Source organism: Canis lupus, chromosome 4 (assembly GCF_048164855.1).
Source record: "Canis lupus baileyi chromosome 4, mCanLup2.hap1, whole genome shotgun sequence".
Lineage (NCBI taxonomy): Eukaryota > Metazoa > Chordata > Mammalia > Carnivora > Canidae > Canis > Canis lupus.
This window is the reverse complement of record NC_132841.1, coordinates 30140298-30209777: the sequence shown is the minus strand read 5'-3', so window position 1 is coordinate 30209777 and position 69480 is coordinate 30140298. Positions and strand designations below refer to the sequence as shown.

The 69480-nt window shown below is 50.0% G+C and overlaps 3 protein-coding genes and 2 long non-coding RNA genes across 7 annotated transcripts in view; 3 read left to right on the top strand and 2 right to left on the bottom strand.

Annotated features, from left to right (window-relative positions):
* DYDC1 (DPY30 domain containing 1) overlaps positions 1-5324 on the top strand; it is a 14899-nt gene extending 9575 nt beyond the window's left edge. For all 3 annotated transcript variants that reach the window (XM_072823788.1, XM_072823789.1, XM_072823790.1), the window contains exons 4-7: positions 688-780; positions 2307-2363; positions 2822-2926; positions 5243-5324. In XM_072823788.1, the coding sequence (XP_072679889.1) occupies positions 688-780; positions 2307-2363; positions 2822-2926; positions 5243-5272 (285 nt within the window). In that variant the 3' untranslated portion in view covers positions 5273-5324. The remainder of the gene's footprint in view (positions 1-687; positions 781-2306; positions 2364-2821; positions 2927-5242) is intronic.
* Positions 5325-27067: 21743 nt separating this feature from the next.
* LOC140632106 (uncharacterized) lies at positions 27068-29188 on the bottom strand. The gene is made up of 3 exons (XR_012029635.1): positions 28903-29188; positions 28099-28244; positions 27068-27287 (listed from the first exon to the last, which is right to left on the bottom strand). It is a non-coding gene; the product is annotated as an uncharacterized lncRNA (long non-coding RNA).
* On the top strand, positions 28781-45525 carry MAT1A (methionine adenosyltransferase 1A). The gene is made up of 10 exons (XM_072823785.1): positions 28781-29050; positions 29134-29482; positions 32949-33026; positions 33802-33924; positions 36260-36372; positions 36634-36777; positions 40945-41163; positions 42172-42354; positions 42604-42737; positions 43679-45525. The coding sequence occupies exons 2-10, from the start codon at positions 29389-29391 to the stop codon at positions 43779-43781; spliced, it is 1191 nt and encodes a 396-aa protein (XP_072679886.1). The 5' UTR covers positions 28781-29050; positions 29134-29388; the 3' UTR covers positions 43782-45525.
* On the bottom strand, positions 33675-40167 carry LOC140632107 (uncharacterized). The gene is made up of 3 exons (XR_012029636.1): positions 39845-40167; positions 39347-39500; positions 33675-34319 (listed from the first exon to the last, which is right to left on the bottom strand). It is a non-coding gene; the product is annotated as an uncharacterized lncRNA (long non-coding RNA).
* A 16217-nt stretch (positions 45526-61742) lies between the features above and the next one.
* On the top strand, positions 61743-66248 carry LOC140632104 (pulmonary surfactant-associated protein A). Its single transcript, XM_072823784.1, has 5 exons — positions 61743-61894; positions 62661-62855; positions 63136-63255; positions 64186-64263; positions 64712-66248. Exons 1-5 carry the CDS (start codon positions 61831-61833, stop codon positions 65086-65088), a joined length of 834 nt encoding a protein of 277 aa, XP_072679885.1. The 5' UTR covers positions 61743-61830; the 3' UTR covers positions 65089-66248.
* Positions 66249-69480: the final 3232 nt, after the last annotated feature.

Sequence of the window (69480 nt, the reverse complement as noted above, 5' to 3'; positions counted from 1 at the left end):
CTATTGGGCAAAAATAATCACAGACAATAAGTAAACAAGTGAACATGATGGTGTTTCAATAAAACTTTATTTATAGGAACTGAAATTTGAACTGTATATAATTTCCATGTATCATGACATATTACCCTTTCAATATTTTTCAACCATTTAAAAATGTAAAACTTTTCTTAGCTCATGGGCTGTACTACAAATACAGAATTGAGTCAGATCTGGCCCACGGAATTTAGTTTGCTGACTGTTATTCTAGTGTGGCATGTATGTTGATTGGGACCAATATATTTTTGATTATCTATGGTTTTGGATAATATACTTAAGATTTTCTCATCCACTCTTCTGCAACGAAGGTTTGGCTACTTGAACACCCATCTATGCTTGGAAAGATTTTTATCTGAAAAAAGTACTGCAGTCTCACTTGTTGCTTCAAGAAGAACAGAGAAATAACTTGATTTTGTACGAATTTTGCTTTTCTACAAACTAGAAATTAAGGAAGCTTCCCTTTTTGTGTTAGACTTCAGGAAATACTTGTAAAAGCAAAAGTATTAGGTGGCTGTGATCATTTATTCTTGTAAGCTTCTGAAATTTAGGTAGGTATAAACTTAGTTATCCTGGGACATTTCAGAGTGATTAGAGTTAATTCCTTGCAATTGATCTGACTCTAATATGACTTATTTATTTCTGAATATTCAGCAACAGCTGGCATTCCAGCTGGAGCTGGAAATGCAAGAAAAAGAGAGACAAAGGATAGAAGAACTACAGAGAGCTCAAGAACAATTAGAGAAGGTAATTTGAAGTTTTATGGGAAAAAAAGTCTACTTTATTTAAAACCTTGTAGAATCCTCAGTCTGTTTCTTGCCGCTGTTATAACGTGGGATTCAGAGACATGCCACACATTAGCTATGTGACTGAGACAAATCTTACAACCTTTTCGATCTCAGTTTGCCTTTTTGTGAGATAATGTTACTGGCCGTACCTCACTGGCTTGTTGTTAGGATCAGCCCAGATCGTATATATGGACATGAAACTGCTTTGTGAGCAGCAGAGTTCTCTCATGGGGATATTAGCCACATTCTAGTCAAGGCACAGTTGTTCCTAACTGTGGCAGCTGATGTTCAAAGTCGAAGTCCCTGTAACATTGAGGGTATTCTAATCTCTGAGATAGTAGCACATCTCTTCCTCGTGTTAGATGTATTATCAACAATAAGTTACATGAATGCTTCCTATGTTTCACTAAAAAAAATTATGCAGTAACATGTTAAAAAGCAGTCTGTCTCCATTAACTGTGTCTATATATTATCAGTTCTCTAGTTTGACCAGTGTTTCCTGGTATCCAAAAAGTATGTGTATGTCATATAGACCAAACTTCTAAATGACTGAGTTATACTCTTATACTGGATATTTCATATTGTATATTTATAATCAGCCAGCCTCTTTCTTTTTTTTTTAAATATTTTTTCAATTTATTTATCGTTAGTATTTTTTATTTGAGAGAGACAGCACGAGTGGGGAAACAGGCAGAGGGAGAGGGAGAAGCAGGCTTCCCACTGAGCAGGACGCCTCACACAGGGCTCGATCCCAGGGCCCTGGGATCATGACCTGATGCTTAACTGACTGAGCCACCCAGGCGCCCCCAGCCAGTCTCACTTATTCAAATGTGACTCCTCTATTTATCTATAACTAAAATAAAAAACAGAAGTAGGTCTTATAGAATATGTGTATTCATGGCTTAGATGAGAGCATCATTATTTAAAGCACTTTCTGAAAAGTTGGAAGAGTGAATGGAATTAAAAAATGAGAACCTTAAAAAGATAAATTCAAAGCCCTATACATGGTTTAAAAAACACATAGTTAACAAACCACAGATGCCGAGCTTATCTTAGTCTGAGTGCCATAGGGCATGGAGACATACACATATGTTCACATGCCCATAAATACACGGAGATACAGACCCTCTTTCCCTTCAGTGAAGATTCAGTGATGTAAAATGAGAGAAGAAAGGTTTCTGTTTTGTCACTTGTCACACTGGCTAACAATTTGGCTTCAGGTTTAACATTTCGGATCACTTCATTCTTTAGAGTTGTGTTTAATTATAAATAAAACATGGGTTTCTATTAGTAGCGAGTGTCAAATGAGACTACAGGCTACAGTCTTGTGCTAAATGTATTCAGATCAACCCTGTAAGAGTGATGACCTATTTGCTGTTAAATTGATCATAGCGTTGCATAAAAATAAAATCTCTTGAAAATGAAACGTGGAATCAAAATGGAAAGTATGTTCAAATATTTTTCTTCATGTTTATCTATTTATAGGAGATGAGAATGAATATGGAAAATATAGCTAAGAGTGAAGATAGTTCACATGCAGAGGTGAGAAGGAAAAGTTATCCTGTGTTACGTGAAATGCATGAGTGTGTGCATTCGGAGCTAAACTTCTCAATAATGAAATTATCAAAACTGACAGTCCACCTATGTGTTCTGGTCACAGCAGTTCACAAGTACAATGTGCTTTAAAGCAAAAATCTCAAAGTGGATAAAAATTAGACATTCATTTGGTGTTTGTATTTAAAAAAAAAAACAATGTTGTGAGATATTTATTGACCATATGTTTACTTACAGTGATAGATTTTAAATTTCTGAATGTACTTTTTAAACCAAGTTTCCAGCATTTATCTCTAGAACTCTTTCTCTGGGAACGGGTATTGGTTCAGTCCATTAATGTTGAATTTCAATGTTGTGATTCCAAAACTTCTTATCCAAATCAAAAGAAAATTCATGCATTCATTTTTAACTCATTTAAAATTAAACATGAATTTTAACAATTGTAGGATGTAACATCAGACTCAGGCAAAACACTAGCTGAAATCAGTGACCGATATGGGGCCCCTAACCTGAGCAGAGTGGAAGAACTTGACGAGCCAATGCTCTCTGATGTGAGTATCTTTTAAGAAAGTGTTTTGTAAAAAACAGACTTTTTTTTTTTTTACTATGGGAAAGCCTAGTGCAAATGAGGCCTGGGATGGTTGGCAAATGGGCCTTTTGTATCATAGAAAGAAAATCAGTTCCCTGGGTTCTGACCATATATTCCTGAGAGGCCCTATTGTGATCATGTGCTGCTGGCCACAGGGGTCAGGGTGGGCACATGACTGGCTCCTTGCAAATGTGTCAGCATGATGGGAAAGTAGCTAGAAGCTAATCTTGAGGTCATGCTGTGCCCCTGTGTGGAGGGTGATTTCTGTACTTTAGAGTTAGGCTTTGAAAAAATCTCAAAATCTCTTCAAAATATATACTTAAGATCATTTGGTGAAATACGTAATCTTTAAGTTAAATTTTGGGGGCCAGCTTATTGATTCTCTGTGGCAAATCCATTCTAGCTAAACATCCTAATGAAAGTGCCTGCTTTTATAGTATAAAGTACACTTGCTTGTTTAATCGACATACATGTTCTCTATGTATCATGCACTGTGCTTGATGCTGTTGAGCATAAAACACATTGTTATTTACCTTGCCTGGGGCGGGGGGCAGACAATTGGACAAGCAATTAATAGTCACTGCTAGAGTGACCAGGTGATTTATTGGCCAGAGCAGTAAGTAGGCTTTGGGAGTGAACAGGGGAGCTGTTAATAACTAAGCCAGAACTGTGGGTATAGACCAGAACTGTCTCATCAAAGGGTATATTTAGTGACCTAACCATGTGCTCTGACAAAGTGGGGAAGACAGCCCAGTGGAGGAGCCCTAACAGGGAAGGCTTCCTGAAGGAAGTTGGTGACTGGTTACTGGGGGGTGGGAGGTCTGAGAGCACAGCCAGTATGAGACTCCCCACCAGGGGAGAGTGGGGTGTGTGGGGCAGGGAGGGAGGAGAGACCAGGCAGGGGAGAGAGCAGGAACCAGGCCATGAAAGGCCTGGTAATGTCGATTTTATCCTAAAGGCAGTGGAGCTGATGCAGTCAGCGATCAGCATTTTAGAAAGGCATCTGTAAGCAGCAGGGAGCACAGGATGGAGAGAGACACATGAGGACACCTGTTAGGTGGCCAGTGCCGTAATCCAGACTGATACGGTGTTGGTGGTCTATTTGGAAGGGGGAGCTAGAAGGGCTTGGTGCTAATCAGTCAGTAGAGACGTTTTTATTAAATGTCTGCTGTGTTTTGGTACCATGTGGGGAGCCAGCGAATACCAATGAACATAACAGATGGGGTTCCTGAACCCTGCTCTCTGGGGCTCTGGGGGCTGTGGGCCAGGAGCAGGTGTGGAGAGACCTGGTCTGGATGAGTCTTCCTGAGGAAATGATGCTTGAGGAGTTAGCCTGAGCTAAGCACAGTAGGTAGAGAGAGTGAGGTGCCCTCAAGGAGCTGGTGTGGTCCAGCTCAAAGGCTGGGTTGCACGGAGCTCAGAGGTGGCATGACTCGAAGCTGGAGAGGTGGCATCATGTGCTCTGTATGATAAGTGCAGTGGGACTCATTGAAAGGGTCTATGTAGGGACTTTGAGATGTGGCTTTAGAGGAGGGAGAGAGGATTTGAGTGGGCAGGTGTGGAAAAGGGAGACCACTTCAGAGGTTTCACAGTTATCCAGATGCAGGATGACCAGGGCTGGGACCAGGGTACAGACCACAGTGAAGGGGAGAACCAGGTGGATTCAATACTGGCTGGGAGGGTAAGGCACAGAAGGAAGTCACGGTGATGCCCAGATTTCTGCCATGGGCACCTGGACTAAGAGCTTCACCATTTGTTGAGTTGAGTAATGTAAGAAGAGGAGGTAGGTTTTATGAAAATGATGGCTTCAGTTGTGAACACGTTGAGCTTCAGGGGACCCCAAGATATGCAGATGTAATTGACCAAAGACCAGTTGATATGTGGGGTACAGGTCCAGACAACAGGGGAGAGGTCCAGGCAGGAGATGGGAAGGCAGCAGTCATAGGCATAGGTGCTACGTAGGGATAGGAAAGGAAGCAAGGTACCTAGGAGAGAGTGCAGAATGTGCAGGACGGGGCTCGGGTAAATGCATTAGAAATTCCATCCTTAAGGAGTGGATCCAGGAAGAGGACCCTTTACAAAAAGAATAAGGATAGCAATAAGAAAGAGGAGCAAGAGAAGGAGAACAAAAGATGGTTGATAAAAGCTTGAGAACACAGTTTGTTATTATATCAAGTGTGGATCTTACTTGAAATAATTTGAAACTAGCAAAAGCTTCATTCATATCATCACAGTTCTAATTGTATTAAAGCATGTTTACTTTTTATTTTGCTTTTAGGTTGCATTAAACATTGATCAAGATTTGTAGGATCAACCAACCTAAGAGCAATAAATTTTTCTGCTTATTTCAAGTTTCAAAATATGAGGTTTCCAGTTGTATTTTTTTCCTCCAAACTTGAACTCAGCATTTTTTCCCCTTCTAAAGACAGCTTTATAAATGAGCCTCAAGGATAGCCTTAAAAGGTAAAGGTTGTTTTGGGATCCCCAGTGCAACTGGTTATCCATAGGATTCCTCTGAGAGCAGGAGAGAGAGTTTGCCCAAGCAACCAAAAGGGACAAATGAGAAATGATCCGAAAAGAGCGTGTGTGTCTGCATGAAAACAAGATTGTTGAGGTAAAAGTTCTGATCTGGGAGGAGTGAGAGGGGCTGAACTGTGCAGGGCTCGGGAACGTTCACCAGGCTTTACATCCCACATTCCCCCCAGAAGTGGGCCTCAGAGATTTCTCCAGTTTGCTAGGCAATGATACTTTGTAGGACCATTAATTTCATGCTTCCTCATGGGGCTGGATGGGGAAGGATGCCAAGTACTGGGGTACAGAGAGGCAGCCTCTCTTCTGGAGCAACCAATGGGCAAAAGTACTGGTACTGCTGTTGGAGGGAAGCTGTCGCTGGACACAGGCCATGTGGGGGGCTTCCTTGAGTGGGTGCTGGGTGGTCCACAGGCCCTGATGGCTCTCCTGGCCCCTCAGAAGTTTCAGGCCTAGCTTTGAACTTTCTGTTTTTTAAGGAATGATATAGACATGGAAACATAAATGCCAGGAAGAGGCTTCTAAAAAAAAAAAAAAAAATCTGCTTTTGGTTATCACATACCTTTCCTGAGGCCTAGTTGTTTAAATCAGAAAAGGGGGGGGGGTGGTGAGGAATGCTGGTTTCATTAAAAAGACATTATCTTGTCATATCAGTTCTGTACATTTTTTAGAAGTCTCAAGTGCCCTGGAGAGATGGTTTCTGGGTCATGGAGGCCACCAGACACTGTGCCCCCCCAGTATGGATGAACTGCATCTGTCCACCCAATGAGCACAGGGTCCCCAGGCTCAGGCTATGAGGGCACTCATAGAGAGCTGGGGGTGGAAGGACAGGCTCAGAGGGCTCTGGCGCTCAGTAAAGCCCAGGCCACTCTGGTGCTGGGGCTTGACAGCAAGAGTCTGTGAGTGTCGGCTAATCACAGGGGGAGTTGCTGTGGCTCTAGGGTGGGGAGCAGTCTGGTTTGGAGCACTCCCCACCAGGTCTGGGCACAAGAGGGAAGAGGTAGAATGGGGTGAAAAAAGAGATGAAACTTTTTTTCTCAACATTTTTCTAGGCCTGGTAATTTTTGGTTAGATGTGAATTCTATCTTCTTGGGTGTTGGATATTTTTATTCTTATAAATATGTTTGTGCTTTGTTTCTGGACGTCATTTAGGTGCTTGGAAATAGTTGCATCCTTTCCAGTCTTGCTTCTGAGAAGCTTTGTTAGGTGGGACCAGAAGAGAGTGGGGTCTAGGGCTAGATTTGCCCCACCATCAAGGCAACACTCTCTGGGTGTACTGCCCAGTGTCAAGTGAGAAAATGATGAGAATTTTCGTTTTGGTTGTGGAAAGATACATTTTTAAATTTTATTTTTAAACCACTTTATTGAGGTAGGATTGGCAGCAAGAGAAATCATTCCCCTCTCTCTTCAAGCCATGGGTAGGCCCTCTCATTATTCCAGAGACTCTTACCTTAGCTTATCTCTTCCTCATACCCAGGCATTTATTACTCAGCTGAAGACTCAGGGGGACCCTCCCGAGGTATCTCTTGACTCCCAGCTCCTCCTCCTTATTCAAGGGCTTCAGGTATATTCTCCCTCCTTGCGATGTAGCTTGTAAACAGTCATGAGGCAGTGCCCAGGTGCAGCTGTAGGGAGCACCCTGTGTCCGGTTTCTCAGAGCTCACTGTCCTTTGCTGCCTTATGTTCACGGTCCTAACGCTTATTGTTTTATGTGTTTTGTGCTGGTTTTTCACTGTTTCACATGTGAGGGTAAGTCCTGGCCTTCTAGTCCATCTCTGCCTGAAACCAGAGTTCAAACGCCACAGACTTTTTCTCATAAAAATAGTGGTTCCTTTTTGCTTTCTAAACTTGCCTCATTTGGTGAAATGTAATGTGATTACCTTCTGAGAAGAATTTGGGAGGTTCTGGAGGTATCTGATGACTTCTATCTGTTACCTGGTTTGGAACCAGGCAGAAGGGGCCAAGTGAGAATCAAGGAAATAACTTTATAGATGCTAAAACTACATCAGAGAGGATACTTTGGACACCAGGCTGAGGCTCAGTATCCTATTCCTTTTGGCTAGTTTGAAGCAAAGCAGCTGGAAGACCATAGTAGTCTGTGTCCGCTGGACAGCCTGCCTGTTGGGCGTCTCATGTGGAGGACAGAGGCATGGTGGGGCTGTGGCCAGTTCTGATCCCTGAGAGTTTCAGGAGCAAGAGCTCAGAGGCCAGGTTTACCCCCAACCTTCGTTCTCTTGGAATAACAAAGAGAAGGGACAGCAATTGCCTGGCTTCCTCTTCTGCTTCACCCTTCTCTCCTGGGATATGACACCATATCAGCATTATTTTGGCTGAAATACATGACTGAAAGCCCTGGCTGGGAAGAAGCTGACAATGCTGATCCATTGTCTCCCATGAGAAGTCCAGAGAATGGGCAGCCCACAAACGTGATCAATCAGGGCTCCCTCCCTCTGGGCTCTGCCTTTCTACTTGCCCTTGGGTTCATCCTCAGGCTGATCCTAGTGAGGCTGCAGTAAATAATGCCAGGTGCCATATTCCAACACAGTAGCATCTTGTGGAAGTAGAGGGGAGAGTCTTCCTGGGGTTTTTATTTATTCCTAGCACCTCCCTGGCAGACTTGCCTTCCTGTCTCACTGATTGTGATTGCGTTCGACACTTATCTCTAATTTCATTTACAGCGAAGATAAGGAGTCATCACCCGAAGTACTTACACTGTCATCATCTTACTGATTCATTGATTTATAGATTCATTTATTTTCAATCGACACCAAAGGGTCACATGTGGTTACCAGGGTGGGGCTAGTGAGGCACCTAGGGTGCCAAATGGAAGCGCAGGTTCTTCAGTTGACAGGAACCTGAGGATGAGAGCCTCTTAAAAATTTTGCTACCAAGGCACCCTGTCTGCCTTGCCCCAGTCCTGGCCCTGCAGGACTTTATTTACTGTGGGAAACAAGCATAGGGCCTGACCTCTGCCCTGCAGAGCTTTTGTATAGTTGGCAATCACATACTATAGGCACTAACTGGAAGTACAAATAGAAGCTAAGAATTTAGAGGAGAATATGACTTGAAAAGGAGAGCATTTCAAAATAAACTTTGAAGGAGAAATAAGAACACATAAAACCCACAGAAATCTGAAGGAAACTGGACCAAAGAGAGATGGCTAGGAACCGGGGAGGGCTTGGTCACGAACCTCCCAGGTCTGGGCTTGAGACCAGGAAGCGACATGTGGGAAGAGACTCGAGATGGCTTTTGGGACTCTTCCCAGTTTCCATTATGGATGTGGAGGTGAAATTCAGGTTGTGTGGTTAAGGGTGTGGGTTTTGGTAAAGGAAGGGCAGGAGATTGATGTTGTCTTTTAAAGGAATTTGGTGATGAAGAGAGAGTGACCTGAGGGTGTATGGCCGGGTTGCACAGGGATTCTCTCCACGGGAGAAGTGAGGTTCTGCTTGTGCTCTGGCAATAGGAAAGCTGGCAAGCTGAGACGTAGAGAGTGGAGGTGGGACTCAGGAGGGTCCGAGCAGGAGTCCAGGAGTACGAGATGGGGGATACAACTAAGAGGGAGAAGAACACTTTCAAAATGGTGTTTTCTTCCAGGAGGGGGAAAATGGAGAAAAAGATATTTTAAGCAGAAAGGATGGACATGTGGGTAGGGGAGCAGTGCGCCGTCTGCATTCTCTCCTTCGGATCCTTTCAGTAAAGGAGCAAAGGGCAGAGGTTGGTCAGGTACTTGAGTGAGGGTGCATTTAAAACATGTGCTGGGGGAATGGACCCCAAAATGACTGTTGGACAACTCTGTGGGCCCACTGCAAGTTCACTCATTCAAAGCACTTGATGGGTGCATACTGTACCTCTCAGTTCCCTCATCTGGACCATAAATATAGTCCCCTAATAGTGCCTGCCTCTTAGGATTGTTCTGCAGATGACATGACTTAACTCACTGAAAGCTTTCTCAGCAGTGCCTCGTACTTAGTAAGCACTCAGAGAGTGAAGTTGCTGCTGTTGATGCTGTCTCGCTGTCTCGCATGCCAGGTGCTATGACAGTAAGGGCGATCTTCATCAGAGTTCTTCAGTCCTGTTTTCCAGGGGCCTGTAACAAACTCAGAGGGACAGCAGCATCTGTGGGCAATGGAGGCACCTTAGAACTGAGGATTGGTAGACTGTCACAGGACCATGGGGGTCTGGGGTCAAGTGTGAGCAGCAATGGAGTGTGTGGCTCTCCTGCTCGCCGTTCACTGAATGACACCACTTCACTCTAGGTGAGAAGTCGAGTGACCTTGTTCAAAAAGCAGATTCCCAGCCAGGGAATGGTGGGGGATCGGGAGGCTCAAGGTAGGAGAGGAGACAGCAGGGGCCATAACTCATGGGAAACGAGTCTGTGAGAGTTTGGCCCAGCCAAGAAGTTAGTGTTAAGGAAGGGCTGTGGCCCTAACAAGGAGCTTGACTATAAATTAGGAACGAGGTCAATGCCCATTGTCCAGGTTAGGCACCTACTTACTATAGAGACTGGAATAAGACAGAAGGGGGCTTATTACTGGGTGGGAAGGGGAGGGGACTGACAGCACTTCTTCATGCCAGAAGCTCTACCGAGAGTCCATGGGATCATGGGGGATTAGCCTGGGTTTGAATGTGTGGGGAAACGAAGTTTCAGGAAGTAGCTGTTCAGAATTATTCATTAATGAGCCTTGGGGCGGGCCTTGTTGCCCAGTGCTGTCTGACGTAACTGCTGAAGGTATTTGGGTAGAGTAAGAGCTTTGGAAAATAACCATGTCTAGAATAGAGTTGACTTTATTCTATCCTCTATCTATCTATCTATCTATCTATCTATCTATCTATCTATCTATCTATCTATCGGAGAGAGTGTGAGCACAGGGAGGGGCAGAGAGAGAATCCCCCAACCAGGCCCCATGCTCAGTGCAGAACCTGATGCGGGGTTTGATCCCATGACCGTGAGATCATGACCTGAGGCGAAATCAAGAGTTGATGCTCTACCGACTGACCTCCTCAGATGCCCCGACTTTATTTTTTTAGAAGCCTTTTCCCCCTCCTCAGTTATTTAGTATGAAAGGTAGCTTCATTATTGTCCAGGTGCCCAATCTATAATGTGGGAGTCATCCTTGACTCTTCTGTGGTTGTCATACTTCAAGCCCAATATATGGAGCCTGATACTTGCTCTTTTTTCTGTCATGTTCCAAAGCCATAGGTAATAGGTTTCTTAGTCACTTTGCAGGTGTCACTGGTCTCCACTAACTTGTCAAAATATAAAAGATCAACTTATATAACATTATTCAGAATCATGTGCCAGCTACCTCCAGATTAAAGATTATAAGGATTTATCCCAGTTGCAATTAATGACCATGCACCCTTTACCTAGTTCTCCCCATTTCGACAAATCTGTTTGACCTAGCTTCCCATCTGAGGACTTAGCTAGTTTCTGAGAGCACAACCCAATATGAGAAGAGGGCAGTGCCTTTGAGAATCGCTCTTCCAGATGGTGAGCCCAGGGTATAGGCAAGAGGGTAAATAAGGATGTAAGCTCCAAACGACCAGTTTGGTAGGCTGTGGTATTAACTTCTTACACAGAAGTCACTTAGAGCTTCACAGATGTGAAAGACTCAGAATGAAACATACCCACAAAAGAGCAAAGATACAGAATTGATGGTGGGTGGGCAGGAGGAAAAATGTGAGCAGAGCAATGAAGACAGGAATGCCTGCAGGAAACTTGAAGAAGAGTAGGTCTGAGCAGGGATCTAGAGAGAGGGAAGTTCAGGGAAGCCAGTTTGGACCGGGTCGTGAAGCACATTAAATCCCAAGCTAAGTGTATTCCCAAGCGTATGGGAATGGAAATGAGATCTGGAAGGAAGAGCTTTGCTGGGAACAGGGGGGGGGGGAGGGGGTGGGAGGGGGGAGTGGCATCTGTCACAAAGCAATGTCTTAAATTGTTTTAAGTGATGGTGTTTAAGATGCTTTAGACTTAGGATGCTAATTTTTTTTAATTCGATTTGCCAACATATAACACCCAGTGCTCATCACAACATATGTCCTCCTTAAGGGCCTAGGATGCTATCATCATAGACTAGGCCTAGGGTAATGAAGGCCTGAGCCTGGTTTGTGGCCATGGAAAATCATTCTACAAACATTTATTAGGTATCTATTTTTTTAAAGATTTTATTTATTTATTCATGAGAGACACAGAAAGAGGGAGGCAGAGACACAGGCAGAGGGAGAAGCAGGTTCCCTTCAGGGACCTGATAAGGGACTTGATCCCAGAACTCCAGGATCACGCCCCGGGCCGAAGGCAGGTGCTAAACCGCTGAGCCACCCTGGGATCCTAACATTTTAATTTCTTAAGAAAGGGACCTTCTTTTTCTTTTCTTTTTATTTTTTTTAACTTCCTAGGAAATTTAAAAAAAAATAGTCAAGGATGGACCACTGAGAGTACAAATCAAACAAAACCACAAGCTTTTAACATTTTGTGAAAGTTTCACTAAACCAAGAATTCCCATATTAGCCATATGCTGAATCAAGTTTGTTTCTAATTGTGTACTAAATTGTAACTTTCTGCTACCACTAGATGTCACAAAGATTCAGTTTTTAAGAGCCCTACCTCTTGAAGCTTTAAAAGATTTCTTTTTTTTTGTGCAGAAATAAGGTTTTCTAGTATTCACAAGTATAATGAGCCTTAAAATTAGTATTATGAAATAATTTAAATATGCACAAGAGCACACAGAATAATACAAGCAATATCTTTTACTCCAACTCAGATTTAACATATGTTATTTATTATTTATTCTATTTGACAGGTTTTTTAAAATAAAATCTTACTTAGAGTTGATGTGGTTTGTCCTCCTCCACCCCATCCCACCCTCTCATTTCTTTTGCCCACAGATAACCATTATCATAAGATCAGCAGATGTACTTTCCAGCTATACACCCCTGATATTTTCAGACAAAAGTTTACGTATTTATCCAAAAATAGCGTAGATTTTGGGTGAGATTTTAACTTCATGTTAAATGGCATCATGATGTTAAATGCAGTCATTCTGCAACTTGCTTTTTCTCACTCAGCATTATATTTTCAAGATTTATCCCTGCCGATCCATGTGTATCTCACGTATTTCAACTGCTGTATAATATACTGTTGCACCTACTCACTTACTGGCAACTGTTTACACTGTTTTAAATGCTTTATTTTTTTATACGGGCATCCTGTACACATCTCGCTGGGCAAATGTGTGCATCTGAGGAAATTTCGAAGGGTCTGCGTACCGCCCCTTGACTGTCAAGGGTAAATTCTGTCCTAGTAAAGCCCAGAAATGTCAGGCCACCTCCCCAGAGAATGTATCAAGAACCATGTCCCCAGTGCTCTGGCCACGGTGTCCCATTGAAACAGGTGAGAGCCGACGGGTGAGAGTTTCTCCAGGGCGGTGGTTCTGGAACAGGAGCATGCATCGGAATCTGCTGGAAGCTTCTTCAAATGCACCCCGAGCTCCCTGGCAGTGCTGCTGCCCAACAATCACACGCTAGATGACACATGCTTGGGCAGCCGAGGCCAGCCTGTGCTCTTCCCAGTGTCCCCTCCCCAGCTCCCAGACAATGCCGGGTGGCTTTCCGAAGTGGCCACGTGAGTTGCCTGCATGCTCCTACTGGCGGGGCAGGGGGGCTCCCCTTGTGCCATTTACTTTCCAGTCACTAGTAACGTCACCTTGAACGTGTCTGGCCATCACAGCTGCCTAATATGGTAGCTCCTTGACGGTCAGCTCGTGGTCGCCCTGATTATTAGTGAGGTTGCAAGCTTTTTCGTGTTTATGAGACAATGGGCTCGCTCTTCTGGGAATTGTGTGTTCATATTATTTGCTTCCATTCGCTATTGATTTGTTTGTCTTTTTCTTATTGACTTTCTTTGTTGGTTATATGTGTTGGGAAATCTCTCAGGTGGTGGGTTGTCTTTTAACTTGGTTTATGGTGTTTATTGTTGGGCCAAAATGTTATGTTTTTCTTTCAGTTAAATGAACCACTCTTTTCCCGCTTATTTTTTGTGCTTTAAAAAAATATATATCCTAAGAAATTAATGAAACATTACTCATTCCAGACTGATTGAAAGAATCATCTTTAAAAATTATTTTCAAAAAGAGTTTTCAAATTAATTTCTCTCAAGTATAGTTAGTAATCAAACTGGCAACCGAAAAAATAAGGTAAAGCATGATTTTACCATTTGTATTGAATAATAAAAACAATTCTAGTTTTCATTACTTGTACTTGGTGATAATGTAGACATGATATTTAAAGTGCTAAGAACGAACCGATTGCAACCTAAATATCACAACATACTTCTCCTCCAGCTAATGTGTTTGGCCTTTTAATTTAATGATTAAACACTTTCTTCAAGGAGATAGGAAGAAGAGCTTTTTGGTCAGAAGACTCCAAAGTCTAATTAATTAGCACAGGAGACGTTACCAGGTGGGAGGTGTGCAGCGAGTGACTTTCAGCACAGCGAGGCTGATGATGGTGGGCAGATGCGATTTTATGAGTCGTAAGAAAGGCTGACTCACTTCAAAATATCTCCCTGGGCTCCCCCTGGCTAGAGCAATATCAATTAAATATTTATTTGCATCAACACTATTTTGAAATTCAGTTAACTGCCATGTGATGGCTTATTCGTTGTGTGCCACGCATGGTATGCAAAAAAATACTTAGCACTATGTCTAATCCCTCCATAAGGTAGATATTATTTCCATTTTACAGAAGCCAAAATAGATGTTTAGGGAGTTATTTAAGCTTCTGAGGTTCTCACAGCTGATCAGTTGAGAGAACTGATAGGCAAACCCAGATTTTTCTGGCTTTAAAATTGTTCTCAGTACCACTGTGTTCTGTAGGTATCATTAGTTATTCGTATTTTAGGGTAAAGTAGCCTCAGCCATTTTTGCTAAACCATGAAACTAGTGGAATTGGATATGCTAGGGGAATAGCTGTGCAGGTGGGCTGGTGCTGGAGGCTTTGGACTTGGCCATAACACCTTCTGAGAGCCTGAAGAGCTGGTACCTTCAGACAGCCCCAGGGCGGGGGTGGTGGGCAACCAGACGAGAAGAAGTTCACATGCTCTGCCCCTTTTTCCTGGGTAGTGCTTCCCCCCCACCCCCCAGTTTTAATTTCTTATAAATTACTCGAGAATTTTGTAAAAGTATAAATTCTAATTCCTAAATCAAGGGCGGAACCCCAGATTCTGCATTTGCTAACAAGTGGGCAGGGGATGCTGAGGCTGCTAGTTTGGGAACCACACTGAATGTCAAGGGCCTAGCTGGTACTTCGGAGTGTGTGGTGGAGGATGTACGGGAGAGGAAAGGAGAAGTGGTTAGCCACTCGGAGGGCAGAGCAGCTGCACAGCAGTTCTGAGGAAGGTGGTGGAGGGCTGCGTGGGTGGGAGGGTGTGTGGGTGGTGGACACAGTGTGGCCGGCAGTGCCTTCGGCTCATACTGTGGATTCTGAGCCCAGGCAGAAAGCGAGCAGTGTCACCTTCTCCTTTATGGCATCTGATGATTGATTCACTGGACACAGAGCTGCAGTGCTCGTGATCCTTATGGCTTCAAAGCCACACTGAGGAGTGGAGTTAGGGATGTGTTTGCTGCATCATCCAAGGACCCTTTGGGAATAGTTCTGGAGCATTCAGTAGCAGGCTTTCTGCAAATGAAGCAAAGAGAGACTCTTTTTCTAAGCTCGGGCAGCAGGAAGCATTAGAGTAGCTGGCAGCAATAAGTAACCACAATTTGTTGGTTATTACTTTTTATTATCTTGAATTAGGAAAAAATACGTATGATACGGCTCCCATTCACATTGCTGGCCGTGAGTTGGCCTAGGTTATTTGACTCAATATTTTTCTACTTTAAAAATACTCAAAGTCATTCTACAGCAAAGCTATTATTAACCAAGTAGAGGATTCCGTGGAAGTATCCACAGTTGGTGATTTCCATCTAAAGACAGTTGGGCTTGTGTAATCCACCCCTGCCTTCCCCGCCACCCCCGCCCCTCAAGGTAAGTCTATGTTCGGAGACAAACTAACCAATCACATGCTGCCCTTCCATCCCACCCAACTTCTTGCTTTGTCCTCTGACACTACTGGCTAGTTTTAAACACACCCACGTTGGCTCCATTTTTACTTCGGTTGGATATTTACCTTGATTAGCGTGTTTGCTTATGTTTAAAATGAGTGCTGTTTATTTAGTGATGACAGCCTTCAGAATATGTATATTTAATATAGAATCCCATATTCATAGAAATCCTCAGAAATTGCTGTATTTATCAGGGTCTGGGACTCTTTTCGTATGTTTATGTTTATAAACAATGCCTACTTTCAACTTTCTGGATGCTCATTAAATACATCCTGACCTGTTGAGCAAGACGTTTACTTGGAAGAGGCCTGGGGAATGCACATAAAAGGCAGTAGTAGTATTTGGAGGGTGGGGGATTAGTGCAGGGCGCTGAGAGCACCCAGTTCTCCAGAGGGCACCAGCACCCATTCACCTGCTAGCAGTGCCTAAGACATCCTGGGAACACACCATGTCATCATGACTCTGCCCTGGCATCTCGCCCACTCCCCCGGGGCCAGAAACTTGGATAACAGCCTGGAGTCCTCCCACCACCCGGCTTCCTACAGCCAGCATGGTATCAGGTCCCGCCTCCGCTTTGGACTATGCCACCCGGTCCCCGATGCCAGGGTGGCTCGACCTCGTCCGCTCCCCACACGACAGCAGCAGCAGCTAGCAAAAACAGTTTTGGTAAAAAGCCTACACATCCATTACACGCCCCATCGCCACACACTTTGCTTGAGAATCTTCCCTGGCTTCCCCCCGCCATCAGGAAAACGTCAGATTGTCCTTGTAGGACCCACAGAGCAATGTGCCACCTGGCCTTGGCCACCTACCACCTCCCGTCTTCCCTCTTAATTGTCCATATTCTGGCCTCACTAACCACTTGAAATGTCATGAAGATTTCCTGCTCTCCCGAGCTTATGGGCTTCAGTAAATGTCCTTCCTGTTGCCTGGAACATTCTCTGCCGGCGTCACGTGGGACATTTGTTCTTGTTATTACTGTGGAGGGCCTACTGTGTTCCTGGCATGCAGTAGGTGTTTACTCTAGGGAATGAATGAGTGGAATGTGAGGGTGGGGGAGTGGGTGCATGTGTGGACCCCTGTATGACTAGGGTGCCCCTGCCCTACCTGTGTGGCCACCGCCGAGACAGCACCCAGCAGGGCATGATGCTTCCCAAACACCCCTTGTCCCCCAGCAGGTCTGCCTCACGGGGAGCCGGCGCAAAGCCTCAACCAAGACTCGGGGCAGTTGTTCTGCTCCAGCCAAGAGGCTGGGCCTCCTACTACGAATCAGCCTTATTTGGCTCCAGAGCCAAGCCTTATGCCCCTCTTTGGAGATCCTGCTCCTTGGTCATCAAATCTGCCAGATTGTACAGTCTTCAGCTCAGGCCTTTCACTTCTCACAGATTTTTCTTCCATAATGAAGACTCAGGAAGATCATTTTTAACTTTGCAAGTGCCAACCTCTTCCTTCTATGGCTTAACAACCTCTCACTGTTGTTTGTTACATTTTCCTCTGTGCTATACGCTCCCTGATGGCAAGAATCATAGCGGGTTTTCTGTGCTCTTAGTATTTCCGGAGACTAGAGCAGTGCCTGGGACATAGTAGGTGCTCAGTAAACAGTTCAGGGAGTGACATGAATGAATACAGGCATGAATGGGGCAAGGCAAATATTTCATTGGTTTTTTTTAAAGAAAAAAATTAGAGTGGTTTTACATTTACAGAATTATTACAAAGATTGTACAGAGTTTCTGTATACCCTGCACCCAGTTTCCCCTGTGATTAACATCCGACAGCGTCCCGGGGTCTTTTTCCTGAGCTCTGTCTGTGGTCTTTCCAGTTGTTTTCCATGCTGGGACTCCGCTTTTCGGTCCTTTGTCCAGGCAGGTGGGTTTCAGGTATGGACTCTGCTGTGCACCTTGTATGACTGTGCCTGCATCTGGGGCCAGGCGGCGGGAGGCACAGCAATGGGGATCATTTCCCACTTTCTTGAGAATCACAGCTCCTCCAACCAGAGGCAGAGATCCCCCTCCCTCAGAACTTTGGGTGCTTGCAGGCTCCCATGGCCAACTTTATCACCACTGAATTATCTGGGAGCTGGAGCTCAAGAGAACAGAAGAAAAGAAAAGACAGAGGATTTCCCTCCACTTTCTCAGAAAAAAGTGCTCTGCAGTCAGAGAAAGAGGGCCCCTCCTGGAGCTTTCTCTGTGTGCCTGAGTGCCCGCAGAGCTTTCTCTTTGGTTTTGCACACCTTTGGGTCCAGGATATGGGATTAAAAAAAATGGGAACCTCACAGCCTTGCCAATGGTACTGTGAATTTTGGGCTTCTCCTCTTTGCCTATTTTTCAGAGTCCTCAAGTAGCTACTCCATGCATGCTGGCCAGGTTTGATGGCTGCACTCAATGCTAGAGGCAGGGTGGAGTATGCTGTGCTTATTCCATCCCATCTGCAACTGCGACCCTGCAAGTCTAATTAACTTTAAAACCTGTATCTCAATAATACATACAGGCACTATACCTACATAAATGTGTGGATATATTTCCTTTGAAAGAAAATACACCATGATAATTATCTATGAATAGGAGGATCATAGTATTTTTTCCTCTCTTTTTCAAATTTTCCCCACAGTTACCATAAATTACACCAGAATAAAACCTAGTAAATGTTAATTTTTTATTTTTTTTAAAGATTGATTTATTTATTTTAGAGAGAGAAAGAGGGGAGGAGGAAAAGAGGGAGAGAGAATCCTAAGCAGACTCCCTGCTGAGTGCTCAGGCCATCATGGGGCTCAATCTCATGACCCTGAGATCATGACCTGAACCAAAATCAAGAGTCAGATGTTCAACCAACCGAGCCACTCAGGTGTCCCTAAATGTTATTTTTTTTTTTAACGAAGCCTATTTAATACAATTGAACATTATAGTTAGAAGTTTATAGCACCATTTAACACAAAACATTTTTCTTTTGTTTCTATATTAGAAACCAGCCCTAGAAAATGCAGAGGTTTGGAATATTCTATTGTTTTCCCCTTTGGGAAACATTTTGCCAGTATCAGATACTATTTTGATGACTATAGATTTTTTTATTTTTTTCAAGATTTTATTTATTTATTCATGAGACACACAGAGAGAGGCAGAGACACAGGCAGAGGGAGAAGCAGGGGAGCCTGATGCGGGACTAGATCCTGGAACTCTGGTATCACGCCCTGAGCCAAAACCAGACAGGCTATAGCTTTCTTTTTTCTTTTTAATTTTTTATTTATTTATGATAATCACACAGAGAGAGAGAGAGGCAGAGACACAGGCAGAGGGAGGAGCAGGCTCCATGCATCGGGAGCCCGATGTGGGATTCGATCCCGGGTCTCCAGGATCGTGCCCCGGGCCAAAGACAGGCGCTAAACTGCTGCGCCACCCAGGGATCCCAGGCTATAGCTTTCTAGTATGTTTTGAAGTTGGAAAATATGAGTCCTCCAACTTTATTTTCCCTTTTCAAGATTTTTCTGGTTATTTGAGTTCCTTTGTAATTCCATATTAATTTTAGGATAAACTTTTACATTTTTGAAGAAGAGGCTGCTGAAATTTTCATAGAGATTGCATTGAATCTGCAGATTACTTTCTGCAGTATGTCATTTTAATATTTCCTAACAATCCATGAATATGAGATGTTTTTTTTTTGTTTTTGTTTTGTTTTTTTTGAGATGTCTTTTCAATAACTTTGGTTTTCTTCATTTCAGCAATGTTTTGTAGTTTCTAGTGTATAAGTCTTGAACCTCCATAGTTAAGTTTCCTAAGTATTTTATTCTTTCTGATGCTATTGTAAATGGAATTTTAATTTCCTTCTCAAATTGTTCATTGGTAGTGTATAGAAATCAACTTATTTTTGCGTATTGACTGTATATATACCCTGAAACTTTGCTGAATTAGTTTATAAGCTCTAATAGTTTATTTCCTGTGGATTCCTTAAGATTTTTTATGTACAGGATCATGTTATCTGCAAATAAATAGCTTTACTTCTTCCTTTTCAATTTCAGTGTCTTTTATTCTTTTTCTTGCTGATTTGCTCTGGCTAGAACATATGCTATAGTGTTGAAGAAAAGTGGTGAAAATAGGCATCCTTGACTTGTTCCTGGTCTTAGTAGAAAAGCTTTCACATAGTTACCATTGAGTATGATGTTAGCTGTGTGTTTTTCATAAATGCCCTTTATCGTGTTGGGCAAGTGTCCTTCTAGTCCAATTTTGTTGAGTATTTTTATCATACAAGAGAATTGTATTTTTCAAATGCTTTTTCTGTATCAAGTAAGTCGTTTGTCCCTCCCCTCCTTTATCCAATCATTTATAGAGTATTACATTGATTTTCAGATTTGAACCATCCTTGCATCCATGGGATAAATCCTCTTCGGTCATGATGCGTAATCCTTTTAATTCATTGCTGAAGTTTATTTGCTATCATTTTGTGGAGGATTATTTCATCTATATCCATAAGAGATATGGGTCTATCATTTTCTTCTGTTATCTTTGTCTGACTTTGGTATCGTTATAATTATAGATGTCCTAATAGAATGAATTAGGAAGTATTGCCTCCTCTTTCATCTTTTGGAAGAGTTTGAAAAGGACTAGTGTTAATTCTTCTTTAATTAAATACTTAGGGGAATTCATCAATGAAGTCATCTGGTCCTGAGATTTTTGTTGGAAGGTTTTTGATTGCTGATTCAGTCTCTTGACCTGTTATAGTTCCTTTTAGATTCTCTATTGATTTTGAGTCATTCATATTGTGTGTGCTTCTAGAAATTTGTTCATTCCATGTAGGTTATCTAATTGGTATGCAGTTGTTCATAGTATTCTCTTATAATCCCTTTTATTTCTGTAAGGTCTGTAGTAATGTCATCACCTCTATTTCTGATTTTAATGAAGTCTTCTTTCTTTGGTATCTTTTGGTCCATTGAGCTAAATGTTTATCAGTTTTGTTGACTTTTTTCCCAAGAACCAAGTCTTCATTTTGTTGATCTTCTTGTCTTTCTATTCTCTATTTCGTTTATCTCTGTTCTAGTCTTGATTATTTTCTTCCTCTGCTAGCTTTGGGTTTAACATGTCCTTTTTCTGTTATTTAGGTATAAAACAGAGTTAACATGTTCTTTTTTGGTCTCAGTTATTTAGGTATAAAACTGAGTTATTGATTTAGGATCTTTTTTTTTTTTTTTTAAGTATAAGCATTTACAGTTGTAAATTTCCCTCTGAGCACTGCTTTTGCCGCATGCCATAAGTCTTGATGTGTTGGGTCTTAATTTTTCTTCACATCAGCGTATTTTCTAATTTTATTTGTGATTTCTTTTTGATCCATTTTTGTCCAAGATTGTGGAGGTTAAGTTTTTTATATTGTAAATTTTCTAGGTTTTCTTCTGTTACTGATTTCTAGCTTCATTCCATTATGGTCAAAGAAGATACTTTGTATGCTATCAATCTTTTCAAATTTATTGAGAGTTTGTCATATGGTCTACCCTGGAGAATGTTCCATGTGCGCTTGAGAAGAATGTATATTCTGTTGTTTGGTGGAGTTTTCTATATATATCAGACAAGTCTAATTGATTATTAGTGTTGTTCAAGTCCTCTGTTTCCTTATTGATCTTCTATATATTTGTACTGTTATTGGAAACAGGATATTGAAATCTCCAGCTATTTCTACCTTCAGTTCTGTGAGTTTTAACTTCATATATTTTGGAACTTTGTTGTTAGGTGTGTTTAAAATGGTTATATCTTCTCAACTAATTGATTTTTTAATTAACAGGTAAAGCCTTTATTTCTATCTTATAATAATTTAAATTCTATTTTGTCTGATATTAGGGGTAGCCACCCTGGGTCTGGTTACTATTTAATTGGAATCTCTTTTTCCATCCTTTCACTTTCAAATTATTTGTAGGTTTGGTTCTAAAGTGAGTCTCCTGTAAGAGTATTTAGTTGGAGTTTTTTTAATTTTTAATCCATTCCACCTTTTAATTGGGAGAGTTTAATCCATTTGAATTTAAAATAATTGTGGATGGGAAAGGACTTCTGCCATTTTGCTGTTCATTTTCTATATGTTGTATTTTTTTGTTCCTCTAATTCTCCATTACTGCCTTTCTTGTGATTGACCTTTTTTCCTCTTGTATGATTTTTATTCTTTTCTTGTTTCTTTTTCTGTATATATTTTAGTTTTTTCCTTAGTGGTTACTCTTTGGATTATAAGTAGCATCTTAAAAACTATCAAGCTTGAATTAAAACCAACATAGTCTCAGTAGTATATGAAAGCACTGCTTCTTTATAGTTCTGCCTCCCCAGCATGTTGTTATTGTCCCAAATTACACATTATATACAGTGTGCCCATTAACAAAGACTTATAATTGGTTCGTACATTTGTCTTTTATTTTATTTTATTTTATTTTTTTATTTATGATAGTCACAGAAAGAGAGGCAGAGACATAGGCAGAGAGAGAAGCAGGCTCCATGCACCGGGAGCCTGACGTGGGATTCGATCCCGGGTCTTCAGGATCGTGCCCTGGGCCAAAGGCAGGCGCTAAACCACTGCGCCACCCAGGGATCCCCGTACATTTGTCTTTTAAATAAAAAGAGAAGAATTACAAATTTTTAAAAACCACAATAATACTGTGTTTTATATTTACCTATGTACCTATGCATGTACCATTATTCTTTCTTTGTATGGCTTTGAGTTACCCCCTAGTGTTCTCCTGCCTGAAGGCTTTCCTTTAACAGTCTGCATGGGGCATGTCTACTGTGACAAACTCCCTCAGGTTTTATTTATCTGTGTGTCTTAACTTTTCCTTCATTTTTTGAGGAATAGTTTTGTTGGATACAGAATTCTTGATTGACAGGGTCCCCTTCAGTGCTTTAAATCTGTCATCCCATTGCTTTCTAGCATCCACAGTTTCTGAAGAGCAATCACTGTTAATATTATAGAGGATTCCTTGTATGTGTTAAGTTGCTTCTCTCTTGCTGCCTGCAAGATTCGTTGTCTTTTGACAGGTTCACTATAATGTATTTTGTTGTGGATCTCTTTGATTTTTTTCTGCTTGGAGTTTGTTGAGCACCTTGAATGAGTAAAGTGATGTCTCATCACATTTGTAAAGTTTTTAAGTACTATTTCCTCCAGTAGTCTTTCTGCTCTTTTCTCTCTTATCCATCTGGGATCATCATTATGCACATGCTGTTACATTTGATGATATCCCAGATGTCTCTTTGGCTCTGTTCCTTTTTCTTTATTCTTTCCTATTTCTGCTCTTCAGTCTAAGTAATCTTCATTGGCCTGTCTTCATATTCAGTGATTCTTTTGTCTGCCTGAATCTGCTGTTGAACTCCTCTAATGAATTTGTCATTTCTGTTATACTTTGCAGCTCCAAAATTCCTAATTGGTTCATTTTCATAATTTTTGTCATTTTATAGATATTCTCTATTTGGTAAGAATCCATCCTCCAGGTTTCCTTTAGCTTTTTGTCCAGGGTTTCCTTTATATCTTTGGGGATATATAAGACAGTTGACTTAAAGTCTTTTTTTTCTTTTTCACTAAAAAAAAAAAAAAAAAAAAAAAAAAAAAAGGCTTGGGCTTCCTCAGGAACTGTTTATATGAGTTTCTTTTTTTCCCTCTGCAAATGGACTATGCTTTTTTTTTTTAAGGATTTTATTTATTCATGAGAGAGGCAGAGACACAGGCAGAAGAGGAAGCAGGCTCCCTGCCAGGAGCCAGATGCAGGACTCTATCCTGGACTCTGGGATCACACCCTGAGCCGAAGGCAGATGCTCAACCCCCGAGCCACCCAGGCGTCCCTATCCTTTTCTGTTTCTTTGCATGCCTTAGTAGGTTTTTGTTTTAAAAAAGACACTTTGAATATTTTAATGTGGAAAACTTAGAAATCATATTTTCCCATTTCCTTGGTATTTATTGTTGCTATTTGTTGTGGGTCATCATTTAATATTTTTCTGAGCTATTTTGTTTTCTATATATTCCATGTGTGGCCAATGAAATGTGTGGCCAATTCCATTAACTTAGTAATTAGCTAGCATTTTGACAAAGTTTTCTTAAACACCTGCAGACAAGAAAAGAAAAAGAAAAAAAACCCCACTCTTTTAGTTTCTGCAGAATGCCTCTGTGTTATGGCACTCTTCGTGCTTAGCTGAGCCATCTATAACTCTGCCTTTCCCTTCACTTCTTGTTTGCAGGAACCTGAGACTCAGCCATACGTCTTCTCAGGCCTTTCCTGAGCATCTGTCCAGCCCTGGTCATGTGCTTGGTCTTCTTAATTCCTTGGTATACTTGGTAGCTTTTAAAAAAAATCTCATATTCCCCCATGTATCTCTTTCCGAACCTCTTTCTTTCCAGGCTTTTTGGTTTTTTATTGCTTGTCCCATGTATTGTCCTTTACCTTAGTCTGCTGTGACCAACACATTTGCCTTGAAATGTTTTTTTTAAATATTTTATTTGCTTATTTTAGGGAGAGAGAGAGAGAAAGAAAGAAAGAGCATGACTTGGGAGGGGGAGAGGGAGAGGGAGACAGAGAGGGAAATAAGCTCAGCAGACTCCATGCTGAGTGCAGAGCCCAACATGGGGTTTGTCATGGGGCTGGATCTCACGACCCTGAGATCAGGACCTTAGCCAAAACCAAGAATCAGATGCTTAACTAACTCAGCCACCTGGGTGCCCCATGCCTTGAAATGCTTTTCGCAAATGGCAACTGGGAACCTGCCCCAGCTCTGGGAATGCTGAGTCTGGCAAAACAAAAGCCATCCCTTACACCATCCTTCAGGGAGCTGCTAGACTGGTAAACAAGCAAACAAACAAATACAACCTCAGTTATTTGAGAATAAGGTTTTTTTTGTTTGCTCTTCACTAGCAACCTGCATTGGGAACATGAGCTACTATTTTCATGTACACCATTGGTCTGGAGAGTGTGGAATGAGGTGGGCAATTTAAAATGTAAAGCATTCTCTGACTGCAGTGTGACAGCAATAAGTCTCAGTAATTGCGACAGCCTCTTTCTTTATTAAGCTTCCTATAAATTCTTGACTAGATTCCAGAGTGTTACAAAAGTTGATTCAAAAGATTTTTTTTCCAGGTTATTAGTTGATTTTTGTGGCTGGATAGAAGCTTTGAGTTTTCTAGTCCACCATTTTCAGTGATCTCATTTCCTACTTTTTTCCTTTTTGAATCTTATAATGGATCTTTATATATTCCCAAAAAGTATGTGTTACAAATCTTATTTTATTTTTATTAAAAAGGGATTGTAGGTTATCTTTTGGCCCCCTTTTCACCGAATACTGTTTAAATTCATCCATATTTGTGTGTGTGATGTTGTGGTTAATGTTTTGACTGCTGAATGGTATTCCAGCGTAGGAGTATTTTCAGGAGATTGTTTAGCTCTTACTGTGTAAATATTTTGTTTGCACGCCTTAATTGAGATGAGGTAGTGTAGGAGATGGCTTGTTTTTCCAGGTACCAACTAGCAGGCCATTTTAAGGCACCTAGTATGTGCAGCATGGTACTGGGCTCTGAAGGGTATGTTGGCATGGGAGGGTAGGCCCAGCTGGTGCCTAATTCAAATGTGAGATAAGAAAGGTGGGTACAGAGGTGACTATTTGTGAACACAAAGATGGAAGGAGAGAATTCCAAGGCACCACTGACAAGCTTTGCGGGAAATTAGAGATAGATGGTAAAGGATCAGAAATTGAAACAACCTCTCAGGATCTCAAGTCTCAGAAGCTGGGGTATATGTGTTTGGGGGAAAGGATGATTCTGGGAAGGAAAGCAATGGAGTTTTGGAAAACAACAATGCACAGCAGGATTTACATCGTATGAATGTTTCAGGCTACGTTGTTCTTCAGGTTACTCCTGGATCAAGGTGGAAGTTTTACCTCTTCTCTCTGATTTTGGAATGCTTTTCCTCTAGAGTCTAGCTTGCCTTTTCCTGTCAGGTGGAAACCTTCATTTGCCTCTCTGCGTGGCTCCTTGCCGCCCTGAGTCCCAGCTCCTGGCTCGCCTGCTTGCCCAGCCCTCCCCACTCCCTGCCCAGGTACCCTGCGCCTCCCAGGTGAAGTTGGGGCAATGCTCCTCTGCACCAGCTCCAAGTCACACCATGTGGCTTCTTGGCTGGTAAAGCCCCCATGGCCTTACCATCTCCTGCTGCCTTTAAAATGCTGGAATTCCTCTGGGGTCCAGCTCAGGTTCTGCTTTCTCCCGTGAAATCTTTCCGCATCCCTTTCTTCCTTTCCAGAACAGCTGTCATATCTGGAGAACTTATTGGGATTTTGTACTCAACCAAAGTCACATATTGTTGAAATGACCTAAAATCTTTAAAAAATGTATAACCTGAATCTATTTATCTTTCTTCCATAAATAAACTATTCATATTCTAGGATAATATCTGAGGGAAGAGTTTGTGCTTAAATTATTGAGGGCAAAAGCAGTAATCCTGTTGAAAATACTCCATGTGGTTACTCTGCCATTTAAGTTAAGGGAGTTAAGGTTTAGAAATGTTTGCACTTAAACAGCATTTATGAAGTGAATGTGTACTCGACTTGTGTATCAAGAGTTTGAGGTCGTCAAAACTGCCCCCTCTCTGTTGCCTGAGGCATAGCTGTCCGGCAGGGCAGTTGCCGGAGCTGGCCAAGGGCACTATCCAGCCAGGTGCTCGCCACTAGGTCTCTGGGGTCAGGTGCCCTCAAAGCCCCATCATGAAACTGGTCACTGTGGCTTACACATGCTGCTCATTGGAAACATAGCCTTTTGCTTGGTATTTTGCATTCATCTGGTATTTTAAACCAAAGCCAAGTTTCTTCAGAGGCTTGTCAGCAAAGCTTCAGAGTTGAATGTTGCTGCATGGCAGTGAAATCAACTGTGGGCCTTGGACACATCGAATTGGACTTATGTAATCAGTGGGGCTGGGGGGACATTAGGACAATTCATGCGTAAAGCACAGTGTGTGCGTAAGGCAGGGTTTGGTTTTTTTTTTCTTAAATTTTATTTATTTATTTGAGAGAGAGAGAGATAGAGAATGAGCAGTGGGGGGGGGGGCAAAGAGAGAGAGAGACATGCAGACGCCCCGCTGAGCAGGAAGCCTGATGTGGGGCTCGATCCCAGGACCCTGAGATCACGACCTGAGCCTAAGGCCGACACCCAACAGACTGAGCCACCCAGGCACCCCATAAGGCAGGTTTTAGTTTGAGTTTATGAAGGCAAATTAGAGATACAAAGTCCCTGTTGGTTCAGTTTTCTGAGTAATTACATCTTTGCCAAAGTCAGCCAGTCCTCTCCGAAGGGGGTACAGGGAAGCCACTGTTTTAGCTCTCGGTGCAAATGCAATTTCTTTTATCTAACTGGTTAACATTCGCTACCCGAGGGGAATCTTTTGACTCATTCAGCATTCCTACGGCCTTGCATTTTATCTTTTTACATAAGAAAATCGTCTTTTATGTACACGGAAGGTGCTTAGGTAAAATTTTATTAAAACCTTATTGCGCATCCCCAGTGCTCCATCCTCATCCCACCTGAATGACCACGTCTGTTGCTCACAGTGATGCTGTGGGGTGGGCAATCGTTTAGCCTGCTTTACAGATGAGGAAGCAGGAGCCAAGCCATTAGGAAGCCTGCCCCAAGGTGGGTTCGCTCGGGGGAACCAGAGGGCCGTGCTCCCACGTGCTGCACTTCTGTGTGCTGCCAGTTGACATCTATCTACTGAAAGAATAAAAGGTGGCCTAGATTTAGTGGGGATGTCCTCTGAGACCCACACGTAAGGGTACTGAGCTTGGAGCTTCCAGATCCTTCCCTCGCTCTGAATTTGTGTCCAGACTGCAGAAGCCTCCTGCTTGTTTCTGAAAGCACCACTCCTCTGCCTAGGACATGGCCCTCCAACCCCGCGCTTCCAGTCATTCTGGAATTCAGAGGGCAGTTAGGCAGCTCTGCTCTCTGACTTCTTGCCAGCTCTAGGACCTTGGTGAGCACCGGCTACTTGGGCTCCGTCCTGCTCTTGAAGCCGAGTTAGAACATAATGGCTCCAGTTCTAGCCACAAGCCTAACCTAGGTCTACAGTTCACATTAAACATTAGCTCGCATTGCCTCCGGGTTGGAAACCAGTGTACCCAGAAGAAATTTACAAAGAGACAGATGTTGAAATATTCTGTGTGCTGTGTGCGGACAAGGACAAGGCTATGTTGTCTAAAGTCCCTATTCGATCCTCATTTTTTTCCATCCCGTCCCAGTGGCCTTTTCCTCTCTGGCCCTTCAGTAACCTTATGCCCGAGCATTCCAGCTCCCTCTTTCTTAAATGCCTCTGATGAAATATGTATACGTAAAGTCTCTGACTTCATCCCCGAAGAGGTCGCTTTAAATGTGGTTTCATTCCCTGGAGGGATGGTGCCGCTGCTGACGACCAGTTGGCAAAACTCAAGATTCGGGGCACCAGAAAAAAATGCTTTTAGATGCTCATATGCCGAGTCCAGAGGGGATTTGGTCAGCAGAATTGTTAACTGGGGCCACCGCATCCTACCTTTTGCTTCCCACAGTCGAGTATTTGGTGCACGCGCTTCTTCTGGATGCTTGTGTTCTATTGCTTTCTAGTGGGAACGGGTTTCTCCACCCCTTCTCACTGTCTGTGATCTCGGTTCTCTACCGTTCCACTGCCTGCGGGTGCAGCTAGGTCAGAGAGTGGGAGAGAATGAAGAGAGAGAGGGATGCTGTCGTTTATTGTATGCATTGATTTAGGACGTAAGCCTGTCCACTTTTTTCTTGGTCAAAGCAAAAAAAAAAAAAAAAAATGCAGGAGTCACGTGAGCAGGGTGTTGATCAAGCATACAGGACTGAAAAGGTAGATGTCTAATTTATCATATGGAAGCTTTGGGAAACGGGACTCTGATCATTTCCCTGTAATGAATCCGTCTCTCAAGAGACCTTTTGCCCCAAAAAGCGTTGTCTTCTGTAACCTGTCCAGATGCATTTTAGCATCTTGCTTGTCGATGTGACTGCCAGTGTCTTAGAGACATTGACAGTTTAGGTGATTTCTATTAGCAGAAAAATATGGGCTGAATCGCTTTTCTTCTTAATGAATGTGTTGTGTAACATCCAGGCTGACTCAGAATACAGGTGCATGCTTTAGCTCTGAGAAGGGAAAAGAAGGGGGAGAGCCCAAGCCCGACAAGGTGTGGGGAGCGGGGGGGAAGGGCAGCACCCACCAGCCCAGACCACCCTGTGTGGCAGTCTGAGCCTAAACCCTCTCTCTGGGAAAGAGTTCCTTGCTGCCTGTTTGTATCCCTGAGTAACCACAGACCCCCGCCCTCCAACGTGGGATGTTAACCTTGGAGCAACATGGAGATTAGCTGCAGAGCTGAAGCAGAGTCCCAAAGGGAGCTTGAGTTTTGCGGAGTCTATGCAGCCCTCTTTACCATGCATTGACCGGACACGAGGGCTCGGGACGTCCGAGCCGAGGACTGGAATACTTCAAGGTAGGAAGAACCCCCTCCCAGGAAATGGACTCCTCCAATTTTCTCACATGATTATTCAGGCACTTTCACTTTTCCATATATAGGAGTCACTCAGGAGCAAGCGGTGACCAGTCGGAGGGAGTGACACATCCAGACTTAGGCCCTCCCTCCTCACCATCCTCACCTTCCTCTCACGTGCTCGCAGGCGTTCGGCAGGAGGGAGCCCTGTGGCTCTGCCAAAGACGAGCCTGTTGGATTTCTAGAAATAAACAACAGCAACAACAAAGCCACAAAACAAACCTCAGGCAAAGTCACAGCATTGAAATTGTTCCCTTGAAGAGACTGAGAAGCGTGCAAAGATGAATGGCCCGGTGGATGGCTTGTGTGACCACTCTCTGAGCGAAGAAGGCGCGTTCATGTTCACGTCGGAGTCCGTCGGAGAGGGACACCCGGGTAAGTAGGTGACCGTGACCATGGGTGGATGGCAGCCTGTGCCAGGGGAGTCGGTTTACAAGGGGCCTTGGAAACAGTCTGGGTTGGTTTCTATGCAGGACATCTAGGTGCACCCTACGAGGCACTTCTTTAATTCTATTAATTGGTAGTCTTGTAGGACAGTCACTGAGTATGAAATGAGAAGTTGTCAGGTAAGGAGGCCGTGCGGGCTGGTGCTGCTGCCTGCCTCCAGCATCTCAGCACGATGAGGCTACAGCAGAGAACACACAGTGGGTTGACTGAACGTATTATACATTGGACACGTATCATCAGATAATCAATTTGATGTATATATATATATTTTTTTTTTTTTTGGAGGGGGAGATAAAGCTTTATTATCAATGAGTGACTTAAGTCAACAGAGAATGTTGGACAAGCCCCAGTCACTAAGTTTTGCACGTAAGGCCTGTGTAGTCTAGACATGAACAGCACATTCCAGTAGCCTCTGAGAGATAGCTCACCAGGTCCTGAGGACCTCAGGTATGTTACCCGAGACAAGTACAGGTGACCTCCTGGAGAAGAAGAACATCCGAGCAGGTTTTGGTGATGTGGGGACATGAGCGAGGCTCGCACGTGTGCCAGTGAGGACAATGATCAGAGCCTCAGGTCAGTGGTTCTCAGACCTCGGGGAACATCCCCACCACCCAGCGGGCTTGCTAACGCAGAGTGCTGCGCCTCCCCTGGAGTCTCTGATTTAGCAGGTCCTGGGTGAGGCTCAAGGTTTGCATCTTTAATAGGCTTTCAGGCGATGCTGCTGCTGCTGTGGGAACCACACCCTGGGAAGCACTGTCCTAGAAGGATCCTGGGGGCTAGATACACTGATTTATGTCTTTTAAGCACTTCTTCAAAATTCATCTGAGTATTTGAAGTTTTGGTAACTTACCACCAAGGCTACCTTTTCTTCGTCTTCTTCAACCATGTACTTTCCTGCCTTGTAACTCAGCTTTCGACATCTCGCACTGCTCTTTCCATATGCTTTAACCAGTGGTTCTCAACAGGGGGCTGTTTTGCTCCCCTAAGGGCATTCCGTATTGTTGGAAAACATTTTGGTTGTCGCAGTAACTCTGCCTGCCATGAGGGGTTGGGGTGCTGCCGCATTTAATGAACAGCAGCCAGGTGTGCTTCTAAACATCCTGAATGCACAAGACCCTCCCCCCACAACAAAGAATTTTCCAGCCCCAAATGTCAATAGTATCGCTGTTGAGAAACCTTGGCTTAAATTGAGTTTTGTATGTGACTTAGCTCATTTCAAAGCAAATAGCCTCTTTCACTGTGCACAACTTTATGTGGTCTCTAGGTTTACCACTCTCGTAACTTTGGACTCATTGCCATGTCTCACACATGAAGACTATACATGGGTTAGGAGAAAGATTTGTTCCACCTGGAGGATGTGGCTGCTCGGATGCACAGTGGCCAGCGGTCTCCTCGTACCCCTAGCAGTGTGCTCCATGGATGGAGAAGATAAATTCTAGCCACCAGTTGGCTGTTTTGTCTACTAAATGATAGCCTTTCAATTTGTCCGACTCTCCTTTCACTTGCCGCAGTCGATTAAGTGTCCATGTAAGTCAGCTTCCCCTAAGGCTTGGTGCTGTCTTGCTTACTGTTCCAGTGCTGACTACATCTCCACCAGGAGAATTATATAGATGCTCTTTTGGCTTCTCAGAAAACCAGCTATTGGCTATCTTAAAGCTACTGAATGATATTGATAGAAATTCTGAAAGCCTAAAGACACAGTTCAGAAAGGGCCTCCTTAGGCATTTCTTTAGTCTGTGGAGCTATCTTAGCACTCTGGCTTGGCTCCAGCTTTATGCCTAATACCCCTTATCCCACCTTCCCATGTGGACTGGGGACGTGTGACCCGCGTCCTTGAAACAAGCAGACTCATTCGTGGTCGGCCCTAGGAGTCCTGATGGGTAAGCCTAAAGTGGATATTTTAGCAGCAGACCTTCCTTGGTAGAAAGTGCAGAGGCAGTGGCCTCAGACAACCTAGCTTTACACTCAGGATCTGCCACTGGTGATGGGTTGAATAGAAAGAAAGCCTCAAGGTTTAGTAGCAGTTTCTGGAGGAGAGTTTAGAGAATTCCCCTTGAACGGCAGATTAATATTTTAAGTTACATTGATGTTTAGCATTTTAAATGATGCACTTATGAGAGCAGAACCACTTGGTTCTGGATCTGGAATCTTAATTTAAAAACTGAAAAACAAAAAACAGAAGGACATGAGGAAACTCTGGGAGGTGACGGATATGTTTATTACCTTGTTTATTGTAACATAACAAAAGTGTATTCACGTGTTCAAACCCCCCGAATTGTTTAATTTTGTGCAGACTTTTTTTGTACACCAATTATACCTCAATAAAGCCGGGGGGGAAATGTATTAATCTGTTAAGAACAGGGTGCCTGGGTGGCTCAGCGGTTGAGCGTCTGCTTTCGGCTCAGGAAGTGATCCTGGGGTCCTGGTATCGAATCCCACATTGGGCTCCCTGCAGGGAACCTGCTTCTCCCTCTACTTGTGTCTCTGCCTCTGTGTCTCTCATGAATAAATAGATAAAATCTTAAAAAAAAAAAACTGTTAAGAGCAAACCCCATGGGGATTTTGAACATTAAATGAGATGCAATATATGTAAATAGATGTCGCTTTTACTTCTGAGTCTGGGAACATTGACAGTTTGCACAACCCCAAGGCCAGAGTGGATTTTTCCATAGTGCCATGGCAGGGTCTGCAAACTCAACCTTAAGACGAGTAGTGGAACAATAAGATTGAAGCCCAGTTCCTGTTGAGCTGTCGTAAGTCCCACCTTGACAGAGATCTAACCCAGCTCTTAGGACATCTAGCCTACGGGAGGCGGTGTGACCATGGGGGTGACCTGAGAGCTGCTTAGGGAAGGATTCTATAGAACAGCAGTGGTGTGTGGAAGCTCTCTTCTAGAATTCCTACAGGTGGGGTGGTGGATCTGGGCCTGGCGCCGTATACACAGTCCATCGCAGCAACGCATCTGTTTGCTCCATCTGATTTTCACATGTTGGCACCTCATCTTACTGATGTTATTAGCCAATTTAGGTTCTATTTCTAGGAGTTTTCTAGACTTTAGACTTAAAGGGAATATCTTGAGGAATGACAGACTTTTTAATAGGAGGATGTGTGTGTGTGTGTGTGTGTGTGTGTGTGTATGAATTGCTTTAGTCTCTTAGGACTTATTTTGGAATGTATTTCTTTTTTTAGGGAACTCTATGAGTTTATATAATAGAAATCACCCACAATTAGGCGGGGATGGGAAGAAATAAAAAAATTTTCAAAAAGCTCCTAATTTTTGTATTAGAAAACTATATTTGATATGTAAACCTACCAAAATATCTGATTATTTTACCATTTCAGCTGGCTATACCTAGTACTTCTGTGATTCATACACATATTCATTCTTGTCCAGATAAGATCTGCGACCAGATCAGTGATGCGGTGCTGGATGCCCACCTGAAGCAGGACCCCAATGCCAAGGTGGCCTGTGGTAAGAATCACCCGCTCCCTCCCTGCTTATGACCTCAGTGGGCTGAGCTTGAGGCCTTTGCCTGTGCCAGGGAACTTGGCATGGCAGAGAGTCAGGGGCCCAGCGCCTGGAGGGCCCCCGAAGGTACTATCCGTGCCGCTCAACCAGGGCCTTGGCCAAGGTCACGGGGCAGGGGTGCCCCACGTGGAGACCAGCACCCCCGTCCTCATTCAGTGCCACACAGACTGTTCCCTCCTTCTCCAGTGCCACCCCAGCCCCTGCGTTGGGCGCTGTGGGGACCCGGGCCCTCTGAGGGTGGACCACACCTGGTGTCCTTGTGGATAGCCAGTGAGAAGGTTGGCCCGCCTCCATCTCAGGATCTCAGCCTGGCCTGGAGCCTTAGCATTGAGGGGCAGGAGAGGTGTCCTGGATGCAGGTGCGCGTCGACCGTACTCTTTAGGATAGCCCAACGCCTCACACGGATCCACGCAGCAGTCCAGTGGGACTATTGTCCCCAGGGAGCAGCTGGGGAAGCTGATTGAGAGGTGAAATAGGTGGTTCAAGAAGACACAAGCAGGGGCCCTCGCTGCAAGGGAGGTGTGACCTATCCTGTCCAAAGTGTAGCTCCCCAGGCAGCATTCACGCATGCTCGGCACAACTGCTGGGCTTTAGTCTGTTTGTTAGCATTATTCTTTTATTTCTGGAACCCGGGCTTGGGAAGACTCTGGGCGGGAGGCCTTGGAGTGGGGCTCCCCCGCACAGGCTCACAGCCGCTGACATCCCCCCTCCCTCACAGAGACAGTGTGCAAGACGGGCATGGTGCTGCTCTGCGGCGAGATCACGTCCACGGCCACGGTGGACTACCAGCGGGTGGTCAGAGGCGCCATCAGGCACATTGGCTACGACGACTCTGCCAAGGGTGAGGCGGGGCCTCAGGCCAGAGCCCCCTGCAAGTGTGAACACCGCCGGGGTGGGGGGGCCATCGCTGGGCCCGCCTGGCCGGCTCGGGGGCGAAGTCTCCAGTGACAGCGTGGTGGTGCAGGTGACAGCGCCCAGCTGAACTACCCGTGTCACCCTGGAGCAGGCAAAGGCTTGGGGGGAGAGACGCACCCGGGAAGGGTGTGTTCTCGGCCAGGGGATCTTGCTGTGCTTTGCAGTCGCTTTGCAGTCGCTCGTCTCTCGAGGCCTTCGGCTGTGCTTCCCCCGCAGATGAGGAAATCCAAGCACGGGAATGTCACTAATTTGTGTAAGGTGACAGCCCACGAGTGGCTGCCTGTGTGGACCCCTGTGCCTTCTGCTCCACGCGGCTTCTTGCTATAGACAGAGAAAAAGTCGACTTGGCCCAGAGCTGGTACTCCGGGCAGGTGAAGGAGCCGGGCAGTGCGGGAGCCCGCAGCCCAGGGAAGGGGCACAGGCACCAGCGGGACTGGGGAGGAGCCCCGCGGTTAGGTGGAGGCGACAGCTTTAGGGAACAGAGGGCCCCAAAGCCAGCCCAACGTCTACAGCCAGGCCCAGCCCGGAGCAGCATCGGAGGACAGCCTGCGGGAGTCAGATGCCACGGGCCTGGGTGCGCTGGCACCCCCTCCTGGCTCTGGGGCGCCGTGTGCTGCCGCTTGCGGGTCGGGGTCCCCGGAACGATGCGCTGCACACGTGAGTGACGGCCTCTCGCCCCCGAGGCTCAGACACAGAGGCTCGGTGCCCCTGACTTCTGAGCTGCCCGGAGTCCTCGCTTGAGCACATGAAAGTTTAGGGGGCTCTCGGGAATCAGCGGGAGCAGAGCCAGCGAGCACGGGCTGACTTCCCAGGCGGCACAGCAGGGTGTTCCTAGAGGCCACACGCTGTCCCCGAGCGGCAGCCTCCCGATGTGCTACTGCTCAGGGCCTTCGCCCCGCCGCACGAGGAGGAGCCCATTGCCTACCTACGGGTGGACCTCATTCAAAAGCAAGTCTTGTTCTGCACGAGGCAGAAGGCAGCCTTCCCAGGAGGCCACGTCTCCTAGAGAGAGAGCAGTGAGAGCCCAGCCCTGCTGCTGGCTGCCAAGGACTCCCCAGTTGTGCATTACGCCTTCTGCATCTCTCCTGATCACTCTACGAGGTGCAGTAGGAGGTGCCCAGCGGGGAGTCGGTGGCACAGTGCAGTGAGGGGAAGGGGGAGGGAAGGTCCGGGGATGTTTAACGAGAGCCGGTGGGATTTGGGTGTGTGTGGAGATGGGGAGTTGGAGGAGGAGCATTCCACCCGGAGGTCCAGGTCCGCCCTGAAGGCTGCACCGCGAGGCTGGAGCAGTTCAGCTGGGAGGGGCTGCGTGGAGCGGAGGGGCCTGGTCCTGCTTCATTTGGCAGCAGGTCCCACGCGAAGCAAGTACGGAACCAGTAGACTGGTTGGGTGGGTGGGCGGGTGGTTTTAGTCAGCTCCTGCTGCGGTAGGGAGAGCAGCCTGGCGAGAGAGTGCGGGTTGCTCAGCTTGTCACTAACACTTGTCCTTGTGGTGGGGCCGCTCTGGGTTGCAGCCCCTCATTCACGCAGCCCCCATGGCCAAGCCCAGCAGGGCCTGAGGACCTCCCGGGAGAGAAGTGTGTGGTATGGGCACCGAGCCCCTTGCAGGGCCTCCTTGGGCGGGGCTACCGCCGGCCAGACCCCTATGGAGGGTTCCTAGCCTGTGGCACCTCGCCTGGGGGGCGGGGGTGCAGCCTCCATCTCCAGGCCTGAACCTGGGTGATGGAGACACAGCTTTTCCATTCTGCTCCAGGCCCTCGTGCATAGCCTGGTATCAGAGGACTCTGGGTCTGGGAGCCCCTCTGGACAGTTGCCGTGTGCTCTCTTAGTTCAGTCTAATTCATACCCGCGTGAGGCATACACCTGGGCTTCTGATCTATAGGGCTAGAAGGTGATTTTCAACCCAGATCTTAGGAGGTGCCTAAGGGGGCAAGACCATGCATCATCCATCCGCTCTTCAGCCAGAGCAGCTGTACCTCTTTATCTGATTATTGTGTTGCAGTTCTGTGTAGGATATATATTTTTGATCTAGGCATAACTTAATATAGTAAAATGCACCATAGAGGATTTTCTTTGGCCAGAGTTCCAGATGATCCTATGGGAAGGATACATGGGCTTCCCCATCCCTGGGCCTCAGCTCTGAGCCCAGACAGACCGTAGCTGGTTAGAGACCACCCCCCAGCTGAGCATCCCACCAGGAAGCTTGCAGACCCCTCTGTCTGACACGGGTCCCCAGTAAGGCCCACATTCCCTCCTGCCTAGGCTTTGACTTCAAGACCTGCAACGTGCTGGTGGCTTTGGAGCAGCAGTCCCCGGATATTGCTCAGTGTGTACATCTGGACAGAAACGAGGAGGATGTTGGGGCCGGAGACCAGGTGAGCAACGTGGAGCAGGGGTGCACGGTGTTGGGGGGTCAAGGTAGTGTTGTCTGTCTCCGCCGTGGCTGGGAGCCCTGGGGAGGAACTAGCCGAGGAGCTGGGGAGCTGGGGAGCACCGGATCGGGCTCACGCCCACGCGGATGCTGCGTGCACCAGGCACCCGATCCGTGCCAGAGCACCAGCCGGGGTTGAGATTTGAAGAACGTTGTCCCGTCGTCTAGAGCGGGCCTTGCTCAGTCGGCCCTCTCCCCCGTCCAGGGTTTGATGTTTGGCTATGCCACCGATGAAACGGAAGAGTGCATGCCCCTCACTATTATCCTGGCTCACAAGCTCAACGCCCGAATGGCAGACCTCAGACGCTCGGGGGTCCTCCCCTGGCTGCGGCCTGACTCCAAAACTCAGGTGAGCCTCCTCCTCTCGCCTCCCGTGGAGCCCCAGACACACACGCCCACACACGTCCGGCACCCACCCGCCCCCAGGTCCTCTTGATCCCTGTCATTATTAAGATCCAAATGCTCGGTCTGGGCACTCAGAGAATTGCTGGTCATGAAAGGAACTATTTGTGTGGAAACTCTTTGGGTCTCGATGTTTGCTCCCCCAGTTTTTTTATTTATGGGAAGTTTGTAATATACAGAAGATTGGAATCAAGAGTTCTAGAAATTTTTTTTTTCTTTTTTTGGCCCTCTTAGCGTATGTGCACTCGGGTCATGTGATTCCCTGGTTCCTGCCACGTAGCGCTTACTCGGTTTCAGGCTTTCGGCCACTGCCCTTCCACCTCCACAGGTCACCACACCTTGAGCACGGTGCTGTCTGCGCCTCGCTGGGGCCCTTTACCCTGGTTTCTCATAAAAAGGCTTTCCCTCTGCTATTTGGGACTGTCCCCCACGGGCCCTGCTCCATGCAGTGGGGAAATCCTCACCCAAGTCCACATTTGAAGGTCGATGCTGATGCAAGTGCTAGCGCACATGGAGGCACCCTGTCCTCGCCCCCTCGCAGCCCTCTTTGACCCTGGTGACCCCGCTGGCCCCTTTCCCGGGGCTCCCCCCCCCCACCGGTTCCTCTTCCACCTCCACAGGTCCTTGGCACTTCTTGCACACTCTCTCCCCCTCCACCCGTGCTCACGCACCACTTTCACCTTGTCCCACTCGACGCCCAAAGCTTCCACCTGCTGGTGTCTGAATCAGCAGCTGTGTTTCTCATCCGCCCTGCAAACACATCGTGTGCAGCCTCACCGTCACCTCCTCCTCAGCTCAAGGGAGTGCGACAGACCCCCTCCCCCCCAACAGTGCCCTCTCTGTCTCCACCTTGTCTTGCTGCTCCGGAGCATTCCCTAGAGAACATCTCTTCTGCTCCAGCCCAGTTCCCAGCCCAGGACCAGGATCCACACCGTGGCCTCCCAAGGGCTCTCCCTGCCTGGAAGCTCCACTTAACTCCCTTTGGACTTCTCACTTCCTAATACTTGCTCAGACTCCTCTACACCTTTCTGCTCCCTACAGGGGGAGGCGGGGGTGGGATCGGGGACAAAACCCACCTTCGAATGCTTATTATTCCGGCATTCAAAGCCTTTTAGGATCTCCCGGTTTTACCTGCCTCTACCTCCCCTCCCCTAGTTGTTGCTTAATCTGGCTTATTGCACTCGGGTTCCCCTTGTTTCTTGGAGCTTAGCCCCTGTGCTTCCACCCTTCGCCTCACCCAGAATCTTCTCGGGTTCTTACCTCCCTCCGCCGGTCAGTGGCCAGCGGCGCTCCCACCTCCTGTGGTTTTCCCCAGTGACCACCACCTGACGGGGCCTCTCTGGCCCCCATCCCGTTACCCCAGCTGCACAGAGGTGGGTCCTCAGCCCAGGTGGGAGGCTGCACAGGGCAGAGGCTGAGCCCAGCTGAACATAGGGCAAGGAAGTGCCTTTGTGGCCTAAAGAAAACAAGCCCTTCCCGGTGCTCCCCCCAGGACCTCCCCCCCCTTCCATGGGGAGTGGAATCGGCAGCCCTCCGCAGGTGTTCTTGGAGGGTGCGGGCCAGGGGAGCTAACATACAAAGACCATGGTGGCAGCAAAAGAAAGGAGCACACGGATGCTGGCACGCCCAGCCCCGTCTGGTGCCAGAGTCGTACTGTGATGGGAAGTGAGGTAGAGATTCGAGGAACAGAGAATCCTAGAACAGGAGTGGGAGGAGGTGGAGCCACAGGGCTTTTCCCTTTCCTCCTGCAACTGTGAGGCCCGGAGGCACCCCCGTGGGACCAGCTGAAAGGGGAAAGGCCTGCATCACCTCGCATGGTTGTTGAAGGCTTCCAAGTCCACAGCGGAGATTGGGGGGTGAAGATGTGCTCTTCTAGGGGTTCCCTTCGTGCAGGGCTCCATGGAAACCACTTACTGTGACCTTGGATACCAAAGCCCACCTGGCTGCCCCGCCGCCAGGGGGCCGAGCCCCTGGCCTCACAGAGCCCTGGGTACGGGGCCACCCGAGCCGTGCGAGCGTCCCTGCACGGCTGCCTCACGGTGAGTGGCCCTGTGCCACGACCAGTCTCTAGGCCGGCCCCATAGCCTGTTTGAGAGGAACCTTCATCATCTAACCAGAGTGTTGACTGTGAACAGGATGAGTCTTTCCACCTGAACAAATTCTTGCTGCTGATACGGAGAATCGCGTGGCATACGGGTGGCTATTTTTGTACCTGGTCAGAGTGGTGTTTTCCACGGTGTATTTTTCCCCACATCTTGCTGACACGATGAGATAAGAGGCATACTTGGAACCCTCTGCTCCGCCACAGTTGTGTGCTTCCACGCGCCTGTTGCCCGGGGCCTATGCCCGGCCGAGGGGGACGTCCAGGGAGTGGCAGCGTGGGGGATCCCGGCCCCAGCAGCTCCTCGGGGCACCAGCCTTCGCCTGAGGCCTGATGCTCACACAGCGGGTCCGGCCCCAGAGCCCCCCACCGGGCCTGCCCTCCTGAGAGCCCCCACCCTCCCACCCGGTCGCACCTGTGTGTACATAGCCCAGCATTTAATGTTGCTCTCGGTACACAGATGTCAGTGGGCACCTGCCCCTCGCACCAGGACCGGACATCACCTGGGCAGGGCTCTTTCTCCTCCTCCTCCTGGACTCCACCCTCTTGTTCTTTGAACCAGGCAGGACCTGGAGTAGGAGTTTGAAACAGGCCCAGTGTTTGGTGGATACCTGAGGGGCCTTGGGCACAGTCCCAGGGGGTACCTGTTGCCCTCCGTGCCTCTCAGGGCCCTGGGCTCGGGAGTAGTGCTGTGCCCGCCAGCCAGCGCTGCAAGCAGGGACACGTGGCGTAGCTGCACCTCCACAGGCCCCACACACCACAGGCTCCCTCCCACGCTGCTCTGGTGGGTGCACACTGCCTCGGTGGCACCGGGGCCTGTGGCTCCCACGCGTAGCTCCGGGGCAGAGCCCAGCTCCGTCGACATTGTGCTCCTGACCCAGGTACTTATGGTCAGAAACCTCAGCTCTCCTACCTTTGAGATGGGGCTGGGGACAGCTTCTCCGGGCTTTGGGCATGGCTTCTAGTGCACGGCACTCTGCTTTCCCAGCCTCACCTGCCGTCCTCACCGTCCCCATCCCCCTCGCTCTGCAAGCCTGGCGAGCACAGACTGCGGTCCTTTGTCACCGCTCAGATCCGGCCGCGACGTCGGGCTCTCGGGCTCACTGACGTGTCAGCGTAGCACAGGGTCTGTGCTGCTGTGGGAACGACACCCGATTTGGGATTGGGCAGCACGGGGGATTGGCTCTCCGGCTTTTCACTGACTGCTGTGTGACTTCAGACACGTTGCTCCACTTCTCGTAGCCTGGTTCTCATTCTGTAAAGTGGAGATGAGAATGCCTCTCTCGCTGGGGTGGCTTAACTATGACTTGCTAATGCACAGGATGGGCACAGAATTGACCCCATTGGGTAGAAGTGAGTAGGAGAACTGCCCCTGTGGCTGGACATGCAAGGGTCCGGCAGGCGGGCTCCTTCCCTCCACGTGCCCTCCGCTTTTCAACTTCCCTTAGCTCAGACACCCGGAGGCTGGACATCCAGAGCTTGCGGCTCCCTCAGTTTCAGCCAGCCTGACCTGAGCCCCTCTCACCCTGTCCCTACAGCAGGCAAGTCCCCTGGCCCCATACGCTTCCAGAGCCCCTCCACTGAGGGGCTGGGGCAGGCAGCCTGGCCCACGGACACCTGTGCCCAGGCCGTGGAGGGTCAGGAGAGGGCTTTGGCTAAGGGGACATTCGCTGGCACTCAGAGCCCTCTGAGATAGAAGGGGAGGCATCTAGTTGGGTCACAGATAGAGAGGAAACTCTGTAACCCTGAGTCTCTAAGTGGCACTAATTGTGGTCATGGGTGGGAGCAGCTTACGCCTCATACCCAGTCGTCCCATAACACAGGGCAGTTGCTCCAGGATGAGAATCTGTCAGATTAACTTTCCTGGAGGCCTTTGGAGGACAGGAGGCCCCCCACCCTCGTTTGGCTCCTGGGAGCCCTGCCTGCCTCCCAAGGGTCTGTGTCTGGCAGCGATGTGTCCTCAGCTCAGGGCAGGGCCTTACAGCGTCTCCTCCTGCCCCTGTGACCCAACAGGTGACAGTTCAGTACATACAGGACAATGGCGCAGTCATCCCCGTGCGCATCCACACCATCGTCATCTCCGTGCAGCACAATGAGGACATAAGCCTGGAGGACATGCGCAGGGCCCTGAAGGAGCAGGTGATCAAGGCCGTGGTGCCCGCCAAGTACCTGGACGAAGACACCATTTACCACCTGCAGCCCAGCGGGCGGTTTGTCATCGGAGGTCCCCAGGTGCGCCCTTGCCTCTGAGCAGAGTCCCAATTTGTTCTGTTACTCCCTGAGCAGGAAGGACGAGGTAGCTTGGTGTGGCCCAGCCGTGTGTGGCCCTGGCCCCAGCATGAGGTCAGCTGGCGCCCCGTGGGGCCGGCTGTGTGTGCGTCAGTGCACGAGGAATTTGGGACGCGTCCCCAGGGACTCTCCCACCTTGTGCAGCCTGGCCCTCCCCCAGTCGTCGTAGCCCAAGCTGCTGCCTTGCCCTGCTGAGATGCCAACCCACCGCTACGGAAACTGGCCTTTCCCGGGCGGCACTACGGGGCCCTGGTCGCAGGTTACCTTCAACCCGTGTGAGGGCAGGTGTTTGGATGGGGACCCTCGTGGCCCCCTGTACCTCAGGAGAGAGGACATGGAGGTTGACTGAGCTCCCTCAAGAGGTGCTGACCTCTGCCTGGAGTGCCTCAGCTGGGGAGTCCCCGCAGTGGGTTCCGTGACCAAATGTAGGGCAGAAACACTGGACAAAACACTGTTCCTTGGGGGGTTTCTCAAAGCCCAGATGTGCTGCTAGTGGGATCCGTGGATCTCTAAGCAGCGGGATAGGGTACGTAGTCTTTCCCCGAAGCACTTAACCTGGAGCCCCTGCCCTTTAAACATTGTGATGCAGACGCGTGAGGAAATGGGCACCGCGGCGCCGGTCGGGCGCCACCAGTGCCACCAGCCGGGGCCGCAGCGCAGGGTGTGTCTGTCCCCGTGCAGTTCCCTCCCACAGCTGGATGTCTCCAGCCTGACAGACTCCCCAAGACAAGAGACGGGGGTAGGAGGAGCTGGCCGTGATTCCAGAGAGCCTCCGGCCCATCGTTGGCACCTTCTGACGGGGCGCCGGCAGGTCACACCTGGCTTCTGTCACTGTCAGAGACTGCGCTGGGGTTAGAGCCCAAGGCGCCCAGCTTTGGGGGGACGGTCTCTGCCTCCCACCCACCCTCTGGTTCTCATCCCCTCCCTCCCTTCCCTCGTGTCCCCCTGCAGGGCGATGCGGGCGTCACGGGCCGCAAGATCATCGTGGACACCTACGGCGGCTGGGGGGCGCACGGCGGCGGGGCCTTCTCCGGGAAGGACTACACCAAGGTGGACCGCTCGGCGGCGTACGCTGCGCGCTGGGTGGCCAAGTCCCTGGTGAAGGCAGGGCTCTGCCGGAGAGTGCTCGTGCAGGTGGGTGGGCCCCGCGCTGAGCGCCCCACCTCTGCCCCAGCGAGGGCGCGTGCACCCTGAGAACCTGGGCGGGGGGAGGTCTGCAAGGCGACAGGCTCATGCGGAGAACGCTCCCTCTGAAGGTGGTGAGGGGTTGGAGGCAGACGAGTCGACAAGCAGGTCGGGCGGGTGATGGGTGGCTCCAGCTGCCCCTTCCCGAGGACGTCTGCACCCAGGCTTCTGTCCCCTGACCCTGGTCTCTCCTGGAAGGTTTCCTACGCCATCGGTGTGGCTGAGCCACTGTCCATTTCCATCTTCACCTACGGAACCTCTCAGAAGACAGAGAGAGAGCTGCTAGATGTGGTCAATAAGAACTTTGACCTCCGGCCAGGGGTCATTGTCAGGTAAGAGTGCCACCACTGTCACTGCTGCCCGGCCCTTGCTCCTCCCTCGCCCAGAGCCTCGGCTCCCCTGGAAGGGAAGCAGGGGGAAGGACTTTGAGCCTCCCCGAAGCAAGAGGGCCTGCGGCCCCTGGCCCAGCACAACACACACCCCAAATGCAGGATGTCTGCTTTTCGGGCGGAAGGAGGCTGTGTAAGGTTCCTACTAGCCCAGAGACCCCGACGCCAGTGAGGCCATCCTGGAGCAGGTGGGGGATCTTAGGAAAGTCACCAGAGGGCCGAATGCTGAGAATTGAGCCGGCTGGTCCGGCCCAGCTGCCCTTGCTTCTGATGCCGTATCCCCACTTTCTGGAGCTTGGCGACGCAGTTGGTGTGCTCCAGGCCGGTGGAGTGGATGGAGAGGAGAGGGAGAGGGAGAGGGAGAGGGAGAGGGAGAGGGAGAGGGAGAGGGAGAGGGAGAGGGAGAGGGAGAGGGAGAGGGAGAGGGAGAGGGAGAGGGAGAGGGAGAGGGAGAGGGAGAGGGAGAGGAGGGGAGGGGAGGGGAGGGGAGGGGAGGGGAGGGGAGGGGAGGGGAGGGGAGGGGAGAGGAGAGGAGAGGAGAGGAGAGGAGAGGAGAGGAGAGGAGAGGAGAGGAGAGGAGAGGAGAGGAGAGGAGAGGAGAGGAGCCCAGGGAGGCCAGGGCTCAAGGTCTGGGGCCTGGGGTGTGTGTCTGATCGGACTGTCTCCGAGCCTCTGAGCCTGTTTCCTTCGGGCCGGTGGTAGTTCCCGCAGAAGATGTGGTGTGGTGTAGACAGCAAGTTGATGGGAGATCGCTCAGAGTAGTGACACTCCACGTGGACGAAGACCATCACACACTGTTAATTATTCCTGTGCCCAAAATTGAGAAAAACTGTTCCTTTTCCCTTTTCCTTTTAAAATGACCCTTTTCTGTGCTGACTGTGCAGGGATTTGGATTTGAAGAAGCCCATCTATCAGAAGACGGCATGCTATGGCCATTTCGGAAGAAGCGAGTTCCCATGGGAAATTCCCAAGAAGCTTGTGTTCTAGAGCCGGTGGGAGTGGGGCCTGGCCTGCCCCTGAAGGCATCTGGGTGGCCTGGTTCGTCTCCTTTGGGGTCCCGGCTCCCGGCTCTCACACGTCCCAGACTCAGGGCCCCGACTGCCCTCCCAGGGAGTGCCTTCCCCCCATTACCCGGTCCTGGACCAAGCCACACCCCCAGGGTTAGCCCTGCGCTGTCATCATCGCTGTGAAGGGCAGGAGGCTTGCTGGTGCTGGGGGGTCACACCTCAGGAGGGTAGTCACGGTGTTCCCCTGCTTTTCCCTCTGACCAAGGCCATGTTAATTTAGTGGGAAAGCTACCCCTGTTGAGAGTAAACCCCCCTCACTCCCCCCTGACCCCCCCCATCAGCGATCCTGGGTAGTAGCCTCCCAGGCTAGGCATCTGGCCGGGGCAGGAACAGGTGCTGACATCTCCTAAACGTCTGCACATGTGCCAGGGACCCATGAGCTAATTACCGACATCATTTCTTCTTCACTGCAACACGATGAGGTAACACCTTGTGCCCACTTCTATGGGGGGAAACTGAGGCACAGACTGCCTAGGTGACTTTCCCAAGGCCCCACAGCCACACACATCAGGACCTAGGAGCTCTGACTCAGGAACCCCGACATGCCCTGCACCCCCCAGCTCTGTTCCCATCTCATGCCAGACACAGACCTGAGCCATGACAAAGCAGATTTGCAGCGAAGCTGTGTGGCCTCTGCCCTGAAACCCTGTCGTAGCTGTGACTAGGGGATTAACCCCTGGCTCTCGTGGTGAGCCGTGGGCAGTGGTATGTGAAGTCGGGACAGAGAAGTAGCTTGCCCTAGCTCAAGTGGGCAGCCCTAGACAGGGGACCGGGAGCCTGTGTGCTTCAAGTCCTTGTCTCTCTTTGGCCTCGTTGTCTGAATGCTTTCAGAATGCGTGGGTGAGCCCTTCCTCCGCCCCTCCAGAGAGGCCAGTTGTGAGGCAGAGCTGAACCCCCTGGGGTAGACAAGTTGGCTTGGATGTCCTGAGGAAATTCTGGCTTCACCAGATGGCTTCTGGGCCATGGTGCCCAATAGGCCCGCGTGGCCCTCGGTGTGCTGGGGCCTTGGAAGCCACACGCTCACCTGCCCTCCGCCTCCTACCCCTGGCCAGCACCTCCTACCCCACGTCCTCTGCCTGCGCCTCTGACAGGGGCACGTTGGCCTTCTCCCTAGCAGCCTGGGCCACAGGCTCCGGGAGGGGCCTCCACGGGCCCCACGAGAACACTGGAGACTGGGCTTCCTTCCTGGGCGTGTGGTGCCAGTTCTGGCTGGACAGACAGCCCAAGGAGCCTCATCTGGGGAGCAGACAGCCAGCACCTGGGCTCTAGGCCTGACCCGCTTTCTGTCCTGGAAAAGGCAACTCCTCAGGGGAGAAGAAAGAGCCTGGAGCCTCCATCTCAACCTGGAGCTTGTGTCTGCTCTGGAGGCTCTGATGTGTCTGTGGGCTCCGGTCACCCAGCAGGTCTCAAGCTCCTTCCAGGAGAGGGAGGCACAGGTTTGCAGGCGGTGAGTTCCTCTCACTCGGGGCGTGTTAGAAGTCAAAGTTCACAGCTGTGTACTTTCCCCACCCTCTAGAGAAGCAAGATATTTTTTGGGGGGGGGGAGGTCGACACTGTTTATAAGAAACTAGAACCTTTATTTGTTAATAGTTCCTGCTAGGACAGGATAAATAAAGCCGAATAAACAGTCCTTCAGTGAACCAACTGAAGGAACAACTACTCTATGCTTCTTTAAAAGATTTTATTTATTCATGAGAAACCCAGAGAGAGAGGCAGAGACACAGGCAGAGGGAGAACCAGGCTCCCTGTGGGGAGCCCAATGCGGGACTCAAACCCAGGACCCTGGGGTCACGACCTGAGCTGAAGGAGTTGCTCAACCCCTGAGCCCCCCAGGTGCCCCTCTGTGCTTAGCTTTTGTCTGCAAACCTCCAGACACCGCACCTTCGAGGAGCAGCCCCCAGCCCCTAGCGAGGGAACTGTACCCCCTGTACCATGTTCCCCCACCCAGGGCCCCCTGTCCCGGGCTGGAGGGGCTTCTCCAGCATAGTTTAAGGTTTCCTTCCCCACCAGCAACCTCAGTCACCATATTTCCATATTTATTCCCCACCACATTCCCTGGGGTTTCCTGGGCAGAACCTGAGGCCCAGAGGGTGAGGGTGTGACGAGGCACCCGGCTGGCGAGGGGGTCCCCGTCTCCTCATGCTCCGTCACTGCACACTAACCCCCCCACCCCACCGCCGGGGCCTGGTCTGCTCTCCCTGCGAGTTACCTGCAATAAGATCATCGTGAGGGGGGCCCTCGGGTGGTTTTGTCCCGGGGCCGAATCATTGAAGTCAAATGAAGGGAGTGCGCGAGGGTCCGGTCAGAGCCGGGCCTTTAAATGGGTTTAAATGGGCATGTCTCCCCCCACACACTGTGTGAGAATTAACAGGTAGCGTTTTTTATCAGAAGAGTGTGGGGGCCGAAGCCCCCCTGAGAGGCAGTCTCAGAGGCTGGGGGAGCAGGGGTGGGACTTCCTGCACCGGTTCCCACAAGCAGGCCGCGGGGAGAGGGACCTGCTCCCCAGAAACGTCCAGGTCCGGGCCAGGAGGCTGTGCGACAGCGGGCAGCCGAGTCCTCGGAGCGGGGCCAGATGAAGGGGAGAAAGCCAAAGGCCACGGTCCCGTCTGAGACAAAAATCTGTGACTTGAGCAGCCACTACGTGGGCCGTGCAGTGACCTTCTCCTAGAACACAATCCACGTCTTGTAGGAACACAAGACACCCGTGAAACATTGGCGTGCTTCCTGCGAGGGAAGGCGCCGAAGGAATGGGCTTTCTGGGCATCGAAGGCCAAATGTTTAGCAAGCAAGAGGGAGAAGCCACTTGAGAGCCGCGAAGCCCTCGCATGTCAGTGTGTGGAAGTGGTGAAGGACACGGGGCAGGGTGGCCGGGGGTAGGAGGAAAGTCAGGACCGTGGGGTGTCCTTGGAAGCCAAGTGAAGACGGTGTGTCTGAGGCCAGGGAGGACTCCCCCACGTGAAATGGTACCGATGGGTAGATGATGGGAGGCCTCAGGAGTCCGGTGACCAGCGTGTGGAGGTGGGTGGTGGCTGGGAAAAGGAAGGCGAGTCACTAAGATGTGCATACGGCCCCATCCCCCACCCCCCTCAGGAGGCATGTATTGGGGAGGATGAGGAGGAGGAAAGAGCTTGGTCTGAAAGGTGTCTCGGAGTTGGCAGAGGATGGAGGAGTAGGGAAACGAGAATGAGAAAGAATTGGCATCTCAGCAGTGGTTGGTTGGGGGTGAAAGTCTCGGAGAGGGAGATTTATTATTTTTATTTTAAAGATATTATTAGATAGAGGGCAGGAGTGGGGGCGGGAGGGGCAGAGGGAGAGGGAGCCACAGACTCTCCTTGGAGCAGGGAGCCCAATGACTCGGGGCCCGGTCCCAGGACCCTGAGATCATGACCTGAGCCGAAGGCAGAAGCTTCACCCCTGAGCCACCCAGGCACCCCTGGGGTGGGGACTTTTTAAATTTTGTTTTGCGGGTGTGGGGACTTTAGAAGAAACTTTTGCCTGTGACAGTTTCCCCAGAGTACGTGTGACACAGGCACAGCGTGAGCAGCAGTGTGACACAATAGCCAAGATATGGAAACAACCTAAGTGCCCATCAACAGACCAACGGGTAAAGAAGATGTGGTCCAGACAGACAACGGAACGTTACTCAGCCGTGAGGAAGGGCGGCCTACCACGTGCAGCAACTTGCACGAACCTGGAGCGCGTTCGGCTAAAATAGGTAAGTCAAGCAGGGGCGCCCGGGCGGCTCGGTCAGTTAAGCATCCAACTCTTGATTTCGGCTCAGGTCATGACTTCGGGGTCCCGAGATGAGCCCCTGGTCCCTGGGCTGTGAAGTCGTCTGTCTTCTTACCATGATACTTTCATGAGAGAGGTTTTGAAGAAGTTAAGGAAAAAGGACTGTGTGCTGGGTGCAGCTCACGGCAGCCCTTGGTGCAGAAAAATGTGGGTCGATAAACAATTTAGCAGGGAGCAGAAAACAACCCCAGGAAACGGTGGAGTTTGCAACCCAACATCCACATCCAGAAGAGTGTTGGGTGTCCCCGAAAATAAGGAGGTGACATGAGAGCCATCTGACGCGGCTCTCACGAGACAGTAGGAAACTCAGAGGTTGTAAAAGGGAAATAACTCACTAAATCTCATTTCACAAAGACGACACTTCCATGCCGAGGGAGGAAACACAAAGGTCAAGAGATGCGACAAGTGAAAATGTAGCTGCAATTTCAATGGTCATGGAATCAGATCAATAAGAAGCGACAAGACCCCAGTAGTAAATGGACAAATTATAAGGACAGGAGTGGGGATCCCTGGGTGACGCAGCGGTTTAGCGCCTGCCTTTGGCCCGGGGTGCGATCCTGGAGACCTGGGATCGAATCCCACGTCGGGCTCCCGGTGCATGGAGCCTGCTTCTCCCTCTGCCTGTGTCTCTGCCTCTCTCTCTCTCTCTCTGTGTGTCTGTGACTATCATAAATAAATAAAAATTAAAAAAAAAAAAGGACAGGAGTAAACAGATGTAATGAAAGAAATAGGAAAAACCACAAGAAATGAAAGCTGCTCATCTATATGTTTCAAGAAATTAAAAAAAAAACCTTTTTAAAAACCGCAATATTGTATTTTTGGCAAACAGATGGCTGAAAATTAAAATGTTCCTAAAATCCAGAGCTGGCAATGCTGGAAGGAAAGGGGCGTTCCCAAATACAGCGTGACTTTGGTTCTTTGTTCTAAAAATATAAATGTCCTGTGTGCTTGGTTTGGGTCAGGGGTTGCGAATGCTTTGCAGGATAGGGTGGGCCAGGTGGTCGCACCCGGGGCTGAGGAGGGCAGGAGGGTGGGCTGGTGGGCGCTGAATCCAGGTGAGGGTGGGAAGGGGACTCTTGGGGAGAAAGCCCGGCTCTGTTCCTGGCCACCCAAAGAACAGGGCTCCCCTCCTTGCACCAAGGTTGTGGGGGCTACTGTGGGGTGTTGTGGGAGGCCCCACGGGATGGCCTGGGATGCAGGGGCCCAGAAGAGTCCCGCTCTTCCCAAGCCACGGCTGCAACTGCCAAGCCAGTCAGAGCAGCCTGAGAGGACTATGGAGCTGCAGAGGAAGAAGCCAGTTGAGGCCACTTCTGAGGACCACCCCCCGCATTCAGTAAAGGGCAGACCCTGTCCCAGGGCAGGACAGGAACCTCGGACCACGATTCCCCTCCGCTGCGCTGGAGGAAGCACCTGGCCTGTGGCCCATCCAGCGGGGCCTGGTCCTGCGGCTCCAGGAGGGCTCTCCCCAGGGCTGGGAGGATCCTGAGGCCCGGCCTCCCTTCCAGTTATGAACCGTGCTCATTCTCTAGCAGGGGGGCAGCCCTGGGACCCCAGCTCTTCCTAGGCTTCCTAGGAGGAAGAGAGGGGGCCCCAGCCTCTCCCTGAGTCCCCTGGCCCACCCATCCCATCCACGACTCCCAATTGCAACCACGCACCCGCCTCCCTCCTGACAGGTGGTTGATCCGGGTGGGGTGGAGGCCGGTCTATAACTATGATGACCTAAGGCCAAGGGGGCTATTCTATTTTCATCCTTGAGCTGAGGGACCCCTAAGACAGCTGCAGAGGGCTGATCTCGGCCAGGGCTGTCCCCCTAATACTTCCAGGCTGGGCCCCGCCCCAGCGGCACTGTGTTCCCTCCACCTCCTCGCACCCAGCTCCGAGGGGCAGCTCTGAACCTCCTTCCAGAAAGCAAGGGAGGGAGGGACGGAGGGAGGGGAAACCTCACCTCCTCAGCTCTTGGACTTCAGCATCAAAACATTCAGAGTCACTGACTTCCGAGCTATTTCGATTTGTGTTCGATCTCCTTTCCATTTCTCTGCCTTCCTTCTGTTTCATGTCCCGTTCCTAACTTTCCGAGCCGCGTGTTGGTTCCAGTGGCTTCTAGATCCAAACTTCCCTCGAGGAGTCATAAAATCTCCACGTGGTTGGTTGTCCTTCAGCTGTGCCACTTGTTTCTAGTTCCAGCCACAGGCAACGACAATCATCTCTGTCGTTTGTGCTTCTCAAGAAGTGCTGTGTTGAGGTTTCCACCGCAGTCCAAAAAGGGGAACTTGGCTTCCCTGGGCCTGCTGGTACAAACCCCCAATCACCGTGTAATCTCTCACCTGTGTTCAAATGTGCTTTTTTAAAAAAAATTGTCTATAAGATTTTATTTATTTATTTGAGAGAGCAAGCACGCGCGCACGAGTGGGGTGAGCAGCAAAGGGAGACCATCTCAAGCTGACGTCCCCCTCAGCGGGGAACCCAATGTGGGCTACAAGCTACCGCCACGGAGATCACACCCTGAGCTGAAACTAAGCGTCAGACGCTCCACCGACTGAGCCACCCAGACGTCCCAAATGTGTTTTATGAATATTCTATGTTTGTTTTAATTTAAAAAAAACACACTCTTTTTACATAAGTTTTATAAGCTCATATTTTTCTCAGCTCTTACTTTTTCTCTTATAAATAGATTCTGGACAGTATTTTAGTAAATAGTGGTTATTTAAATTATTATATTATCATTTCTAGGAAATACAAGGAGTTAAATTTAATGGATTGACATAATTTGATATTTCTTTTTTTTAAAAAAAGATTTTATTTATTTATTCATGAGAGACACAGAGAGAGAGGCAGAGACACAGGCAGAGGGAGATGCAGGCTCCCCATAGGGAGCCCGATGTGGGACTCGATCCTAGGACCCAGGGATCACGTGCTGAGCCAAAGGCAGATGCTCAACCGCTGAGCCACCCAGGGGTCCCACTAATTTGCTATTTCTTAAACAACATGCTATCATGTGAGGATAGTTCAGCCACCGGAGACATTAGACATCTCAGAATACTTTCCCTCTGCCGATGCTTGTGTCCCTGTGACAAGAGAACAGTGGAGGTCACATCACGATCTCCATAAACAGTAGTTGATGACAGCATGCCTGGGCTCTGCTGATTGCACAGAGATCATGTGTGCGGAGCAAGGGGCCCAGGGGCTCTCCTGGGGCTCCGGACCCAGCAGAGACACTGCCTTGTTACCAGGGCCCTGCCGGGGGTGAGCTGAGCTCAGCTCCTCGGGGCAACAAAGGTGAGTACAGGCTGGGCTTCTCAGCTCTGCTCTACCTCCAGGTAGAGAGGCATCTGGGCCACTGGGGCCCTCAAGAGTGAAGAGCCTGCCGCAGTGTCACCACCATCTGTATAGTGCACGTGCCAAGGACCTTGGTGGCAGCCTGTGCCAAGCTCTGCAGCCTTGACACTGGGGGTTGGGTGTGAGTTGTCGCGCCCGGCAGCCCAGCTGAGCCAGGATCAAGCATGTCCGGGGCTGGATGTAAATTATGGCCAAAGAGCAAAACCGGAGTCTCTAAGTGATGCCGTGAGCAGTCCTGGGACCTGAGGCTGGGGCAAGGTCCGCCTTGCAGAGTAATAGCCCCGGCAGGGCCTGTCCAGGGCCTAATCCACCGCTGTGGGCATGGAGGGCAGAGCAAGCGTTGGGGAAACCATGCTTAAGATACTCTGGGGTCGGCTGGAAAAACGAATGAACCAGGTTCCAGAACTTCCAGGCTGTGCCGCCTCGGGTACGTTCCGGAACATCACTGAGCCTGCTTCCTCCTCTGTTGTAAGGGAGTGAAGACCCCTTAGGAGGAGGCCCCTCCCTCCAGTGAGTCTAGGGGAGACATTGGTAGACGTCGAAGGCCTGGCTAGTCCCTGGTACCTGGCAGTGGCTCCGGAAAGAGCCGTGGTTGACGGGAGGCTCCTCCGGGGTCATAGCCTGAGCCAGCCTCTGTGGACAAGCAGAGATGGGACAATTAGCCCGCAGAACCCTGACAAAGGGAGGCACGCAGGGCAAATTCTCTGTACCCGTCAGGCTAGCACGCGGGAAAAGCGGGGGAAGCAGGGGAGGATTGCACGGATAGAGCCTGGGGCTCAGAGCAGTAAACGGTGTCCCCTGTTCTCCCGTGGCACCTGGACTAAGTCGCCCTCTGTGAAAGTGGGGCGAAGAACGGAGGGGGCGATGGGTGACATTTGCCTGCAAGTCCCTCCCACGGGCTGCAGTTTTTCGTGCAGCCACCAGAGGACAGGGCCGGCTCACGCTCCCTTCTCTGGGCCCGGGGAGATGATGGGGCTGAGGGCTCCCCCTCTCTCACCTCCCTCTCCTCCCTCTCCTCCCTCCCCTCCTTCCCCTCCCTCCCCTCCCTCCCCTCCCTCACTGTGGATCAAGACTTGATTCAGAGCCCCTGAGAGGTCAGGACGCCCCTCCCAACATTCCATCTCTAGAACCCGGTGGTCAGGTTGAGGCAGATGTTTGTGTATCAGCCCAACCAGATTTCTCAGGGCTTCGGTGCCCCTGTGCCCCCTCTTCTCGCAGGCAGTGCTCCCCATTTCTCCTTTCTTGGATTCCTTTTCTCAAGGGGGGAAGGACTGTGCACATGGGTGCTATCCCATGCAGGGCTTGCGACCAGACCAGCATCCATCAGCCAGGACCTGTCTTTACGCCCATCTTAAAGGTGCTCCGACCATAAAGGTCGTGGCTCAGTCGTTTGAGCATCAACTCCTGGTTTCAGCTCAGGTCATGATCTCAGGATCCCGGGGTCGAACCCCACATTGGGCTCCAAGCTCAGTGGGGAGTCTGCTCAAGATTCTCTCTCCTTCTGTCCCTCCTCCTCCTCCAAAATCAATCAATCCTACACCAACCCATGGCCCCACCATGGCGTAGCCTCTCAGTCATGGGGTGCTGTAGCTCCCTGTTGAGGATTGACTTGACTGCCTTGACCGCAGAGGGGCGTGTAGGTGGCTGCTGGCTGCCAGTGCACCCCCTATTGTTCCTGAGCAAGGGGGAAGCTCAGAAGTAGCCAGGTGGCATTCCTTTTTCTGGGGTTAGTGGCCGCCCTAGGGAATTGGCCATTTTACACCCACAGAAACACGTGCACACACACACACAAACGCACTTGGACGTGACACACAGCCACACACTCCTGCACCAACACAGGCAGAGACACACACGGACAAACACACGGTTGATATGATACCTGTGTATCGTAACCCTAACGCCCCAGACATGAAAGTCACACGGACCTCACAGTCCTGTCCACAGGACACGTCCTAGGGACAGTGCTGCTGAGTTGCCTGGACAAGGCTTTTTGGTGGAAGCACATGTGGCCAGTGGCCGGTGTCCCAGCAGTGGTCGCCTGCCACAGGTGCAGTCCTAAAGGCCGTCTCCCAAAAGTCCCTCCAGGCCTGGCTCCTGGCCTCTCGCAGCGTGGGATCCGTGGCCCCGTGTGTCCCCTCAGGTCTCAGGCATGGCCACGTGGCTTGGAGGCACAGTCACGGCTCTCGCAGAGGCCAGAGCCCACGCTCAGTTTGCAGGGGCCGAGTCCCCCTGGCTCAGGCCACATAGGAAGCATACATTCAGCTTTTTATATTTCTATTCCTATTCTTATTTTTTTATAGTAACAGCATTCCGCAGAGAACCAAGGGGCGTCGAGTCAAGGTTGTTTGAGGTTAAGTGTTGATTTGAAGCTGGATCTGTGTTTGTGGCTCTCCCTGGGCCAGTGACTCGCAGCCCGGACACCCACCTGCAGGCCCCCCTGGCAGGAGCAGGAGGGAGAGCAGTGGCGACACGCAGCGGCTGGTCCCAGAAGACCCTGGTTAGGAACAACACAGATGCCAGGGAAGCCCCGCTGTACCCCCTTCGACCACCCCCACCCGCAAAAGGCGAGCCTTGGGCCGGTGTGTGGAGACACGACCCCTGACACTTGGTATGCGTGGGGCAGATTTCCCCACACCTGTCATCCTGCCAGGGCCTCGACCCGAATTTTCACCACGGGCTACCTCTTCAGCCCAATGGGTAGAGAGTCTTGCCACGGCCACTTTGTAGACGAGAGTCTGAGTCTCCGTGCAGCTTAGGGTTGGGCCAAGGGGCCCCTTCCGTCTGCAGAGCCTGCTCCTGCCACCTGAGTCCTTGTCCCTGTCCCATGCGGCTGCCCTGCCCTTCCTGTGGGTTTTGCACCCAGGCTGGTACCAGGCAGGTGCTTGAGAAATACGGGTGGAAGCTTGAACAATGAAACAGATGAAGTCCATCGGGCCTAGAAGGTTGAGGGGGGCCTTATTTCAGAATGAGAGTGGTGGGAATGGTCAAGCCTTCTGGAAATCCAGTGTCTGCCCCTCACCTGGCTGTTTCATCCAGTTCCTTGACTTGTGAGCACAGCAGAAAAAGAGGCGACCCTTCCTAGGAGATGATCTCCCTCAAGGTAGGCCTTTGGGACATGGCCCTGAAGGCTTGGCCAGAGCAGCCAGGGAGAGCTAACCACACGTCACTGCGGCCACCGGGCTCGGGAGGGTGGTGGCGGCGGCAGGGGGCCTCTGACCCACCCCTGTGCGCATCCCAGGGGGCAGCCAGGTGGGGCCGCTCGTCTCTGTCTTCAACGCTTTCTTTCTCTCTTCCTCTCATGAGGGAAAAGGGGCTTTGCTGAGGTGGACTCAAGATGTAGACCCTGCTGGTGGCCAGAGGGAACCTGTGCCCGGGAGATGCCCTGCTTCGGGCCTCAGAGGCAGGGCCCCTCACTGCGTGCTGGTGCTCCCAGGGATGAGGGAGAGCCAGCCAAGGGGACCAGGAGAGCACAGGGACTGGGCCCCGGGCAGAGGGCGTGGGGAGTCTGTGCCCGGGAGTGTAGGGAGGACAGAGCTTTCTGGAAAGGGGGCCACGGCCCGACGTGCAGCGATGCCGACGGCCCATGATGGGAGGCCTGGGCACTGCCCACTGAAGCATCACCGGGCGGTTGTTGGTGATCTGGGTAGGGGCAGAGTGATTTAAAATAAGCCTCTATCTGATTCTTCTCCTATCTGATGCAACAAGCTCAGTTCTCCTTCCGAAAATGATCCAAGTCCCCCTGCCCTGGCCAGTGCCCACCTCTCTGCCCTCATCCTGGGTTCTCCTCTTCACACGCCACACTCCAGCCACCCTGCTCTCCTTCTGTTTCCTGTTCTAGGACCTTGGCACGCACCATTCTTTTCACCAGGGACGCCCTTCTGCTCCGTCCAAATGGCCACCTGCCTCTGGTCCCACAGGTCCCCGCTGAAATGTCACCTGTTCTGAGGGGACTCCTCTCCAGACTCCCTTCCTAAAGTGGGTCCTCTAGTGTTATTTTCTTCCCCAGGACATTTTAGCTTCTTCCTCAGGGGCCCACACAGCCGTGTCGTACACCTGCCCGCTCGCCCTTCCCACAGCCCCCTTTCCTGAAACCCCAGGCTTCCTTGCACCGGGCTCCTCGCTTTTCCAAGTCGGTTTAACGTCACTTCTTGGAAAGATCTTAACCACCCTGACAAATTGAGCCCAGCCCCAGCTCTTGCTTGTTGACACTGTAGAGGTTTCCTTTCCAGCAGTTACACAGGCTGGAATTCCTATGGGGCAACATGAGCCTGTGTGTCCTCTGTCCTCTCCACTGGATCCCAAGGATGCCCCCTTCTGCTCACAGGTTCCATGTGCCGGGCCTGGCTCACAAGAGGGACACAGGTCATCTTTTAGAAGGAAAAAGTCAATCATCTGTCTCTCTCTCTCTCTGTCTCTCTCTCTCCAGCATGGGCAGCAGATCCCCTCTTGGGAGAATGATAAGGACTCTTCTTTGCCTGCCGGACCAGGACTCCCTGACTAGCTCATATGCCCAGAGAGAATGTGGATTACCTGCTTTCAACAGAGATCTTTTTGTCCTTAGCCACAGAGATTTTTCTGTTTCTTCCCTTAGTAAAGGGCTCCTCTCTGTGCTCTTGTACATTGGTAGGTTCCTTACTGGGGGTTTCTATTTCTCTCACACCAGAGAGGACAAGAGATGGCAAAGTTGCATTCGATCAAATATTCCAGGAGAAGCTGATCTCAGAGGAGGAAGGTGTGGAAGATGGGGCGAGGGGAGGTGTCTGGGTTTTATTTATTTATTTATTTATTTATTTATTTATTTATTTGGTGGTGTCTGGGTTTTAAAGGAGGTTCTTGACAACGGCCAGTTTGGAGCTGGGAGTGGGCCCTCCCCCAGATCATGCCAGGTTCTTTTAGAAAGGGAATAGCTGTCAGGAGAGAGAAAGGCTGGCCGCTCTAGCTACTCAATGACTGGACACCCCCCTTCCTTCCTCAGGATGTAGGTGGTGACTTCAAGATCTCCAAGCCAAGGGGCTATGAAGTTCAGTCTTGGTCAACGTGATGGATGCCCTGCCCCAGGCTGGGCCAAGGTAAGCCCGGTGGACCTTTGCTGTCCAGGACCATAGCCACCAGCCACATGTGTCCAATGAGTGCTTGAAATATGGCCCATCCAAACTGAGATGAGCTACAAGTGTAAAATACACACCAGATTTTAAAGATCTAATAAGAAAAGAAAAAAGAATGAAAAATAGGTGATGTATGATGATTATATACTGATTATATGCCAAAATGATAATATTTCGAAAATTTTTTAAGATTTTATTTATTCATGAGAGACACAGAGAGAGAGGCAGAGACACAGGCACAGGGAGAAGCAGGCTCCATGCAGGGAGCCCGACGTGGGACTCGATCCCAGGACTCTGGGGTCACGACCTGAGCTAAAGGCAGACGCACAAGCACTGAGCCACCCAGGTGCCCATAACATTTTGAATGTAACAGGTTAAATAGTATTTAACTTCACATTTTTTTAAAATGTATTTTAATGGGGTTGCTAGACAGTTTTAAATGAGCTTCATGGTTTGTATTTCATTTCTAACAGGGACTGTCTACGGTGTAGGCAGCCGGGGTGGCACTGTGGGCTCAGGGCCCCCCGCGGAGGGTGGGCAGGTGCCAGGAATGGGAGCAGCTCCCCTGGTGTGGTCAGGAAGCCCATGCCTGTGGCCTGGCTGCCCTCCAGGGGGCTGTGAGGGACTTCCTGCCCCATTCTTGAGCCACTTGATGCTGAAAGCTCCAGAGAACTTCCTCTTGTCTCAGACATCCAGGTGTTTTAGAAAATGAAACCTGGACTGTAGCCAATATTTGTCCCAAACGTGGGCCTGAGGGGGACACTGTTCCAACACCCCAGAACCCCAGGGACGAGCATTCCACATGTCTACAAAGAGAGGCTCTGGTCCCTTCGGAAATGTTTTCAGAGTCTAGGCCGAATGGGCCGGGGGCGGGGGCTGGGGGGTGGCTGCAGTGCGCGGCCAGGGAGACGGAGGGGCGCGCCAAAGGCCATCGCACACAGATGACCGGGACACAGCCCGGCCCGGGGCCAGGAAGAGCAAACCCCTCCCGACAGTTCTGCGTAGACGCGCCGTGGGCCGTGGGCCGGGTGGCAGCGCGGGGCTGAGCCGGGAGGGGCCCGATGTGGGGAAGGCTGCAGCCCAACTGCCCTGAGGAATACGGGTCGGGGTGGAATGGGGAATACCCGCGATGGGAAAGGTGCCTTGGGTTCCAGAACAGACACGAGGCTGAATCAACGGGAAACTGGCAGATGGGTCTCTAACTGCGCCCCCCACGGGGCGCCAGCGCAGCCCACCTGCGGCTTTGCTGGGGCGACGGGTGGAGGCAGATCCCTAACCTAGTAGCTGCGGCCCCGGCCGGCCCTGCTGGCTGCCCGTCCACACCGCTGACCCAGCTCGGCCCGGCCTCGCCTCGCAGCCCGGTGCGAACAACCCCTGGTGCCACCCTGGGGTCTCGGCTCCGGGCTCCAAAGCGGTCTGGAGCGGCCGTCCCAGGGAAGGGACAGCTGGACCCGGAGCAGCCCCTGCCCGTAGTGGCCATCCCCGCTCTGATGGACGCTTGTCCCCGGCAGGCTGCTCGAGGCACTGCAGCCGCACCCGGTGCCCCCGCGCTGTCCTGTCCTCCTTACCCTGCTTCCCTCGGTTGGCCCAGGGCAACCTCACCAGCGCCCAGGAGAAGACTCCGCAGTCGGGGCGCAGGCCGGCAACCGAGCCATGAACATAAGCGAACCCTGAGCATTCCCGCTTCCGGCTGCCGGGTCCCCTGCCAGCCTCCCGGAGAGCGGGGTTTGTGAAATACCAGCCTTGTCTATGCCCTACGCTCACTCATGCTCCGGAGCCCCTGCTTACCAGCCACACGGCGCTCGGGAGAGAACCTTCATCCCAAATGTGAGCCAAAGATCAAGTTTAACGGTGTGGTCCCAAATTACACATCATTACACGACAGGAGGCCAAAGGAGGTCTCTCCTTCCCTACCAGAAACCTCTGCTCGTCCACGCCTCTCTCTACAGGTAAGGCTGCCAGATAAGATACAGGGTGACCGGTTACATGGAAACTTCAAATAAACATGAAAAAAATTTTAGTACAAGCATGACCCCAATATTACATGTGACACATTGCTATTTAAAATGTTATTTGTTCCCTGTACATTTTTAGGATTATAAACAGGTCTCGCCGCTCTGGGAAAAGGTATGGGGTTTCCTTGAAAACTTAGAAACAGAACTACCGTAAGATCCAGCCATCCCACTTCTGGGATGAAATTTCCTTTGGAAATGGAAACAGCTTCTCTGAGATGTATCTGCACTTGCCCGGTGATTGCAGCATTATTTACAAGAGTCAAGACATGGAAACCACCTGAGCGTCAATGGATAAATGGACAAAGAAGGTGTGGTTTATGCATACAATGGAATATCATCCAGCCGCAAGGAAAAAGGAAATCCTGCCACTTGCCACAACAGGGCTATAAGGCGTGATATCACCTATATGTGAAATCTAAAAAAAACAAAACAAAACAAATTCATAGACACAGCATAGAGTAGTGACCACCAGGGCCTGGGAGATGGAGGAAATGGGGAGATACTGGTCAAACTGTACAAACTTCCAGTTATAAGACAGATAAGTTCTGGGCATCTGATGTATGGGATGGTGAGCATCTAGTTAATGATGCTGCATTATGTTCTTGAAGATTGCTTAGAGAGTAGATCTTAAATGTTCTCACCACAAAAAAGAAGTGGCAAATATGTGAGGTGACGGAGATGTTAGCTGGAGCTCCGGGGGCAATCATTTCACGATATGGGAGTGTCTCAACACCTAAACTCACACCAATGTCGTATGTTGATTATATTTTGATAAAGGCTAAAAAAAAAAAAAAAAGAAATTGCCTAAAACATGATGTGCTTCTCTGGTGGCTAGAAGGGAAATGCTCAGGGCGGAGCGAAAGGCTGTGTTGATACAGTGTTGTGAATTTTTAAATAGATTGGCATTTTTAGGTGATAGAAAAAGCTTTAGGGCAGCCCGGGTGGCTCAGCAGTTTAGCACCGCTGTCAGCCAGGGCCTGATCCTGGGGACCCGGGATCAAGTCCCACATCAGGCTCCCTGCATGGAGCCTGCTTCTCCCTCTGCCTGCGTCTCTGCCTCTCTCTTTCTCCTCTCTGTATATTCTCATGAATGAATAAATAAAATCTTTTAAAAAATAAAAAAAAAAGCTTTATTTACTATGCAATTCTTCTTTTAATCAAATGACATTTGTTGGTGAGGCACTAATGTAGTGCGTGTGTGGGTGAGCACGCGTGTGTAATGTCTCCGGGGACAGCTTGAATTCTCCTTCAGCCGTTGGGCTGCCCGCCCCACAGATTTCTGAGATTAGACCTTAAACTATAGTTAACTAGCAAATTAGCTTCTCTATCTCTTGGTAACCCGCCGAATAAGCAGGCTGCTCCAACTGTGGGCATATTATGGCCGAGGGTTTAACACAGATAAAAGGAGGGGCACCTGGGTGGCTCAGTTGTTGAGCGTCTGCCTTCGGCTCAGGTCGTGACCCCGAGGTCCTGGGATCGAGTCCCACGTCGGGCTCCCTGCAAGGAGCCTGCTTCTCCCTCTGCCTGTGTCTCTGCCTCTCTCCCTCTCTCTCTGTGTGTTAGCAAAGACACAACCAGAGGGAGAAGCAGGCTCCCCGCAAGGACCCCAGTGCGGGACTCGATCCTGGATCGATCAGGACCTGAGGTGAAGGCAGATGCTCAACCACTGAGCCATCCAGGCGTCCCTAAATATAAATTTTAAAACTGCCTGCAGTTTTTCTGTAAGTTCGATATGGCTACAGAATAATAATTTAAAAAAGAAAATCAAGGCTCAAAGACTTAAATAACCTGACCAAGGCCACGTGGATAACAGGTGGCTGCTCCAAATTGCAGCTTGGGGGTATCCGAACCCCAGATCTCCACCCTCACCCACATGGCCCTGGAAGTCCCAGCTGCCTCCCCTGAGGCCCTGCAAGTCCACCCAAGAGGACCCCTCCTCCTGTTCCTTCACCTGCAGAACAGTCCTCCCTCACCCAAGCCATGTTGAGGGCCTCTTGATGGAACTGGTCCCCCACCAGCCCCAGCTCCCCCTCCCGCCTGGCCAGCACCCACCCTGAGGTGGTGGCAGGCAGCAGCAAGGCTCCAAATGGACCCTGGCCGGCTCCCTGCTCCTAGGGGTGGGGTTCTCTTAGCTGAACCCCCACGCTCCAAAAAGTTCTCTCAGTCTCCCCGAGGATCTCAAGATTTTTCAGACCACTCACAGGTCAAGATGGTGGTTTTTCCTGCCTTAGTTCCCTGTTGTTACCATCCCTACGGAGAGAGTCCCCCCTAGTCAGGGGGCTTGAGCAGGGACTCTCATCAGTCAGGGCTTTATGTGCTTCTCCATCATTTAAAGGAGTCAGCCCTGCAGGTTAAAGACCTCACCCATAGCCCAGATGAAACTGCTGCTGTCCTGTGACCTTCCAGGTGTGGCCCTGCCTCCTCTGGCTCAGCCAGAGCAAAGGGGGGCGTGCAAAGGGTTCACCTGAGACTCTGAACCATGTGCCCATCAACGTAGCTGTGGGCTCCGGAAGCGGGGGCCGGGAGGCCGGGGAGGGCAGTAGGCAGCTCAGTGGTGAGATAAGCCCCGTGACCCACGGCTCGTCCTAGCTCCACCTGGCCACCCTCGGCCTAATCCATGGCTTCTGCATGGCCTGGAAGCAAAGGGCACCCCTTCCCAGAGCTGAAGAGGCTCTGGAGCTGGAACAGCCCCAGGAAGGGGTCACATGGAGACCTCCCTGTAAGGTGTTGATCTGTCCCTTTGCTCTCCCGGGAAGAGGGTGCAGCCCCGCTATATTCACTCCTGCAGGTGGGCATGTGGGGGCAGGTGGCGGTGGTCCCGTGCAGGAGTCAGCAGCCGGGCCCAGGCCGAGGCCGTGTGCATCCGCCGGTGCCTGGGCATGTGCAGTCACCCTTCACGGCCGGGGAAGCTGGCAGGGGGAGCGAGCCCCCCCTCCCCGCCGTGAGGTGTCTCCCTGCTTACGGGCCTGGCATTGCTTTCTAGCAATGAAACGCCAGGACACCTGCACCCCAATGTTTCTAGCAGCAATGTCCACAATAGCCAAACTGTGGAAGGAGCCTCGGTGTCCATCGAAAGATGATGGATAGAGAAGCTGTGGTGTATGTATACAGTGGAATATTCCTCAGCCATTAGAAACGACAAATACCCACCATTTGCATCCACGTGGATGGACCTGGAGGGTATGATGCTGAGTGAAATAAGTCAATCGGAGAAGAACAAACATTATATGGTCTCATTCATTTGGGAAATATAATAATATAATATAATATAATATAATATAATATAATATAATATAATAATATAATATAATATAATAAATTGTGAAAGGGAATAAAGGGGAAAGGAGAAAAAATGTGTGGGAAATATCAGAAAGGGAGACAGAACATGAGAGACTCCTAACTCTGGGAAACAAGCAAGGGGGAGCAGAAGGGGAGGTGGGCAGGGGGGTGGGGATGACTGGGTGATGGGCACTGAGGGGGGCACTCGATGGGATGAGCACTGGGTGTTATGATATATGTTGGCAAATTGAACATCAATAAAAAATAAATTTATAAAAACAAAAAAGAGCCCTAAGTGCCCCTCCAGCCTGAGTGCCCTGTGAGGGAATGTCGCTGTGTAAATAAGACAGCTGCTTCCTGACTGGCCCTTCCGCGAACAGAGGCCCTCGTGACAGGAGCCTCTCTGGGGTGGAGAGGGACCCGGGAGCCTGCAGCCGCATAAATGGTGCTGCCGGCCTCTCCCCTCTGGCCTGAAGGCAGAGATCCACAAGGGCTCTGTTGTCTGGGTGAGTTTACCCCATCCCTGCTGTCTTGCTCAGTTGACGGGTTGCAGGCCGTGAGAGGCAGCCCAGTGGTCACGAGCCTAAAAGGGCCAGACTGGGAAGGAGGGGGCCTCCCCATGGACCACTGGGAGTCGTTCCCAGAAGCATAACTATGGATGCAGGAAGGTGGGCTTGAGATGTCCTCAAGCCCTGCTGTGCTCCTCGGCCAGGCCCACCCTCCCTGGGGACTCTGCAGAGCCTGCCAGTGAGGAAGAGGATGGCCTGCCAAGGGGAAAGGGACACCCCAGTGGTGGGGAGGGGATGGGACACCCCATTGCTGGCCCTGGTCATCTCTTATTTTTCCTCAAGAGCATGGTCCCTTAGACCCTGCAAGTGAGGGTAGCTGAGGGTAGAAGGACAGAGGGAGGGAGTGACCCCATCCCTCCTCCCAACAGCCTGGGAAGGACAAGTCAGGGTTGTCTCCAGGGCACAGAAGTCAGGACAGGAGACGTGAGTTCCCACTGTCACACCACGAGGTGTGAACAGAGACTGCATCAGAAGCCAGGCCCTCTGACCAGCTCAGGTACACGCCACCTCCAGCCCCAGAGGTGGGGCGTGAGACCACAGATGATGCCAGGGGTTTCTGAGGATAGGTTGGGTCTTCCCCGAAGTCCTGTCCACACCTGCCCTGACCCTCAGGCTCAGCTGTGTGCCTAAATCTTGACAAAGCACAGCAAGGGGGAAACTTTGCAGATGCTTCAGATGAGCCAGTGGTGCTTTCTTCCTGCAGGAGGAGTCACTGGGACGGAAGCCATGTGGCTGCGCTGTTTGGCCCTCGCCCTCACCTTGCTGATGGTTTCTGGCATCGAGAACAATACGAAGGACGTCTGTGTTGGAAACCCTGGCATCCCTGGCACTCCTGGGTCCCATGGCTTGCCAGGCAGAGATGGGAGAGATGGAGTCAAAGGAGACCCTGGGCCTCCAGGTACTGGGTGAGACCCTACCCTCAGCTGATAGAGTGACCTGTTTCCAGGAGGCCCACATGTCCAGAGCTCTGGGCTGGGTCCCAAGGTCAGCGGGATGGCAGGGTATGGTGGGAGGTGTCTGAGGGCCTTAGACTGGAGCAGCCCTGAGGAGTTTACCCTCAAAGTGCCCATGGGGTGACAGGTGAGTCGGTTACACTGATAAGGAAGGTCCCTTCACATCAGCCCCAGCCCATCTGTGGGTGATAAATACCACACACCCATGTCCCCTTCTCCCTGCAGGCCCCATGGGCCCCCCTGGAGGAATGCCAGGCCACCCTGGGCCTAATGGGATGACTGGAGCCCCTGGTGTTGCTGGAGAGCGTGGAGAAAAGGGAGAGCCTGGCGAGAGGGGCCCCCCAGGTGAGCAGGACGGGGCAAGCCCGTGGTGCCAACACAGGCCCTGCATCCGCGTGGCCAGTTACGTGAGGGATGACGGGGGTCAGACAGCGCCATGGAGGTCCCCAAAGGGCATAGCGCTCACCTAAGTAAGAGCAGACGAGGCCGAGGGGAGGAGTCAGAGATGCCCAGGTGCAGGCCATGGCGAGGACTGATGGGTGTTGGACACGCTCCACACATCACGACTGCTGGTGGCACACGCAGGGCATCAGGTGTGCCACAGGGACAGCGCTGAGAGGCAAGGAAGGCCCTTCCTTGGGCTGAGACCCGGGGGCACTCTGAAAGGAGCATGGGGTTAGATGGGGTCGAGGCAGGTGATGTGAACGGGAGCCCCCCACGCAGACGGGAACACCAAAGCTCGGCCAAGGTCCACCAGGAGGGTGCAGAGAGAAGCACGTGCTCTACCCCTCAGTCAGAGCAGCCTCCTACCTCAGTGTTTGAACCCAGGCCTCCTGGACAACTGCCCACTCCTGACTGAGCTGCTGGCTGGCCAGTGGGGGGGTGGATGAGGTTGAGGGAGGATGATGGGTCAGGACCAAGGGTAGAGACCACGGTGCAGGCCTGTTGTGCAAGGCAGGTAGGTGATTCCCCGGCTCAGCCAGGCCAGAGAGAGAAGACAGGTGGAGGGGACCTTGCCTCCAAACCAGAAAAACCCACAGGAGCGGGCAGACAGAGCCACCGAAGAACAGGGCAGGAAAGTAGAGGGGGAGGCCCGGCAGGTGCAGGGTGGACAAGGGTGTAGGCAGTGTGGAGACACACTCCAGGGCCCGAGCAGTGGGCGTGCAGAGGTAAAGGCAGGATGCCAGGCTTGCCGCTGTCATCGGGCCTGCTTGGCAGCAAGTGGGGATCTTGGTTGGCTTGCCCCTTATCTGGGGGGCGGGGATCTCTTGACAGGACTTCCAGCTTCTTTAGATGAAGAGCTCCAAACCACACTCCACGACCTCAGACATCAAATCCTGCAGACCATGGGAGGTAAGGGGTTCTCCAGGGCCGTCTAGCACAGAGGGCCCCCCATAAGTACCCCCATTCCCAGCGTCGGGCTCCGGAACCCAGAGCCTTGGCAAACAGGCAGGGATGTGCAAGTCTTGGGGGGAAAAGAATGATCCTTCCCTTTCCTGATGCCTTCGCGTGGCCCGGAGCAGAGGTAGAAACAGATCGTCTCCCTCAGTCAGCGGAGCATAAGCTCTCGGCTCTATCTTGCTTTCTATGGAGTCTCAGGAAATTGGAGTTTCTGGCACATGATAGAGAGTCACTAAGTAATAGTTAAATGCATGAATGAAGGAAGAAGATGATGAGAGCACGGAGGGGACTTTCGGGAGGCCCGGGTGGGCAGGGGAGGCGAGGCAGCAGAGAGGGCACGAAGACAGGGACAGGGACTCTGAGCCAGCGGCGGGGGCCTGACTGGGTTCCTGTGCTGCAGTCCTCAGCTTGCACGAGTCCCTGCTGGTGGTGGGAAGGAAGGTCTTCTCCAGCAATGGGCAGTCCATTAATTTCAACGACATTCAAGAGTTATGTGCCGGGGCAGGCGGCCAAATTGCTGCCCCGATGAGCCCAGAAGAGAATGAAGCCATTGCAAGCATTGTGAAGAAGTATAACACTTACGCCTACCTGGGCCTGGTGGAGAGCCCCGACTCTGGAGACTTCCAGTACATGGATGGGGCCCCTGTGAATTACACCAACTGGTACCCCGGGGAGCCCAGAGGTCGGGGCAAAGAGCAGTGTGTGGAGATGTACACAGATGGGCAGTGGAATAACAAAAACTGCCTGCAGTACCGACTGGCCATCTGTGAGTTTTGAGCAGGCCTCTAAGGCCACAGGAGAGATAGGGCCCTGCCTTGCCTTTCAGCCTCCATCCTGCAGATGCACCCCCCCCCCCCCGCCGCCCCCAACCGATCTCTGAGATGCTATAGCTCCGTTCCAGCAAAATGGATCTGTGGCTGGCTATCAGAGCGGGAGGCATGCTTAGCCACCCCGCTCCCCGGACAGGCCCTGAGTCCTCAGCCACATCAGCATCGGGAATCATGCTGACACTCCCCCTGAGCCCCCTCCCAACACCGCACACCCAGGGCCACCCCTAACTTGGCCCTTTGGCAAGAGTCGGAGACTTCCTTCTTCCTCTTCTTGCCCAGTTCCTTCTTTTCTAGATGGCAGCAGTGAGGCCCTGGGTTGGAACTCCATCCCCCTACCCACATCCCAGATCACACAGGTGTCTGCTTCCTGGCCCCCTCTACTCTCACTCTGCAGGCCACCCCGGGCCCAGCCTCATCAAGATTTGGCAGTTCTGGTCAAGTATGATAGAACAGGTGGGCCTAGGGAATTCCAGATGTGTGGCGCTACGGAGGCATGGGGCATCATGTGGCCTCCCTCCGAGGGCACATCTGGTCGGTGTCTCCATGAGGTCAGAGGGCCGGCTGGTGCCGCAGCATGGTGGAGGCCGGCCTACCCTAATCATTGGCATGTACCATCCACTGCCTTGAGTCTCAGGTTGCCTCTCATCTCCTGACCTAAAAGCAGCCAGTCTACACCCTAGGGAAGATCTCACCCCCAACCTCAGACATAATCCAAGTAATTTCCTGCTGATAGACATGTCCCCACACCAATCCGGATCTCAGTGAGGTGTTCACATCCCTCACCCCACCACTGACTGTTTACTGAGCACGTAAATAGCGTAAGTGCCCCAATTCTATGTACGCAGAACCTTGCCAACACTCCTAATACATTTTATGGAATATGATTCATCTTTACACAATGCCATGGGCCCAGCCTGATTTTCCCCATTCTTATGTGAGGACCCAAACTTAAAGAAGTTAAATGTTTTGAATTTTATTCCTTGGAGCAAGTGGCAGAGGCTGTGTTCAAACCTATCTGCCTGGACCTGAAGCTCATGCTCATAACCACCTCACTCACCTCTGACTGGACAGAGATGATTTAAGTGTAATAAATCATGACTGCGTTAACGTGAGTTTTCATTGCTTTGGTTTCAAGAAACAACATATTTCTTTATTTCCAAAAATCAAATTAACACTGGCTCCCCACTTACCCGAAAAATGGAAAATTCGATCTCAAATAATGTCTTCTTTTTGGGTGGGAGGGGCAGCCCGCTTTCCACCCCAAGTTGTAGGAACGTATGGCAAGCTACAGAAAACATCTGGAAGAATGTATGGGCATCCGTGTTGATGGCTGGCTTCAAGATCACTCCCAATCTAACTCCACATGGTTCATCTGTGGGTGGGAATACAATGCCTTCCATTTTCCACGTAGCCACCTGAGTTTTCCGTGGCCCAAAGGTGGTAGCATTCAGGGCCCTGTCCCAGCCTCTGTGAGCCACCTCAGTCTCCTGTCCATGTGGAAGGGGACAATGTCCCCATGCCCCAGGGATGTGTGGGGATCAGACCATGGTTCTACTTGCTTGAGGAGGCAAGGAACACGTATGTGTCCCTCCTCCAGGAAGGTCTCCCCTCTTTTCCCATCTTTACACCTTCAAATGCCCTCCCTCACTGCATATACTTCTTTTCTTGGGCAAAAGGAGGTTCTGGATCAAACCCCACAAATCCGGGTGGGAGTGAGCAGAAACATTTCTCATCTTTCTCAACATTAAGCTTCAATCTGGTCACCCTGCCACGTGTGCTTAGGGCCCAGCCAACAAATTACTGAGTCTTCCCCCAAATTCAAAAAAAGCAAAAGTGGGCAGAGTCTTTTCATTGTTTTATAGGTGAGCAACCTAAGCCTCTGACAATTGATGTCTTCTCATTTCTTATTCGCTTTATTTTTATTTGATTTATGGTTTATTTACTATGGTTACTGTATTATTTGCATCACTTGAAACTAATCATTCCTGGTTTGTAAGGAAACCATTTATTTATTTTTTTTAAGATTTTATTTATTTATTTATTCATAGAAACAGAGAGAGAGAGGCTGAAACACAGGCAGAGGGAAAAGCAGGCATCATACAGAAAGCCTGATGTGGGACTCCATCCAGGGTCTCCAGGATCACGCCCCGGGCCGCAGGGGGCGCTAAATCGCTGCGCCACCGGGGCTGCCCAGGAAACCATTTATTTTTGTTGATCTTATCTACAACCTTCTTTTGGGATTCTCATTTTTCCCTTAATATTTCTATTATAATTGATTCTCTCATATTTTGTAAATACTATCTATGATTATATTTACAAATCACAGAAATTGTCCTGTTCCTTTTAATATTTATTTCTTATATGCCATTCTTATCTCATTATACAGCAGGCTGAGAGGCCCTATATTTTGTTGAAGACCCTCAATAATAAATATCTTTTTGGGGCACAAAGTGTATAATGGGAGCCATTGAAAAGGTTTCTCCAAAAAAAAAAAAAAAAGAAAGAAAAGAAAAAGAAAAGGGTTTCTCCATTGAAAATGTTGCTCGTAAAAAAAAAAAAAAAAAAAAAAAATTGCTCGTTTCTGATAGATACCTTTCTGTTTTTTTGAAAGATACCTTTTATCGAGGTAAAGAAAGTCTTTTTCCCAGTTTGCCGAGATTCATTTTAATTGTGAATGGGTATTGAATCGTGATTTTATTTTTAACATTTTCTTTAGTCTGTTAACATCTAAAGGGTGCCGAGCATGGGTTAAGTCACTTCCCACAGTGATGTACTGGCATCTAGAGCTCACAGGTGAGAATAAGAGGGTCTAGGTGCCTCATCATGTAAGGCTGGAGAGATGTCTCAGGAACCAAATCGTGGAACCTGGAAGGAGAGGGCTGTTCATGGTGGGTGGCCTAGTAATTCTTTCTCCTTTGGTGGGTATCAGGAGGACTAAAGAGGGCAAAGGAGGATGACCCACCTTGGGTGACGTGTGCACTTCCATAGTGGAAATGATCCTTTCCATGGGGATGGGGAGGGGACTGTCCTAGTATCTTCCTAATCTCAGCAAGCACAGATGCCCAAATAGCTTTGCCTTTCCCAATTAAGTCACTAAGGCAGGACTGAGGCATAATTTCCTGTTCTAAAGTTGCTCAAGTCCTGAAGCAGCAGAGGGCCTCATCTTGCTGGGGAGGGAGAGGGCACAGGGAGGTGGCGATGGGGGGGGGGGGAGGGCGGAGAACAGAGCTGTGAGCAGGACTGTTCTAGGGCCATGTGGATTGCCATCACCTGGATGGAGCTTCCCAGGGGCTATATGGGTGTCCATGTCGTGGAAGCTGGCCAGGTTCAAACACTGCTCATGAGCAGGTTGCTCCTTGGAACACAGGAACTTGAAGACCAAGAATGGAAATATCCATTCTCCCGATGTTGAGGGTGAGGAACATGCAGCTGGAGCCTCTCACAGAGTCCTGTAATCAGTCATACAAAAGGACCCAACAAGCAATCAGGGTGGGACAACAAGCGGCAGTGTCCCCACTGACATGCAGTTCCTCCTGCGAGCAGGTAATGCCCATCATTCTCTCTATCCCCCTTCACACACAAACATGCAAAGAAACAAGAGAGAAGACCACTGCCCACCCTTTACTTCCAGAAACCCCACCAACGGCCAGGGTGGTAATGATCAGAGACGAAATGGAGATCAGATCCCAATGACAAAACTCATGGACAATAGTCATTTGTTTGGACCATGTTTTAAATCAGCCTTAGAAGGTTTACAATGCAGGGGTCTGGGGAAAAAAATGTATGAAACACTGTGAGTCCATGTATTCATTTTGAGAACAGGGTGAGCATCAAGCTTCCAGATTGTACATATTCACTTTAAGACTCTTCATCAAACTTGTTACATGTTATATTAGTGAGTGACATGGATTTATTTTTTGATATTGAACCGTCCTTTCATTCCTGGAATGGATCCTCCTTGGTCTAGCGGCTGATGCTCTCATCACACTTACCATATGCCAGGTACTACACGTACTAACTCATGTAATCCTCATTGACCCTATTATGTAGATGCTATTTTTGTCGCCAGTCTACAAATAAGAATAGTGAGGCCACATAGAGATTAGAGTGATTTGTCAAAGCCCATGCTCATGCAGGGACCGGGCTATGAATACACGAAGTCAGATTCTAGAGGCTGTGCTACTGACCACGGATGCGTGGCTGGACTTTAATACCTACCTTCGACCTCTGGCTTTCAGGTGGCTTTGTGTCTGCTCCACGTTGTTTAATTGTTCTGATATTAGCAGTAGTGGAGATATATTCTTCCCATGATTGGAAAATCCAAAAAGAGGCTGGGTTA

What these genes read in the sequence shown, in the direction of transcription:
- LOC140632104 (XM_072823784.1), top strand. Translation starts at nt 61,831, where the DNA reads ATGGTGCTGCCGGCCTCTCCCCTCTGGCCTGAAGGCAGAGATCCACAA. An exon ending in ACAAGGGCTCTGTTGTCTGG is followed by an intron (nt 61,895 to 62,660) that starts GTGAGTTTACCC and finishes TTCTTCCTGCAG; the next exon opens with GAGGAGTCACTGGGACGGAA. An exon ending in TGGCGAGAGGGGCCCCCCAG is followed by an intron (nt 63,256 to 64,185) that starts GTGAGCAGGACG and finishes ATCTCTTGACAG; the next exon opens with GACTTCCAGCTTCTTTAGAT.
- MAT1A (XM_072823785.1), top strand. Translation starts at nt 29,389, where the DNA reads ATGAATGGCCCGGTGGATGGCTTGTGTGACCACTCTCTGAGCGAAGAA. An exon ending in CGTCGGAGAGGGACACCCGG is followed by an intron (nt 29,483 to 32,948) that starts GTAAGTAGGTGA and finishes ATTCTTGTCCAG; the next exon opens with ATAAGATCTGCGACCAGATC. An exon ending in CGGCCAGGGGTCATTGTCAG is followed by an intron (nt 42,738 to 43,678) that starts GTAAGAGTGCCA and finishes CTGACTGTGCAG; the next exon opens with GGATTTGGATTTGAAGAAGC.